Source organism: Anomalospiza imberbis, chromosome 22, assembly GCF_031753505.1.
Source record: "Anomalospiza imberbis isolate Cuckoo-Finch-1a 21T00152 chromosome 22, ASM3175350v1, whole genome shotgun sequence".
Taxonomy (NCBI): Eukaryota; Metazoa; Chordata; class Aves; order Passeriformes; family Viduidae; genus Anomalospiza; species Anomalospiza imberbis.
In genome coordinates, this window is record NC_089702.1 from 24,005 (window position 1) to 84,952 (window position 60,948).

General features: G+C 51.1%; 1 protein-coding gene across 2 annotated transcripts; it reads right to left on the bottom strand.

Moving 5' to 3' along the window:
• Positions 1-33,357: 33,357 nt before the first annotated feature.
• Positions 33,358-60,732, bottom strand: MRC2 (mannose receptor C-type 2). Of its 2 annotated transcripts, none has more exons than XM_068212312.1 (29): positions 60,571-60,732; positions 49,403-49,801; positions 48,954-49,127; positions 48,599-48,763; positions 48,313-48,426; positions 47,471-47,614; positions 46,781-46,969; positions 45,879-46,033; positions 45,499-45,606; positions 43,049-43,164; positions 42,763-42,911; positions 42,429-42,646; positions 42,066-42,208; positions 41,553-41,655; positions 41,326-41,464; positions 41,041-41,076; positions 40,381-40,541; positions 39,985-40,052; positions 39,629-39,729; positions 39,387-39,532; positions 38,861-38,975; positions 38,617-38,780; positions 38,296-38,404; positions 37,607-37,845; positions 37,351-37,519; positions 37,028-37,177; positions 36,632-36,751; positions 35,964-36,152; positions 33,358-34,691 (listed from the first exon to the last, which is right to left on the bottom strand). In XM_068212312.1, exons 1-29 carry the CDS (start codon positions 60,683-60,685, stop codon positions 34,453-34,455), a joined length of 4,437 nt encoding a protein of 1,478 aa, XP_068068413.1. In that variant the 5' UTR covers positions 60,686-60,732; the 3' UTR covers positions 33,358-34,452. The 2 variants fall into 2 exon arrangements, with proteins under 2 accessions (XP_068068413.1, XP_068068414.1); XM_068212313.1 differs by lacking the exon at positions 33,358-34,691 and adding an exon at positions 34,957-35,568 and having other exon boundaries at positions 35,973-36,152.
• Positions 60,733-60,948: the final 216 nt, after the last annotated feature.

Sequence of the window (60,948 nt, forward strand, 5' to 3'; positions counted from 1 at the left end):
CCTGCCCAGCTCTAGGTACTAGCGGGCACTTTCCAGCCTGGCCGAGGCAAACAACCTCCAGAGATGTCACAGAGCATAAGTGGAGCACAGATGCTCAAAAGCAGCAAAGCTGAAGAGCCTGGCTCAGCTTCACTAGTGTGCAATTGACTGACTGCGAAAAACAAAGCAGCAGAGCACCGGGCTTCTGGGCGCTGTGAAGGCAATTGCCAAAACCAGGCAGCTGCTCCTTCCCAAGCACAGGCAGCTGCCTATGTTCTTGCTTGTCGACAAACTCACCGCTGCCCTTCTTTTCAGCAGCTGCCACCGTCTTCTGTGCATCTCGGAGCCTCTGGCGACGAGCAAGACTTGCCAAGGTGGGAGGCATCAGGACCAAGTCAAAACCCAGGCAAGTTGTCCTGGAACGCTTTCCATTCGCTTGCCGAGAGTGAATTCAAGAGGCAGGAGAGCGGCAGCCACCGTCCTCCAGCAGTCGGAAGGCTTGGCACACAAGCCCGCTTCTTTGCGGCTTCGTTCTTCGCCTCTTCCAAGCAACCGCGATCTCTGCTTCTCGGAGGCGAAGAAGCGGCTAATTCGCGCACAGCTCAGTAGAGCGGCAGCGCAGCGCTCCGGAGCGCCGCTTCAAGCCGAAAGACGCCGGGAAGCGGCACTTTCCTCCGGATAGCTCCGGAGCCGCGCTTCTGCTTCTCTAGTCATCTCTAGCTTAGCGAAAAGCTTTCCCACTCCAGTTGGCAAGGGGAGAGCGTACCTGCACTGCACACTAACCGCGGTTTGCAAAGAAAGAGGATTTGCTGCACATTCCAAGGACACGGCTCTTTCCGAGGCAATCTGCAACCTGCTGTCAGATGGAAGTGCTCTCTGCCCTCTCCTGCCCAGTTCTAGGTACTAGCGGGCACTTTCCAGCCTGGCCGAGGCAAACAACCTCCAGAGATGTCACAGAGCATAAGTGGAGCACAGATGCTCAAAAGCAGCAAAGCTGAAGAGCCTGGCTCAGCTTGACTAGTGTGCAATTGACTGACTGCGAAAAACAAAGCAGCAGAGCACCGGGCTTCTGGGCGCTGTGAAGGCAATTGCCAAAACCAGGCAGCTGCTCCTTCCCAAGCACAGGCAGCTGCCTATGTTCTTGCTTGTCGACAAACTCACCGCTGCCCTTCTTTTCAGCAGCTGCCACTGTCTTCTGTGCATCTCGGAGCCTCTGGCGACGAGCAAGACTTGCCAAGGTGGGAGGCATCAGGACCAAGACAAAACCCAGGCAAGTTGTCCTGGAACGCTTTCCATTCGCTTGCCGAGAGTGAATTCAAGAGGCAGGAGAGCGGCAGCCACCGTCCTCCAGCAGTCGGAAGGCTTGGCACACAAGCCCGCTTCTTTGCGGCTTCGTTCTTCGCCTCTTCCAAGCAACCGCGATCTCTGCTTCTCGGAGGCGAAGAAGCGGCTAATTCGCGCACAGCTCAGTAGAGCGGCAGCGCAGCGCTCCGGAGCGCCGCTTCAAGCCGAAAGACGCCGGGAAGCGGCACTTTCCTCCGGATAGCTCCGGAGCCGCGCTTCTGCTTCTCTAGTCATCTCTAGCTTAGCGAAAAGCTTTCCCACTCCATTTGGCAAGGGGAGAGCGTACCTGCACTGCACACTAACCGCGGTTTGCAAAGAAAGAGGATTTGCTGCACATTCCAAGGACACGGCTCTTTCCGAGGCAATCTGCAACCTGCTGTCAGATGGAAGTGCTCTCTGCCCTCTCCTGCCCAGCTCTAGGTACTAGCGGGCACTTTCCAGCCTGGCCGAGGCAAACAACCTCCAGAGATGTCACAGAGCATAAGTGGAGCACAGATGCTCAAAAGCAGCAAAGCTGAAGAGCCTGGCTCAGCTTGACTAGTGTGCAATTGACTGACTGCGAAAAACAAAGCAGCAGAGCACCGGGCTTCTGGGCGCTGTGAAGGCAATTGCCAAAACCAGGCAGCTGCTCCTTCCCAAGCACAGGCAGCTGCCTATGTTCTTGCTTGTCGACAAACTCACCGCTGCCCTTCTTTTCAGCAGCTGCCACCGTCTTCTGTGCATCTCGGAGCCTCTGGCGACGAGCAAGACTTGCCAAGGTGGGAGGCATCAGGACCAAGTCAAAACCCAGGCAAGTTGTCCTGGAACGCTTTCCATTCGCTTGCCGAGAGTGAATTCAAGAGGCAGGAGAGCGGCAGCCACCGTCCTCCAGCAGTCGGAAGGCTTGGCACACAAGCCCGCTTCTTTGCGGCTTCGTTCTTCGCCTCTTCCAAGCAACCGCGATCTCTGCTTCTCGGAGGCGAAGAAGCGGCTAATTCGCGCACAGCTCAGTAGAGCGGCAGCGCAGCGCTCCGGAGCGCCGCTTCAAGCCGAAAGACGCCGGGAAGCGGCACTTTCCTCCGGATAGCTCCGGAGCCGCGCTTCTGCTTCTCTAGTCATCTCTAGCTTAGCGAAAAGCTTTCCCACTCCAGTTGGCAAGGGGAGAGCGTACCTGCACTGCACACTAACCGCGGTTTGCAAAGAAAGAGGATTTGCTGCACATTCCAAGGACACGGCTCTTTCCGAGGCAATCTGCAACCTGCTGTCAGATGGAAGTGCTCTCTGCCCTCTCCTGCCCAGTTCTAGGTACTAGCGGGCACTTTCCAGCCTGGCCGAGGCAAACAACCTCCAGAGATGTCACAGAGCATAAGTGGAGCACAGATGCTCAAAAGCAGCAAAGCTGAAGAGCCTGGCTCAGCTTGACTAGTGTGCAATTGACTGACTGCGAAAAAAAAAGCAGCAGAGCACCGGGCTTCTGGGCGCTGTGAAGGCAATTGCCAAAACCAGGCAGCTGCTCCTTCCCAAGCACAGGCAGCTGCCTATGTTCTTGCTTGTCGACAAACTCACCGCTGCCCTTCTTTTCAGCAGCTGCCACCGTCTTCTGTGCATCTCGGAGCCTCTGGCGACGAGCAAGACTTGCCAAGGTGGGAGGCATCAGGACCAAGTCAAAACCCAGGCAAGTTGTCCTGGAACGCTTTCCATTCGCTTGCCGAGAGTGAATTCAAGAGGCAGGAGAGCGGCAGCCACCGTCCTCCAGCAGTCGGAAGGCTTGGCACACAAGCCCGCTTCTTTGCGGCTTCGTTCTTCGCCTCTTCCAAGCAACCGCGATCTCTGCTTCTCGGAGGCGAAGAAGCGGCTAATTCGCGCACAGCTCAGTAGAGCGGCAGCGCAGCGCTCCGGAGCGCCGCTTCAAGCTGAAAGACGCCGGGAAGCGGCACTTTCCTCCGGATAGCTCCGGAGCCGCGCTTCTGCTTCTCTAGTCATCTCTAGCTTAGCGAAAAGCTTTCCCACTCCAGTTGGCAAGGGGAGAGCGTACCTGCACTGCACACTAACCGCGGTTTGCAAAGAAAGAGGATTTGCTGCACATTCCAAGGACACGGCTCTTTCCGAGGCAATCTGCAACCTGCTGTCAGATGGAAGTGCTCTCTGCCCTCTCCTGCCCAGCTCTAGGTACTAGCGGGCACTTTCCAGCCTGGCCGAGGCAAACAACCTCCAGAGATGTCACAGAGCATAAGTGGAGCACAGATGCTCAAAAGCAGCAAAGCTGAAGAGCCTGGCTCAGCTTGACTAGTGTGCAATTGACTGACTGCGAAAAACAAAGCAGCAGAGCACCGGGCTTCTGGGCGCTGTGAAGGCAATTGCCAAAACCAGGCAGCTGCTCCTTCCCAAGCACAGGCAGCTGCCTATGTTCTTGCTTGTCGACAAACTCACCGCTGCCCTTCTTTTCAGCAGCTGCCACCGTCTTCTGTGCATCTCGGAGCCTCTGGCGACGAGCAAGACTTGCCAAGGTGGGAGGCATCAGGACCAAGTCAAAACCCAGGCAAGTTGTCCTGGAACGCTTTCCATTCGCTTGCCGAGAGTGAATTCAAGAGGCAGGAGAGCGGCAGCCACCGTCCTCCAGCAGTCGGAAGGCTTGGCACACAAGCCCGCTTCTTTGCGGCTTCGTTCTTCGCCTCTTCCAAGCAACCGCGATCTCTGCTTCTCGGAGGCGAAGAAGCGGCTAATTCGCGCACAGCTCAGTAGAGCGGCAGCGCAGCGCTCCGGAGCGCCGCTTCAAGCCGAAAGACGCCGGGAAGCGGCACTTTCCTCCGGATAGCTCCGGAGCCGCGCTTCTGCTTCTCTAGTCATCTCTAGCTTAGCGAAAAGCTTTCCCACTCCAGTTGGCAAGGGGAGAGCGTACCTGCACTGCACACTAACCGCGGTTTGCAAAGAAAGAGGATTTGCTGCACATTCCAAGGACACGGCTCTTTCCGAGGCAATCTGCAACCTGCTGTCAGATGGAAGTGCTCTCTGCCCTCTCCTGCCCAGCTCTAGGTACTAGCGGGCACTTTCCAGCCTGGCCGAGGCAAACAACCTCCAGAGATGTCACAGAGCATAAGTGGAGCACAGATGCTCAAAAGCAGCAAAGCTGAAGAGCCTGGCTCAGCTTCACTAGTGTGCAATTGACTGACTGCGAAAAACAAAGCAGCAGAGCACCGGGCTTCTGGGCGCTGTGAAGGCAATTGCCAAAACCAGGCAGCTGCTCCTTCCCAAGCACAGGCAGCTGCCTATGTTCTTGCTTGTCGACAAACTCACCGCTGCCCTTCTTTTCAGCAGCTGCCACCGTCTTCTGTGCATCTCGGAGCCTCTGGCGACGAGCAAGACTTGCCAAGGTGGGAGGCATCAGGACCAAGTCAAAACCCAGGCAAGTTGTCCTGGAACGCTTTCCATTCGCTTGCCGAGAGTGAATTCAAGAGGCAGGAGAGCGGCAGCCACCGTCCTCCAGCAGTCGGAAGGCTTGGCACACAAGCCCGCTTCTTTGCGGCTTCGTTCTTCGCCTCTTCCAAGCAACCGCGATCTCTGCTTCTCGGAGGCGAAGAAGCGGCTAATTCGCGCACAGCTCAGTAGAGCGGCAGCGCAGCGCTCCGGAGCGCCGCTTCAAGCCGAAAGACGCCGGGAAGCGGCACTTTCCTCCGGATAGCTCCGGAGCCGCGCTTCTGCTTCTCTAGTCATCTCTAGCTTAGCGAAAAGCTTTCCCACTCCAGTTGGCAAGGGGAGAGCGTACCTGCACTGCACACTAACCGCGGTTTGCAAAGAAAGAGGATTTGCTGCACATTCCAAGGACACGGCTCTTTCCGAGGCAATCTGCAACCTGCTGTCAGATGGAAGTGCTCTCTGCCCTCTCCTGCCCAGTTCTAGGTACTAGCGGGCACTTTCCAGCCTGGCCGAGGCAAACAACCTCCAGAGATGTCACAGAGCATAAGTGGAGCACAGATGCTCAAAAGCAGCAAAGCTGAAGAGCCTGGCTCAGCTTGACTAGTGTGCAATTGACTGACTGCGAAAAACAAAGCAGCAGAGCACCGGGCTTCTGGGCGCTGTGAAGGCAATTGCCAAAACCAGGCAGCTGCTCCTTCCCAAGCACAGGCAGCTGCCTATGTTCTTGCTTGTCGACAAACTCACCGCTGCCCTTCTTTTCAGCAGCTGCCACTGTCTTCTGTGCATCTCGGAGCCTCTGGCGACGAGCAAGACTTGCCAAGGTGGGAGGCATCAGGACCAAGACAAAACCCAGGCAAGTTGTCCTGGAACGCTTTCCATTCGCTTGCCGAGAGTGAATTCAAGAGGCAGGAGAGCGGCAGCCACCGTCCTCCAGCAGTCGGAAGGCTTGGCACACAAGCCCGCTTCTTTGCGGCTTCGTTCTTCGCCTCTTCCAAGCAACCGCGATCTCTGCTTCTCGGAGGCGAAGAAGCGGCTAATTCGCGCACAGCTCAGTAGAGCGGCAGCGCAGCGCTCCGGAGCGCCGCTTCAAGCCGAAAGACGCCGGGAAGCGGCACTTTCCTCCGGATAGCTCCGGAGCCGCGCTTCTGCTTCTCTAGTCATCTCTAGCTTAGCGAAAAGCTTTCCCACTCCATTTGGCAAGGGGAGAGCGTACCTGCACTGCACACTAACCGCGGTTTGCAAAGAAAGAGGATTTGCTGCACATTCCAAGGACACGGCTCTTTCCGAGGCAATCTGCAACCTGCTGTCAGATGGAAGTGCTCTCTGCCCTCTCCTGCCCAGCTCTAGGTACTAGCGGGCACTTTCCAGCCTGGCCGAGGCAAACAACCTCCAGAGATGTCACAGAGCATAAGTGGAGCACAGATGCTCAAAAGCAGCAAAGCTGAAGAGCCTGGCTCAGCTTCACTAGTGTGCAATTGACTGACTGCGAAAAACAAAGCAGCAGAGCACCGGGCTTCTGGGCGCTGTGAAGGCAATTGCCAAAACCAGGCAGCTGCTCCTTCCCAAGCACAGGCAGCTGCCTATGTTCTTGCTTGTCGACAAACTCACCGCTGCCCTTCTTTTCAGCAGCTGCCACCGTCTTCTGTGCATCTCGGAGCCTCTGGCGACGAGCAAGACTTGCCAAGGTGGGAGGCATCAGGACCAAGTCAAAACCCAGGCAAGTTGTCCTGGAACGCTTTCCATTCGCTTGCCGAGAGTGAATTCAAGAGGCAGGAGAGCGGCAGCCACCGTCCTCCAGCAGTCGGAAGGCTTGGCACACAAGCCCGCTTCTTTGCGGCTTCGTTCTTCGCCTCTTCCAAGCAACCGCGATCTCTGCTTCTCGGAGGCGAAGAAGCGGCTAATTCGCGCACAGCTCAGTAGAGCGGCAGCGCAGCGCTCCGGAGCGCCGCTTCAAGCCGAAAGACGCCGGGAAGCGGCACTTTCCTCCGGATAGCTCCGGAGCCGCGCTTCTGCTTCTCTAGTCATCTCTAGCTTAGCGAAAAGCTTTCCCACTCCAGTTGGCAAGGGGAGAGCGTACCTGCATTGCACACTAACCGCGGTTTGCAAAGAAAGAGGATTTGCTGCACATTCCAAGGACACGGCTCTTTCCGAGGCAATCTGCAACCTGCTGTCAGATGGAAGTGCTCTCTGCCCTCTCCTGCCCAGCTCTAGGTACTAGCGGGCACTTTCCAGCCTGGCCGAGGCAAACAACCTCCAGAGATGTCACAGAGCATAAGTGGAGCACAGATGCTCAAAAGCAGCAAAGCTGAAGAGCCTGGCTCAGCTTGACTAGTGTGCAATTGACTGACTGCGAAAAACAAAGCAGCAGAGCACCGGGCTTCTGGGCGCTGTGAAGGCAATTGCCAAAACCAGGCAGCTGCTCCTTCCCAAGCACAGGCAGCTGCCTATGTTCTTGCTTGTCGACAAACTCACTGCTGCCCTTCTTTTCAGCAGCTGCCACCGTCTTCTGTGCATCTCGGAGCCTCTGGCGACGAGCAAGACTTGCCAAGGTGGGAGGCATCAGGACCAAGTCAAAACCCAGGCAAGTTGTCCTGGAACGCTTTCCATTCGCTTGCCGAGAGTGAATTCAAGAGGCAGGAGAGCGGCAGGCACCGTCCTCCGGCAGTCTGAAGGCTTCGCACACAAGCCCGCTTCTTTGCGGCTTCGTTCTTCGCCTCTTCCAAGCAACCGCGATCTCTGCCTCTCGGAGGCGAAGAAGCGGCTAATTCGCGCACAGCTCAGTAGAGCGGCAGCGGAGCGCTCCGGAGCGCCGCTTCAAGCCGAAAGACGCCGGGAAGCGGCACTTTCCTCCGGATAGCTCCGGAGCCGCGCTTCTGCTTCTCTAGTCATCTCTAGCTTAGCGAAAAGCTTTCCCACTCCAGTTGGCAAGGGGAGAGCGTACCTGCACTGCACACTAACCGCGGTTTGCAAAGAAAGAGGATTTGCTGCACATTCCAAGGACACGGCTCTTTCCGAGGCAATCTGCAACCTGCTGTCAGATGGAAGTGCTCTCTGCCCTCTCCTGCCCAGCTCTAGGTACTAGCGGGCACTTTCCAGCCTGGCCGAGGCAAACAACCTCCAGAGATGTCACAGAGCATAAGTGGAGCACAGATGCTCAAAAGCAGCAAAGCTGAAGAGCCTGGCTCAGCTTCACTAGTGTGCAATTGACTGACTGCGAAAAACAAAGCAGCAGAGCACCGGGCTTCTGGGCGCTGTGAAGGCAATTGCCAAAACCAGGCAGCTGCTCCTTCCCAAGCACAGGCAGCTGCCTATGTTCTTGCTTGTCGACAAACTCACCGCTGCCCTTCTTTTCAGCAGCTGCCACCGTCTTCTGTGCATCTCGGAGCCTCTGGCGACTTGCCAAGGTGGGACGCATCAGGACCAAGTCAAAACCCAGGCAAGTTGTCCTGGAACGCTTTCCATTCGCTTGCCGAGAGTGAATTCAAGAGGCAGGAGAGCGGCAGGCACCGTCCTCCGGCAGTCTGAAGGCTTCGCACACAAGCCCACTTCTTTGCGGCTTCGTTCTTCGCCTCTTCCAAGCAACCGCGATCTCTGCCTCTCGGAGGCGAAGAAGCGGCTAATTCGCGCACAGCTCAGTAGAGCGCCAGCGGAGAGCTCCGGAGCGCCGCTTCAAGCCGAAAGACGCCGGGAAGCGGCACTTTCCTCCGGATAGCTCCGGAGCCGCGCTTCTGCTTCTCTAGTCATCTCTAGCTTAGCGAAAAGCTTTCCCACTCCAGTTGGCAAGGGGAGAGCGTACCTGCACTGCACACTAACCGCGGTTTGCAAAGAAAGAGGATTTGCTGCACATTCCAAGGACACGGCTCTTTCCGAGGCAATCTGCAACCTGCTGTCAGATGGAAGTGCTCTCTGCCCTCTCCTGCCCAGCTCTAGGTACTAGCGGGCACTTTCCAGCCTGGGCGAGGCAAACTACCTCCAGAGATGTCACAGAGCATAAGTGGAGCACAGATGCTCAAAAGCAGCAAAGCTGAAGAGCCTGGCTCAGCTTCACTAGTGTGCAATTGACTGACTGCGAAAAACAAAGCAGCAGAGCACCGGGCTTCTGGGCGCTGTGAAGGCAATTGCCAAAAGCAGGCAGCTGCTCCTTCCCAAGCACAGGCAGCTGCCTATGTTCTTGCTTGTCGACAAACTCACCGCTGCCCTTTTTTTCAGCAGCTGCCACCGTCTTCTGTGCATCTCGGAGCCTCTGGCGACGAGCAAGACTTGCCAAGGTGGGACGCATCAGGACCAAGTCAAAACCCAGGCAAGTTGTCCTGGAACGCTTTCCATTCGCTTGCCGAGAGTGAATTCAAGAGGCAGGAGAGCGGCAGCCACCGTGCTCCGGCAGTCGGAAGGCTTCGCACACAAGCCCGCTTCTTTGCGGCTTCGTTCTTCGCCTCTTCCAAGCAACCGCGATCTCTGCCTCTCACCGGCGAAGAAGCGGCTAATTCGCGCACAGCTCAGTAGAGCGGCAGCGGAGCGCTCCGGAGCGCCGCTTCAAGCCGAAAGACGCCGGGAAGCGGCACTTTCCTCCGGATAGCTCCGGAGCCGCGCTTCTGCTTCTCTAGTCATCTCTAGCTTAGCGAAAAGCTTTCCCACTCCAGTTGGCAAGGGGAGAGCGTACCTGCACTGCACACTAACCGCGGTTTGCAAAGAAAGAGGATTTGCTGCACATTCCAAGGACACGGCTCTTTCCGAGGCAATCTGCAACCTGCTGTCAGATGGAAGTGCTCTCTGCCCTCTCCTGCCCAGCTCTAGGTACTAGCGGGCACTTTCCAGCCTGGCCGAGGCAAACAACCTCCAGAGATGTCACAGAGCATAAGTGGAGCACAGATGCTCAAAAGCAGCAAAGCTGAAGAGCCTGGCTCAGCTTCACTAGTGTGCAATTGACTGACTGCGAAAAACAAAGCAGCAGAGCACCGGGCTTCTGGGCGCTGTGAAGGCAATTGCCAAAACCAGGCAGCTGCTCCTTCCCAAGCACAGGCAGCTGCCTATGTTCTTGCTTGTTGACAAACTCACCGCTGCCCTTCTTTTCAGCAGCTGCCACCGTCTTCTGTGCATCTCGGAGCCTCTGGCGACTTGCCAAGGTGGGACGCATCCGGACCAAGTAAAAACCCAGGCAAGTTGTCCTGGAACGCTTTCCATTCGCTTGCCGAGAGTGAATTCAAGAGGCAGGAGAGCGGCAGCCACCGTCCTCCGGCAGTCGGAAGGCTTCGCACACAAGCCCGCTTCTTTGCGGCTTTGTTCTTCGCCTCTTCCAAGAAACCGCGATCTCTGCCTCTCAGCGGCGAAGAAGAGGCTAGTTCGCGCACAGCTCAGTAGAGCGCCAGCGGAGCGCTCCGGAGCGCCGCTTCAAGCCGAAAGACGCCGGGAATCGGCACTTTCCTCCGGATAGCTCCGGAGCCGCGCTTCTGCTTCTCTAGTCGTCTCTATCTTAGCGAAAAGCTTTCGCACTCCAGTTGGCAAGGGGAGAGTGTACCTACACTGCACACTAACCGTGGTTTGCAAAGAAAGAGGATTTGCTGCACATTCCAAGGACACGGCTCTTTCCGAGGCAATCTGCAACCTGCTGTCAGATGGAAGTGCTCTCTGCCCTCTCCTGCCCAGCTCTAGGTACTAGCGGGCACTTTCCAGCCTGGCCGAGGCAAACAACCTCCAGAGATGTCACAGAGCATAAGTGGAGCACAGATGCTCAAAAGCAGCAAAGCTGAAGAGCCTGGCTCAGCTTGACTAGTGTGCAATTGACTGACTGCGAAAAACAAAGCAGCAGAGCACCGGGCTTCTGGGCGCTGTGAAGGCAATTGCCAAAACCAGGCAGCTGCTCCTTCCCAAGCACAGGCAGCTGCCTATGTTCTTGCTTGTCGACAAACTCACCGCTGCCCTTCTTTTCAGCAGCTGCCACCGTCTTCTGTGCATCTCGGAGCCTCTGGCGATGAGCAAGACTTGCCAAGGTGGGACGCATCAGGACCAAGTCAAAACCCAGGCAAGTTGTCCTGGAACGCTTTCCATTCGCTTGCCGAGAGTGAATTCAAGAGGCAGGAGAGCGGCAGGCACCGTCCTCCGGCAGTCGGAAGGCTTCGCACACAAGCCCGCTTCTTTGCAGCTTCGTTCTTCGCCTCTTCCAAGCAACCGCGATCTCTGCCTCTCACCGGCGAAGAAGCGGCTAATTCGCGCACAGCTCAGTAGAGCGGCAGCGGAGCGCTCCGGAGCGCCGCTTCAAGCCGAAAGACGCCGGGAAGCGGCACTTTCCTCCGGATAGCTCCGGAGCCGCGCTTCTGCTTCTCTAGTCATCTCTAGCTTAGCGAAAAGCTTTCCCACTCCATTTGGCAAGGGGAGAGCGTACCTGCACTGCACACTAACCGCGGTTTGCAAAGAAAGAGGATTTGCTGCACATTCCAAGGACACGGCTCTTTCCGAGGCAATCTGCAACCTGCTGTCAGATGGAAGTGCTCTCTGCCCTCTCCTGCCCAGCTCTAGGTACTAGCGGGCACTTTCCAGCCTGGCCGAGGCAAACAACCTCCAGAGATGTCACAGAGCATAAGTGGAGCACAGATGCTCAAAAGCAGCAAAGCTGAAGAGCCTGGCTCAGCTTCACTAGTGTGCAATTGACTGACTGCGAAAAACAAAGCAGCAGAGCACCGGGCTTCTGGGCGCTGTGAAGGCAATTGCCAAAACCAGGCAGCTGCTCCTTCCCAAGCACAGGCAGCTGCCTATGTTCTTGCTTGTCGACAAACTCACCGCTGCCCTTCTTTTCAGCAGCTGCCACCGTCTTCTGTGCATCTCGGAGCCTCTGGCGACTTGCCAAGGTGGGACGCATCCGGACCAAGTAAAAACCCAGGCAAGTTGTCCTGGAACGCTTTCCATTCGCTTGCCGAGAGTGAATTCAAGAGGCAGGAGAGCGGCAGCCACCGTGCTCCGGCAGTCGGAAGGCTTGGCACACAAGCCCGCTTCTTTGCGGCTTCGTTCTTCGCCTCTTCCAAGCAACCGCGATCTCTGCCTCTCAGCGGCGAAGAAGAGGCTAATTCGCGCACAGCTCAGTAGAGCGCCAGCGGAGCGCTCCGGAGCGCCGCTTCAAGCCGAAAGACGCCGGGAAGCGGCACTTTCCTCCGGATAGCTCCGGATCCGCGCTTCTGCTTCTCTAGTCATCTCTAGCTTAGCGAAAAGCTTTCCCACTCCATTTGGCAAGGGGAGAGCGTACCTGCACTGCACACTAACCGCGGTTTGCAAAGAAAGAGGATTTGCTGCACATTCCAAGGACACGGCTCTTTCCGAGGCAATCTGCAACCTGCTGTCAGATGGAAGTGCTCTCTGCCCTCTCCTGCCCAGCTCTAGGTACTAGCGGGCACTTTCCAGCCTGGCCGAGGCAAACAACCTCCAGAGATGTCACAGAGCATAAGTGGAGCACAGATGCTCAAAAGCAGCAAAGCTGAAGAGCCTGGCTCAGCTTCACTAGTGTGCAATTGACTGACTGCGAAAAACAAAGCAGCAGAGCACCGGGCTTCTGGGCGCTGTGAAGGCAATTGCCAAAACCAGGCAGCTGCTCCTTCCCAAGCACAGGCAGCTGCCTATGTTCTTGCTTGTCGACAAACTCACCGCTGCCCTTCTTTTCAGCAGCTGCCACCGTCTTCTGTGCATCTCGGAGCCTCTGGCGACGAGCAAGACTTGCCAAGGTGGGACGCATCAGGACCAAGTCAAAACCCAGGCAAGTTGTCCTGGAACGCTTTCCATTCGCTTGCCGAGAGTGAATTCAAGAGGCAGGAGAGCGGCAGCCACCGTCCTCCGGCAGTCGGAAGGCTTCGCACACAAGCCCGCTTCTTTGCGGCTTCGTTCTTTGCGTATTCCTAACTGACATCAGGAAGCTGTGCTTGCCTCCTTTCTTTCACAGGGAAAATGGCCGGTCTGTGTCTCCAGGGGCCTTTGGCTTGAGTGGCCAGCAGCCTCCAAAAAATCCAAACAATTAAAGATGTGTCCCAGACCCAACCTGATCCCACCTCAAATTTGTGCTGCCCTGACAGTTCCATGGGAACCCTACAAACTGACAGCAGGAACTTGGGTTGGCCCCATTTCTTTCCAAGAAATAAAGGCTGGTCATTTTCTCCAGGTTCCTGTGGCCATGAGTGGCCCGACGCCTCCAAAATATCCAAAAGATTAAGGATATGTCCCAGACCCAACCTGACCCCACCTCAAATTTGTGCTGCCCTGACAGTCTCAAGGGAACTCTACAAACTGACATCAGGAATCTGGGCTGGCAACTTTTCCTTCACAGGGAAAAGGGCCCGTCTTTGTCTCCAGGGGCCAGTGGCTTTGAGTGGCCGGCCGCCTCCAAAAAAACCAAATGATTAAGGATATGTCCCAGACCCAACCTTCCTCCACCTCAAACCTGTGCTACCCTGACAGTCCCAAGGGAACCTTTTAAACAGATTTCAGGAACCTGGGCTGGCAACTTTTCCTTCACAGGGAAAAGGGCTGGTCTTTGTCTCCAGGGGCCTGTGGCCCTGAGTGGCCGGCCGCCTCCAAAAAATCCAAACGATTAAGGATATGTCCCAGACCTAACCTGCCCCCACCTCAAACCTGTGCTGCCCTGACAGTCCCAAGGGAACCCTACAAACTGACAGCAGGAACCTGGGCTGTCAACTTTTCTTTCCAAGAAAAAAAGGCCAGTCTTTGTCTGCAGGGGCCTGTGTCCCTGAGTGGCCGGACGCCTCCAAAAAATCCAGACTATTATGGATATGTCCCAGACCATACATGCCCCCACCTCAAACCTGTGCTGCCCTGACAGTCCCAAGGGAACCCTCTAAACAGACATCAGGGACCTGGGCTGGCCCCTTTTGTTTCCAAGAATAAATGGCCGGTGTTTGTCTCCAAGGGCCTGAGGCCCTGAGTGGCTGGAAGCCTCCAAAAATTCCAAATGATTCAAGATATGTCCCAGACCCAACCTGCCCCCACCTCAAACCTGTGCTGCCCTGACAGTCCCAAGGGAACCTTTTAAACAGATTTCAGGAACCTGGGCTGGCAACTTTTCCTTCACAGGGAAAAGGGCTGGTCTTTGTCTCCAGGGGCCTGTGGCCCTGAGTGGCAAGACGCCTCCAAAAAATCCAAACTATTAAGGATGTGTCCCAGACCCAACCTGCCCCCACCTCAAACCTGTGCTGCCCTGACAGTCCCAAGGGAACCCTACAAACTGTCATCAGCAACCTGGGCTGGCCACTCTTCTTTCCAAAAATAAAGGCCGGTCATTTTCTCCACGAGCCTGTGGCCTTGAGTGGCCGGACGCCTCCAAAAAATCCAAACGATTAAAGATATGTTCCAGACCCAACCTGCCCCCACCTCAAATTTGTGCTGCCCTGACAGTCCCAAGGGAACCCTACAAACTGACATCAGGAACCTGGGCTGGCAACTTTTCCTTCGCAGGGAAAAGGGCCGGTCTTTCTCTTCAGGGGCCAGTGGCCCTGAGTGGCCAGATGCCTCCAAAAAATCCAAACGATTAAGGATATGTCCCAGACCCAGCCTGCACCCAACGTTAATTTCATGCTGCCCTGACAGTCCCAGGGAACCCTACAAACTGACAGCAGGATCCTGGGCTGGCCACTTTTCTTTCCAAGAAAAAATGGCCGGTAATTTTCTCCAGGGGCCTGTGGCCCTGAGTGGCCGGACGCCTCCAAAATATCCAAACGATTAAAGATATGTCCCAGACCCAACCTGACCCCACCTCAAACCTGTGCTGCCTTGACAGTCCCAAGGGAACCTTACAAACTGACATCAGGAACCTGGGCTGGCAACTTTTCCTTCACAGGGAAAAGGGCCCGTCTTTGTCTCTAGGGGCCTGTGGCCTTGAGTGGCCGACCTGTCATAAACGCCAATCACTTGTTTCAAAAATTTAGAAGAGTTCAATAAAAATAAAATGGTTATAAAAATAATACAAGTGTAGTAATAAAGGTTACACAATTAGAGTTAGGATAATTAATGAGACAATAACAGCAAAGAGTTACAGCCCGGGCTGGGTACCTCTTTCTGGACAAAAGTGAGCCAGGAAAAGGACCCCGTTAAAAGAAAATTTACTCCTTAAGAAGGGTAATCTGTTGCATATACAAAACACTTTATGAATATGCATATATTTTATTTAAAACAAGAAATCCATCTGGTACTTGTCAAGAAATTTTCTGTAATCCCCAGGCGCCTTCCAGTCTAAGTCCAGCTTGAAGAAGTTCGTTTCTGTTGATAAGGAAAACCATAAACTCCTCTCCTCTGGAAAATTTATGGGTTTCTGTAATTGTTATCCCTGTGCGAAGAATTTTTTGATTATCTTCTCCTTTTCTTGAGCTAATTAAAAGAATACCTTACACACATAATTCCTATTTTAACTAATAAAGCTTAATTTTAATTACAAAACTGCATTTACTATATTATTAAAATGTTAATACAACATAACTTTCCAACCTAGCATAATACATATAGTAAATATCTGCATAGAGCCATATAATATGCATTTTTCACAATACTTCCTCTTTCTTTTTTATAATTACTTTGGCTCGAGCAATATTTATTGCTTTCTAGCCTTCATTTTTCGTTCATTTTCTTCACAAATCAATCTGGCTTCCTGAAAGGGGTCTTCTATATTATTTTGTTTCTTTAATACCATAATCCTTTGCACCATTTTTGTTGTATCCAATTTTTGATCCATGGTCACTATTTGCATGCCTTGACCTACAATGGTGATGAGTCGAATGAAACAGGGGATCAAACAAGGAAGGAATATTAGACGAGCTGTAGCGCATAACAGGAAGAAGCCTAGCTTTTTCCACGATTCTATTCCCAACACGTTATCCCACCAGCTAGTATTCAGCATTGATTCCCACCTTTTGAACTGGTACATGGGCTATTTTTCTGATATCATTGACTATATCTAGAACAGCATCCCCGTTATCATCTATTTTCAAAGAGCAATCTGATGTATTGAATTTTCCACAAACACCCCCTTCTTCAGCTAATAGATAATCCAAAGCCAACCTGTTCTGATACACTGCTGCTCTGATTTGGGTCTGTTGTCTTGACATTAATACCATTGCCCGACCAGTTTTGATTGTTATTATCTCTACAGCGGCTTGGAGTCTTATAATGCGATTTAACATGTAAATTGGGGTTCGATATCCCCAACTCCCATCTTGTGCCCAGGTGGCTGGCCCATATGTTTCCAATATACGTTCAGGGGGCCATTCCTTGTCTCCCCATTTTTGGAATCCTCCAATTAAGTCTCTCTTGTTTCTTTTTAGATCCTCATAAACTGGTATCCCTAAGTGATCCCCTTCAGACCCTGGCAAAAGAAAAAATCCTGGCTGTATGACTCCCAGAGTACAGCTCCCTTTCCACTGAGAGGGGAGTTTCGGGTATGCCCTTTTTCCACATATCCAGAATAAGCCATCTGGGGCTTTCCAATAATCAAATTTTTGCTCATCTATATTGTCCCAAAATTTAGAAATCTCTGGGATGCCAACGTAAGGATTTTTCCCTGTGTCATTACACTGAAAAAGACTGATTTTATTATTATACTTACAATTTCCTTTTTTTACTTTTTCCTGGGTCCAATACATGGTGGGTTCTTCTGGGAGCCACCATACAGAAGTTCCATTACTGACCTTATATCTTTTACAGGGAGTTTTTCCTACTTCATGAAGGACCTTTTTCCCCTTTCACCAAAGACATTCTTCCCCTATGACTACTGAACTCAAAACCCACCCCTCTGGTCGGTTTTCTCCCCTTATACTTGTCTGGTTCCACTTAAGGAGCTCAATTGGGCCTAAGCTGCTGCCTTTCCATGGCCGTTCTTCTGACATCAGAGCCCCTCCACAGACCCAACAATTGGTTATGTTAAGTTCCTTACTTATTCTTTCTCCCAATTCTACAAACTGATTTTTACCCATCCTTGAAATATATATTTCTTTTTCTAATTGTTGTTCCAGTTTTATATACAAATTGTCAAGTGAGATTGGTACAGGTTTAGGTGGTGGTGCCGGCTTAGCTTTTTTGTTTATCACTTGCTCTTTTACCAAATCCTGGGCTTTATTCCCAATAGCGTATGTGAAACAAATCCATTTCTCCCCTTTTGAGCATTCACTTCCCATCCTATTACCACTTATTCCTAGATTCTCAGTAATCCAGTACTTTTGTCCATTGTGCATGCAGTTTCCTAATTTAGAAGGGTTATAACAGTGACTGTTGACATGAGTGTGAGAGATAAAGAAAGAACCTCGGTGTCTTTCCATATACAGCTTCCGGTAACACCTGTAGCATGGCCTTGTCGAAATCCCAAAAGGGAAAAGACAGAAAATGAGTGACAGAAAAAGGAGAGGTCCAGTATGGCTTATACTCCCACCTCCCATGCCTATGGGGTTGCAACCCACAGCAGGTGTATGTGATCTTCTTGGTGGCGATTATAGAGGCCAATCTGGTCTTGCCCTCTCTTCTCTTGTCACTTTCTCTTAGCTAATTTCCAGGCAAATCGTTTTTGACACTCCTTAACGGTGGTCTCCCACTGTTCCTCAGCTATTTCCCATTCAACAGGCACTAATAATTCCCATCCACAAAACAAAGTTATTATTTCAGTTGCTTCGAGCTCTACTTGGACAGGGGATCTAGTTGGCACTCGACACTTCTGCAACGAGGGCGTCGCTTGTGTGAACTACAATACCAATTTTTCCTACAATTCAAACATTTACATTTAACTTAACTAACGTGCCCAGTATTTGGGTGAATCAAACAGGGTATATTACGTGGCACTGATTGAGATTGTAATTCACTCTCCTCTTTGTATAAATCACAGGCTAAGGGCAAAATACAGGTGTTTTCTGTCTGAAACAGTCCTGATCCTCCTGTCTGTGGTGGCAGCATTCCTTCCCAAGGAGGATATTGGAGGGGCCTCAAAGTTTGTCCACGCGGTATTTGAAACCACTGATGTAAACTCGGTCTTACTCCCCAGTCAGGTGTGATCCTGTGTATATTTCTTGGATCATTTGGGTCTTCCCAGTTCATTACCACCTATTCCCCGTTTAAGAGTCAATTTTGTATCACCCAGTTCAGAGGTTATCGTCCACTCCTTAGGTTCTTCCACAGGTTCTTTGATTTTGCTGTCATGAATTCACCCTCTTTCTGTGGTTCAGATTGCTGCTTTAGTGGTACCTGGAAAGGACTTCTTAATAACACAGTGTTAAAAGAAAGACAATACTGCATTAACTTTTACCATTAGTTTTCTTCAAAACTTTTTGGGTTTAACTAAAAGCTTTTTCTACAGCTGCTTCTTCTTCTTGTATCCAGCTGTTTTAATAGCTGCAGAGGCTAATTCTTCTTCCTGTGAGCTATAATTAGTTAAATAAAAAGACCAGGCCAATTTTAACATGACATGGATCACATCTCTTGTTTTTTACTTTTTGGGCAACATTTAACTGTTTTAGTCTTACAGATCCATTCTTCAGAACAAAAAGCCTCCTCTTCTTAACAACAAAAAACTAGAAAGAGAAAAGAATTCTTGCTTAAACAAATAAATCTCTTTGTGAAAGTCAGCTATCTCTGCCTTGATCTTATCTCTAGTGGTGGTCCCATTTATTTATTTATTTATTTATTTTAACAGTCTTGCAATTAACTCTGTCCTTCGCCTGCCTCTCTCTTTTTCTCTCCCTCTCTTTCTCTCTTCACATTTTAACATCTACATTCCAACATCAGTCCACCTTTTAACATCAGTCCACATTCTAATGTCTCAGAGAGGTAAGTCTGCCAATCACCCCTCCCCCTTTTTCAACTTCTTTACAAATTAAATTACTTTTGTTATGTGCGTTCTGCAAGCATGTAATTCATGGCACTCTCCACCAAGGCTACTAGCCACTCACAGCTGACACAGTGCCAAAACTAAAGACTTGTTTTTCTTCACAAGCTCAAAAAGGTTGTAGGAACAAGGTAAACAACAACTTACTTCCAAAGTGATCCTGCCTGCACTAAAAAATTTAAGACAATGCTAGTGACACGCGGAGCCAGACTCTAAAACTCAAAGACAGAGTGAGTTTTAAAGTAGGTATGTTTATTCGGCCGGACGCATGTGGGACATTTCCCCAAATACATGCGTGCCCCTTGCTTACACACATGTTCTTTTATCCCCTGGAGTGTTACATATGCATTAAGTTTCCCCGTGGATCATTTCCTGGCTCCCCTCCCTCTCCGCTCTGTATGCTAATCAGCTTGTCGGTCCTCTGCGCCTGCGCAGCTGTCTCTGGTGGTCGTCCCAGGCTTCGGGGGTCGTAAAAGGGATGAAGTAAGAATGGTCTTCTTCAGGCTGACTTTTCGACCCCACTGCTTTGCACATGCCCATTGATTCCTTCGCCACGGTCCAAGCCAGGGGTCAGGTTCCATCTGTTTCCAGAACATAAGGGGCCCCATTTTTCAGTTGTCTTTACACCCTGTATCGTGTTTTCCATATACATTCTTTCTCCTTATCAGGTCTCTCCTTGCTGCTCTGCATGTAGTCTCTTCCTTTCCCATAGGCCAGGATACGGTATATTCTCACGTAACCTAAGGATGTGGCCCTAAGCAATATCCATTATTTTATATGCCTATTACTATTCAATACCTTCTAATTTCTATGATTAATATCTTCTAGTTCTAACACCATGTTTCACTTGATTGGAAGTTAAGAGTTCACAGAGAAAAAGGTAGGAGGCAGCAAAAGGAAGGAGGAAAACAAAGCATACCCCAAGCCAGTGTTTTTCTCGAATTCGGGATTTTTTGTTTGGACAGAGTGGGGTGCAGAGTAGCTTTCTTCTGAGATTCAGAACTGAGAAGCTAGAGCTACAAGGGCTGTTCAGTGAGAAGTCCCTTCTCCCTGTTCTGTACTGAGGTTGTTCTTTAATTTTGTATATGAATATTTTAAACCAGACACATCCACTCTTCTTTCCACTCACCACAGCCAGTACACCTGGTTGGACCCAGTCTCCCTCTGAGTCCACTCTATCACACAATGCTGCATAACCTTATCTTCATTCTTGGTGTTGTGGTGTTGGGGTCACATCTCCACTAGGTTAGTCTTCTTCCCAAGGGGCTGTTTAGAGTTTCATTTTTTTCCCTCCCCTGGGGATTCTTTACTTGTTCTTAGTCCCATTTCTTTCTGTCAGCCCTTTGCAACAAAACCCCCCTCTTAATAGCTACTCACATATCTTTGCAAGAAAATCTCGCCTTCTTAACAGCTAAGAAAAGACAAAGAAAAGAAAGAAAAAAAAAAAAAAAAGAAAAAGAAATCCCTGCCTTTCTTTAAGAAAGCAACAGCAAACAAACAGAGAACCAGCAACATACTAGGTGACTCACTGTTCTTGCTAAAATGAGCCGGTGTGATTTCTGTCCCGGCTTTACTGCACACTGCCAATGTTGGCTTCTCCCCTCTCCTGGCCCACCCACCAGGAGTTGTGGCCGCCACTCTGCCAGGGACTGCAGCTGGCTGAGGCTCCCACGCCCTTGCGTGCTACTACCGTGCTAGCGACGCCGAGTCGCCGTCGCCCACGCGGATTCTCGTGGGCCCCAGCCCGGAAACCCCGCGCAACCGGGTCCGCCCTGCCGGGCGCTACCGGGCTCGGCGCCTCCCAGTCGCCGCTGGCAGCCCTGCACAGCGGAACATGCGAGGCCGGGGTTTTACTGCAGCTAGCGCTTTCAATCACCGCCGCTAGCGACGGCCCTGTCGCCACCCGCAGCTTTCCGCCGCTTCTCGTCCCCGCCGATTGCGGCCCCGCGCCCAGGGTCGCCGCAGCCCACGTGGATCAGGCCCCATCCGTGGGCTGGCCCCTGACCACTGGCACTGCCGCGCCCCGCGTCGCTGCAGCACCTAGCGGCAGCCTCTTATCCCCCGCGTCTTTCCTCCACTTTCTGCAGCCGGCGGCCCTGGACGAGCGTGGTCCTTGCTGTTCAAACATCCCCTATATCCAGTAACTCTCAACTTGACGTTCCCAAGTGATCTTGAGTTCCTCTGTCACTTGCGGTTCCCTCTGCGGATTCTTTTTTTTTTTTTTTTTTCTTCCCTACCCCTCTTTCACTCGTGTCCCGCCTTTTGTGGATCTTCCACTTCCCTCTTATTTCACGTCCCACCCTCTATCTGCTGAACCTTGGCAACAATACGAGGGTGGGAAAGGGGACTGTGGGGAGAACAGAGGACATCTAGACAACAAACCTCAATAGCATAACCATACATCAATAACACCTTTTTTAACATACACACAATATTCATCCCCTAACTGTGAGAGCCAATCATTATATTACCTATCTATAAAAAAGCGTCACATCCTCACTGCTTTCTTCTGAGTGTTATAACACTTTACCAGTTCTCTTTTGTTGTTGAGCTCTTTTTACCAGGAATTACTAAGAAATGAGGCCTATAAGGACTTTTTTGACAGTGATTTACATGAGTAGAGATACGGCCAATGCTCACAAGTAACCAACTCTCTTCAGTAGTTTTGGCAGCAATGAATTAGGGAAGCTTAATTAAAGTAAGGGTGAAAATGGGGGTTTGATGAGGTCTTCTCCCAGCACTTGTTCTTATGATAAACATCAAAATTAATGTGAAAGCTCTTCTTGGCTTGGTGAATACAATTTCCATCTTGAGAGATTCCTCATTATTCCACTCATTTCAGGCATACACACAGAAAGAGTTAGGATCCATTTGTGCTCCTGTCATTTGTGATTAAGTCAGAGGCTCAACCCTATGGACATGTCAAATTAGAACCCATTTCCCCTCTCTTAGCTTGTTACAAGCTGCAAAACAGCAGATGAAACTTTCCAGTTAGTTGGCAGTCAGACTCTGCATGGAACTGTGTTCTGTACCTTGCAAAGCTCTTTGGAAGGACATTTTTGATGTTTTTAAATTCATAGAATATATTTTCACTGGAGCATTAGGGATGTACTTGAGCTGCTCTAAAAAAAAGTCACATCAACTGATCCAGTGTCTGCTTGTGGTTTGTCTGAAGTCTTTCATCAGTCACCCTGAAACTACAGGGATAGCAACTTCCTGACTGTCTTGAGGTTGGGAGGGATTTTAATTAGAACCCAGGCTATGAGTTGTTGTATTTTTGTGTATATTTTCTAGTCTTCTTATTTTGAAATGTCTGGTTTAAAATAACACTGTGATAAGAATATTTTTTTTATTATTGTTGTTATATGTGTACCCTTAAAATTAGTGGGTATTTTGGGCTTAGTTATGGCTGAACATCATTAAAAACAAGACAACATCTCTCAAAAAAGCCCAAAGAACCAAGCAACCTCATAGTTTTCTCCTCAAAAAACATTGGTTCACAATAAAAAGTGAAGTAATACTTTGAGATGCACATAAGTCACCTCTCTGTGGTATATTAGGTTTTGGCAGTTCCGCAAATTCTCACTTGAAATATCATTTTGACTGTCTATTATAACAATATTAAAACTTTTCAATTTGCCATTCAAAAAATTGAATGTAGTACCGGTGCTAGCTGAAGTCAGCAGAGAATTTTACACTCCCAAAAATTGGGCAAAAGAAGGGAGATTAATTTTAGATATCCCTAGTACAAAGCCAATATCAGCTGGCCACAGTTTTTTTAAGGTCGGTGCACTGCCGCTGTGACCACCCTGAAGCCCCCTGGCTTCGCCTGCCCGGCCAGTGCACAGTCAGCTGCAGGGGACACTCCCCTGCGTCCCGAGGAGAGTTGGGGAGTGGCTAAGACAGAGCGCTTCGCTGTCTGCCTTGCATGGAGGAGAGGCAGCGTCCGAGGAGGCGATAAGGGAGCTGACTCAAGGCTGGGGAAACAGTCTCAGGTTTAATCCGTGCTCCGGGGAGCTCCGAAAGCCCTTATACCCGACAGCCGAAAGTGTCGAGGCTTTCACAATCACCTTAAGTACCAGGGCGGTAACCAGGGGGAAGGGACGCCCACCGCCCAATGGGGGGATTCGGGGGAGTGGAAGGCGGAGGGACAGACAGACACACAAACCAATGGGGGAAGTTCAAGGGAGGGACCCCTGGCTCTCGTTCACTCACTCGATGCCCAAGGTGGAAGATTCTGGGAGAGTTGGGATGGGGAGCCAAGTGATGGACAGGGTACCAGGGAGGGGACAGGGGAATGACTGAGCATTTTCAGGGAGATTGGCATTGAGGGAAAGGCGGGAAAGCTCGGGGTGGAACCATTAGGGGAAAATGGGGGGTGAAGGGGCAAATCATTACAGAACTGTTACAGAGATATAAAAACACAATACGACAGTGTACAGTCTAAGATATAGAAATATTCTATTCTATATGTGGTTCATCTTATCTTGCAAAAGATAACTTTAACTCATCTTTTTAACAGCATAAACAGGTAATCTAGAAATACCTCTGAAATGCTGGGTTCAGGTGTGAGATACCAAGTAACAGGTGAGAGGACTAGATGTAGAATCTGCTCTGGTGGGTAGGACTCATACAGCAGCAGATCAGAATTATAGCCAGAATGAGTCTGGTTTCTGAGCAGCCTCAATTATTAGTTAATGGCCCAGCATTACATGGTCAAATGTGCTCTAAATTAGTCCAACTCCCTCTCCTGTAACACAAGCCCGTTCATACATGTGGTATATTTACTGCAAGCAGAAGAAACAGTACAAGCTGCAAAATATTTTGATTTGCATATCATTTTCCTAAAAGAATCAGGAATTGAAGTGACAGCTTTAGTGTCAAATGATGCAATGTTGCAGCCAGAGGTTACAGATGGCCTGTCTGAAAACTCTTCTGAGTAGGCTGTCAGCAACAGGTAGAATGAAAGCAAAAACACTTTCAAACAATCACTTCAGAGATAATACTGAATTAAAACACAGAGCCATGGCAGGATTTCGGGGTGGATTTTCACAATCTTTTATCAGTTGATCATTCAAATATTTTGATACAGAATCATTTACATTCAGTTGTGAAGTACATGTGCTTTTTGATACCCGAGTCTGTCCACTCCATGCAAATAAATCATCGCAGGAAAAATAAAGGAGCAGAGGCACTGTCCCAAAGGTGGCATAGTGGTGGAACTGCTGTGTCCGTGATGGACAATTGATGAGAGTTTGATCCTCTTTTGATAAAAGTTTGCCATCAGTACTCTTCTGCTGCTGAGCTGTTTGCATCATTTTGTTATAAGTTAAGGTAAATAATTTGTCCAATCCTTTAGAGATTGATTAGAAAATTTATTGATTACAGCAAGCAGTGACAAGCAAACAGCGCTGGGTGCAGCCGGGGAGTCAGTGCTCCGCCAATGGCTCACAACTCCCCCTCTCAGTCCCTGGGTCTTTATTGCTTCTTTGCTTCCTGCGGACGTGTCGGTTTCAGGGTACTCTGTGTCTGTGCCGCCTCTTGCTAGGGGTTTGTAGTTCTGCCCTCCAGTGGTCGTCGGGAGGAAGGCTTCTCCTCATCCTCACGATTTTTCAGTGCCCTGAGAGTCAACTTTACATATATGGTTACACCAGTCTGCTTAAATAAGCAATATCTGCGCAATTCTGCAACTTGCCTTGTTAGGCCGGATGCCTCCGGTTTCCTGTTTGCCTGAGGACTTCCTGTACCCTTTGTGTTTCTCTTCCCTAGTTTGATGAACAAAGACTCACCCATTACAATTTCACCTTTCACCAATGCAGGTCTGTGTTTCTACAGCTTGACTGTGGAACACGGAGTGAAATCAGGAGCTTTCAGTTACAGGAGACCTTTGGGTTTTGAAAAAAGCCCTGTCTACCCCCCTCCCATCAGCTGAAGTTCAAAGGGAGGATAGAGATTTCCTCATGCTCCAGGTGCCATCCTGTAAGGAAGGGGCAAATGGCCTTGAGCTAAAATGACCACACAGGTTATATTAGCAAATGTCATGTTCATGCACCTCTCTTTCAGTCTCAGTTCAAATTGGACTTGGAAATGACAAACATCAAGTGCAGATGCCACACTCTCTCCCACATAAATCTCAGAATAACAAATTCTATTCTTCAGTCCTAGTTTAAGTTCTGTTGTACTCTGAAGTTTGAGTGGTATTAGCACATTATTAAATCATTATTAAATCCATAAAAATATATGAGGGTCTGGTAGACTTTCCCCATGTATTAATTCCAAAAACCAACATATTAAAAAAAAAATCATAAAAATTTACAACTTTAGATTTGCCTTAGTACCAGATGCTTAAATGAAACAAATCTTTAAGTATAAAGTAATAGATGGGTAACATTTAATGGTGAACCAGTCATGTCTGTTTATAAATCCTTTTGATATTGAATGTAATCCAAAGCTTTACTGTATCTTAAATATTTCCGCACTTGTCCTGTTTTTAAAGCATTTCCATACTTTATTTTCTTACAAAGCATTCTCTTTGCTTTCTCTAGCTATAGTAAATTGTACATCTAATCAGTGTTAAAATGGGAAACCTTTATTAATCTTGGCTGCCTTTCTCCTGGTGCATAAGACAGCCTAAAACAGAGGAAAATGAAAGTCAGCTTTGGAGCTTAGAACTCCAAAAGACCTTAAATTCTTACAAAATTCTTGTTTAGTTGTTCTCATTAAATATGAACAATCTCATGAATTGTCAAGATAGATGTTAGATATAAATGAAACACATTAGACATCAAAAAGAGGGAGGAAAAAAATCAGGAAATGCAAGTTTCAGAAATTGGGGAAATTTACATGGTATCAAGTGTGAAGTAAAGGAATTTAATTGAAGTTCTTCACAAAAACAATAAGCAATGACAAGAAAAAAGAAACCCCTCACAGTGTACAAGTTTTGCAGTTGGGCTTTAGTAATTTTATTCTTTGTAAGTTTGTTGCAGTAAAATTCAATTGGTTCTGTGTTTTATGTGCAGCAATCCCCAATTATTTGTTTCAATAAAATGAAATTGCCTGCACCAGCACTTAAGAGCTTTTTCTGGAACATCTAGAAAGAATGCTGGCATCTCCTTTTTGCATTTAATAAGGCTTTTGTTCTCATCTAATTCTAACAAAATCACTGTATATTCTTTCCTTTGAGCTGATCAGGAAATTCTACATACCCACACTGTTACCAGAACATTGCTAACAGGGAGGCATTGACATATGCAAACCAGGGCAAGGAGCTGGATTACTTTTTAAGGTGCAATGACAAACAAGGAAATTTCTAATTTATTACATTTTCTGTAAGAAAATACTCTGCTTTTACTTGCAAGATGATTTTTGATTCTGTGGGTTAGAGCATTGAGCATTTACTCATACAGCTGTGATGTCAAAGAGCAGGGCTACATCAAACAGAGGAGGAGCCCCAGGCTGTTTTCCACACCAGGTCCAGTGTTTGAATGAAGACCAGCTGAAGCCTTCTCCTTTGAGGAAACTTCCTGAGTTGTTTCTTTTCTCAGGGTTCAAGACCTACAACTACATTAAGCCATTGGATTTTTAGGTGCCCATCCCTGCTGAATTCAGAAGGATGTTGTGACTTCTAGTAACCTGCTAAAACATATTTGCAATTTTAATTTTTTTTACCTTGCATTCCAGACAGGAATTTTAAAGAGGTGCTGGTATTACTGATTAAAAATTATGTTTTCAGCAGTCTTTGTTGTTCAACAAACTCTTTCAGTCTGTGCCCCCTTTCCCTCCCTTCAAACTCTGTTTTGCCTCACAGCTTTTCCTGAATGTGACCATTACTCCAGTAAAATAAAATCATCTTCAATCCTGCAGTACATCTAAGCCACAACAATACCTACCCTGGAACATCTTCTATGAACAAGAGGGTTTTTAATTGAATCTATGAGAAGTAAAGAAAAAAAAATTAATCTAGTTATGAAACTTGCTTGAACTTACTTTTTTATTGATTCTTCTATCACCTGGTGAGTCAGGGATCACTCACTTCCTATGTCTGAGTGTAACACACTCTATGTTTGCTCTTTGCCTTGTAATTGTAAATCTGCTGCCTCCAAAGTTCCTGCTCACAATCTTCACTTTGATCTTGGCGTTAAACTATCCATTGCACAGGTATTTAATCTATTTTCCATTACAGAGATATTTTTCTTTGTCCCAATTCTGATTTTTAATGGCTATTTAGGCAAAGTAAACTTCATATTTAACTAAGTTTTATGGACAATGATTATTGGCTAAAAAGAGATTAACTCTCTGTTCCTGATGTAACACTGCTGAATTGTATTACAGAACAGGAACTCCTGTCCCTCAACAAATAAATGGGGTTGTATTTCTTTATAAGGTTGAAATAAAATGCAAATTGCATATGAAAGTAAACGTTAATAATAGTAAATTATTTATTACTGTAGCATAATAATATTCTCCAGAGTGTGAATTTGCTTTCTTTGGCCAAATCAGATATTTTTCCTTCACCTTCCAGGTCCTATTACAATCTATTGTCCATGTAGTGAAGAGTAAAATGAGAATGCATATTTTAAATAGGCATTTTCCCAGTGACTGACAGGTATTTGTTATCTTGCAGATCCGTTTACCAAGGAGCTGATGATGAAGTTGCAGATTGTGATGCTGCTGCTAAAGTGACGTTCCTCTTTCAAACATGCCAGTTACAGGAAAAACACCACATATAAATAGGATTTTAAAGGCTTGGAATGACTGGGAAATGTCAATCGAGTGGAGCAAGGCTTCAGCTCCTGTGTCTATAACACAAATCACGTTCTCAGCAAAGCTCGAACACCTGGAGTGAGTCCCTTTCCTTTCATGGATGCGCTTCCCCTTCCATGGGTTTTGGCCAAAGGAGAGCTCTTCCGGCGCTATTGGCTGGGGCTGCAGTGACATCTAGTAACTGCCTGGCTAATAACAGCTGGGACTTTCACAGGCTCTATCCCATTAGCTCCAGCAGTGAGGAATTCCAACAGTAGGACTTGCCTTTTCCACTTCCAGCATATCACCTTCCATCAGAGCACGGGGCAAAATGTTCTCAAACACGGAGACACAAAAAGTGACTTGCTCATGCTGACACATTCCTTAGAATATAAAATCGTGTTTTGAATTAAATTTTAATTAATGATCATGTCTCTTCTAAATAGACCTTCCTGTTTTGTTTTTTTTTTTTTAACACTGTCGCCCATCTAGCCACTATACCAAAAAAACTACGTCTAGTAGTTATTGAATGGACTAAATTTACTTCTTATATAATATTGGAGAGTTAACAATGCAATAGATTTGACAAACCCATTAAAAAGAAAATTGTTTTTTCACCTGTATTGTAAATAATAGCTAATCTAAGCAAGCAGGACTCTGCATGATTTTGCATGATTTGCAACCAGTGGCTTGAAAAGATTTTCCACATATTAAAACTTACCAACACTACTGTAAGGATTACAAAATTCCCATTTTAAGCAAAAAGACACTGAGGCACTGGAGTTCTTAGAAGTTTATGTGTAATGAAAAAACCTTATTTACACCTTATACTTTCTCACAGTAAGTCAAACTGTATAAATGAAGGCTACATCACAGCTTTTGATAAACAGCTTTTGAATGTTGAGGAAGCTGTTGTACCCTCAGATGGACAGCAGAACCAAGTTCAGAAGAGGTTGTGCAGGTGCCTTAGAGAGCAGAACAGCAAGATAACTGAGCAGATAATTGGCAATCAAAATAATTATTCAGTGATTGTTCTTTATCGCCAAGCTTAACAGAAAGCAATGGCTTTTCATCTTGTTAATTTCACTTAGTTTTTTTTTCTCATTGATGAAGAAAGGAATTCTAAACCACCCTTCATTCTTCATTTACAGATCATGACTCTGAGAAAAACAATTAAAACTCTCACGACCTTGGAATTCCACCAAGATGCCTTTGTATCAAGTATCCTTTTTATTTTTTTTTATACTCCTGCTTTTCTCCTACTTTAACTAAAGCCAAAACATGTGTGTTTATGTCACACAGTCCCTTTAACTTCTACTGTTGTCTTTTAAAGTCCAAACACTGACAGCTAATTACTTTCAAAGACCACAGGTCAAGGTAACTAGTAGTGAAGTCCAAGGCATTTCTGTTGATTATGTCCCAAAACTGCCTCACCTAATTGGAAACAGTTGGCTAGTAAGTTGTGTTTTTAACTAACCTCCTTTAAACTTTAAAATGACAAGCTATGGAGATGCCTGTAGTCCCCTGATGTGCATCTGGATTCACATTTAACACTGACATACTTTGCTTCTGAGGTTTCCTCTGATTAGAGTTGGAGCTTATAAAGTGATGTGATCCTGTCCACAGCTTCCAGCCAAAGGGACCAGAACATCTCTGATCAACTCATAGAGTGTTTTGTCTCAGCTAGAGTGGGATGAACTTTCAGGAAAGTTCTTGTATTTAACATTCTCTAATAACTACCATGGCCTCAACAAAGTGGGAATTTTCCTTTGTTTTATAAGGGAGAATGTAGGCAGAAGGAAAACAATTGCTCAGATCTTGACTTGAATGCTGACACACAGAGTTGAATCCGTGGAAAGCAACTAGAAAATGCAGCTGTTGTTTGGAAGTGAAGCTAGGAAAGACCCTGAAAGCTTCACTGCACTGTACAGTAAGAAGCCTGGACCATTTGCATCTTAGCAAAAGAATTGATCAGTACAAATTTGCTGTATAAATTATTTTAAGCTTATTTTTAAGGCTCAGATTTGTACATGAACTTTCTGAATTCTTGCCTGATTTACACATTTTCTCAATTGCATGAACTTGAAACATATTGCTTAATACATTATAATTCTTTTTACTCTGTGATGAGAGGGTATAATTTTGTAAATTTTAAGGGACTTATTATCCCCTATGCTGCTGGTTAACTCTGTACTGGTTATTGTCCATCACTGAAACCTGATCCATATGTGGAACTGTGCCCACTGGTGTTCACGTGTGACCTTACAAATTGAGTACTGACTGCATTAATTAGAAGGTAACAATTAAGCATGAACTAGTAATCATCCCAAGTGAGGAGCACCCAGCATACTTGATTATTCCTGAACAAAATCACTTACTAAGCAGACACCACATTCACAGAACATTGGATTCCTCCTTTATCTCACACAGATTAATACCTTCTGAGTCAGGCTTATGCCTGGCTCCTGGGAATGAGGAAACAAAGGTCTTGTGGTGACTCGTTTTGCTCAAACTGGTTGTTTTCAGAGTAGTAGTTTTTACCACAGGGTGAAATGAAAACAGCTGCCAAGTGCAATTTGATTCAAAAAGGCAGTAGCCACTGGCCACAGTCTAGACACATCCGTGGCTCTTCAAAGCCCTGACTTCTGTTGTGCTGCAGCCCCTCAGCACATTCGTGTTCCTGAACATACAACATTGAGTTGTGACCTTCACAAGCACCACTGTGTTGGATCCGAGTGGCAAAGAGCAGCTCAGCCGAGCAGGCTCCTCCACCCTCTCTACACTCTGTTAGCTACAGCTTGTAGACAAACCTGCCACATGTCTTAAGTAGAGCTGAGCGTGGATTCTGCACTGCCTGTGCTGTAGGACTCCCAAATATATTAGAGTGCTTCTCACACACTGTGGATATTGGGGCCATCTCAGTGCATGGCTACAAGTATTCAATGCAGATAATGAGTAAGGCATAAGCAGCTTAGGTCTGTTTTTACCTATCAAATTGAGGGATTTAGCCTTTGAGGGCAGGATTCTTGTGCATCTGCATCAGGTGCAATGTAGACACTGCAGCTCACCAAGCTGCCCCAGTCTCCTGTTTTTATTCAAAACAGGGAACTTTAGGTCACTGTTCACCTGACCCAATTTAGATCTGCCAGCGCCCAGTGAGTGCACCAGAGTTGACACAACGGGAGGCTCAGGCTGTGCCAACACACTTAGCTGACTGATTTATCAGATGAAGCCCAGCCTGGGCTCTGGGTGTGGTGTGCTGCCCTTACATGTGCTGTAAACTACTTCTGAAAATAAAAGGGGCATTTCCCTTCCACACCCCCACACTAGCCCATGATCCAGGGCTGATCTGTGGGCTAACAGGCAGCTCACCTGCCAGGGACTACTTTAGAATGTGCTAATTGCCTGCTTTGGAGGTGCTGCCTTCCCTCTGTCTTGACACCTTGGTATTCAGCCGGGAAATTTAAGGGTATCGAAATAACAAGGCTATTTTGTATCCTTCTCCGGATGAATCCATTCTGAACCAGATCGCATGGAATTTTCAAAAGAGTCTTTTAAAATGAGCATGCTCAGTTCAAGTTTAAAAGAGTTGATAAAGGGCAGATATTCTTCAGGCCTGTGAGAAAGGGCCTCTGGTTACTAGAAACTGACTTTTCCCCCAAAGGCCACATTTCTTTTAGATTAAAATATACATAAATAAACCACATTCTGATCATCGCTGTTTCACACCAGTAGTACAAGCTTGGTTAAGCTTCCTTTGAAGAGAAAACACAAACCTGAATTCAGGTCAGGTCACCCTGAGAGGGTTTAAGCTCCAGAAGGAAGGCGAGTCCAGTCTCCTTTTCCCTGCTGCAGTGGAGTGTCCCTCCACGTTATTTCCACTGCTGTTTGCAATTAAACAAAGCAGGCCTCCCTGAGATCCTCTCACCTCTTGGGTGAAAAACAATAGAAGAAAAAAATAATTTATTTCCTCAAAGCATCCTGAGAGTTTCTGCTCCAGGTGCCTGCCCTGTGCTCTTCACCCAATCAAAGACAAAATCAAATGGCCTCAGTAAACCCAAACAAAACGTAATTGAAATTTAAAGGCTGTGTGGGTGAGGCAACTGGGAACATGGGTTAGTGGTAGGCTTGACAGTGCTGGGGCAAGGGTTGAACTCGATGAGCTTAGAGGACTTTCCCAACCTAAACAATTCCATGATTAAGTGATTCTGTGATTATGAAATCTCATCTCTCCCAGGCAGAGTGGGCGAGCAGGGACAGTGCTGGTTCTGACCTCAGGGAAAGGAGTGGTGGGTGTGGACAGCCGCAGGCTACTGAAGGGATGGGGAAGCCCCAAAAAAGAGGTGAGGAAACAGCACCAAGTGATCAGTGCAAGTAAGGGAAGCCTGGTGTGTGGGAGCGCTCCAGCCAACACTTCAAAAAAACCAGTAGAGCAGAGACATCACATCCATGGGACATGCAACCAAAAAACACAAGGAATCAATAAAACATCCCCCTAACCTGGGCACCTTGGAACCTCCTCTGCTGTAGGCAGGTAAGTGTAATTACAGCTTTATATTCATTATTTGTTGGGGACATAGGGAAAGACAAGTTTTGCTTTTCCCAGTTAAAAGGAAGGGAAAAAATAAAAGGAAGAAAAGAAGTGGGGAAGGAAATTTTATTTCCAAGCTTCTAAAAGGATCTTACAAACCACAGAGAGTAAAAAAAAAAAAAAAAAAAAGCATATATATATATATATATATATATATATATATATTTGACAGGGTCCTGTTAAGCAATTCTTCACATTATCTAACGGTGATAGATGATACCATGTAACCATATATGCATTTCCCTGTAATCCTGATCACTGCCAACAGCTCACAAAACTCTTCTTAGACAACATTTCTCCTAGATTGTACAGATTTCTTTTCTCAAAAGCAAATGAGAAGGAAAACATACAAAGTAATCCAGAGGAAAGGAAAAAAGAAAACTCTCTTAAGCACGGTCTTCCAGGTTGCACTGGGTGAGAGCCAAGTTTAACACCTCCTGCATGGCTGTGAGAGGTCCTTCCCAGTCTCTCCATGGCACAGAATTTCCTCCAGCACCTATCACTCCCCACCATCCCACCCATAATGCCCCATGTTGCCCTGCTTCCAACCTGTGCAGGGTCTCATCTCTTCAAAGGAGCCCCGATCCTGCCCAGCTGCACCCTCAGGACTGCTCCGCCCTCACACCTACTCATTAATCCTAACCTCAATCTTTACTTTTTAGGACTTCCTAACACCTCTGCCCATCTAGAAGTAGTTAATCCTAGACCTCCACCCCCACTAGCAGCACAGCTTCCAGCTCAGTATGCTATTCCAAGCACCCCTGCAGCAGGAAATCCAGCTGCTGGGGATGAGAAGGGATTAATGCTTGGCTTTTCAGGATCTAGCTCCCATATCAGGGAAGACATGGGCTCATGGACAGAACCAACTGCTCCAAACTAGAAAGGCCCTCAGGAAATAAAGGCAGAGAAAGCTGAGAGAGAGAAATGAAGCCAGGGCAGATCTACGTGCTCCAGATTCTTCCTCACCCTGAAATGTCATGGCAGCTTTTGTAGGTTACCAAAAATTAAACAAAAACTCAGCGATACCTGGTTCCCCTATTCCACTCCCCAACAGTTTCTTAAACACTTAATGTCCAGCTTAAGTGAAATCAACAGATTTTAAAATCCACACAGGTGTCAAAAAAGAGACTTAAAATTTGCTTGTTCCTGTTCTTGTAGCAAAACCAACCCCAACTTGAGCCTCAGAGGCAGAGGGCTAAAGGCAACATCTTTTGTAGGGCTGTGTTGCCCACTTCAGAGGTCCAAGGGGCTCTTTGGATCTCCTTCCTAGCAGGGAACCTTTGTTAGAGACCTAACAACTCTCACTGTCTCCGGGCATCCTTCATCCCAGGGATGCACACAGCTGATGGAAGATGGCTCAGCCAGGGGATTAGCCACACACTGCCTTCCTCCTTCCCCTCCACCTCCTCCTCTGCTACACCCTACATGGAAACAGGCAACCACACACACCCCAGTCAGCTGTGTGAAAAAACATATATTCAGCACACACTCAGTACAGTATAGCAACAAAAGCTACCATAATTTCCTTAAAAAAACAACAAACCACCAACTTCAAAACAACCACCAAAACTTCCAAATCCTCCCCACCCTACAGCACTGATCCTCAGCCCTCTGGGCCCAACAAGGCACCAGTGGCAAGTGACCCCATCCCCACGCCATCCCTGCTTGGCAAGGCACAGAGAGTGGTCCCAGATCTCTGGCAGCATCTTCTGCCTTGGCACCCAACTCCTCCTGTGGGGGTCTGGGGTGCTGAGGGTGCTCCCACCAGAGTGGCTTGGCCAGCAGTTTGCTGTGGTGCTCTCCTGTGCAGTTATTTGGGGGACACACATATCAAAGAAAATGGGACAAGCTCTGGCTTACAGAACAGGGAAGCTGCCACAGCATCACTGGGGGTGTACACAGCCCTAGGAATGTGCTAAGGAAGAGAGGATTCCATCACTGATCCTGTGGGGCTCCACGCTGGGATCACTGCAACAGTGTCTCTGCTGCTTTCTGCTGGAGGTGGGGATGAGGCTGAAGAGAGGGAAGGAGCAGCACAGTGGTGGGGCTGGGAGCTGGCAGGGCCCTTGCTGCTGCACACAGAGGGGAGGTAGATTGGCTTTGGAGACCTCTTGCCTGGGAGGATGTCTTCATGGACACCAGCTTGGCTCCTGGGAGAAGAGCCTGCTGCAGGGCCCTGAATCCCTGTGCTTGCCTTCTCCCAAGGCAAAGGTGTCTTGGAGCCTGCTCATGCTGCTGGAAAGCTCTCAAACTTGTGCAGCAACTTCTTTCAAAACTTTTTAGCCCTGAAACTGCCACCACAGCTACTGCAGGCAAAATCCCAGCAGCTGGGGACAAGCCCAGAGGTGACGGCAGTGACATGCGGGGCAGGAGGGACCCTGGCTCCCTCCTCTTGCCCACCTGGCTGGACCGCAACCCTGACCCCAGCTCCTCTCCCTGCCCTGCCACACCAGTCCTGCTGCCACCCCTGTCCTGTGCACCATTGGGATAGTGTGTGTGATGCTCTCCATCCTCCCCCCTCCCCAGATCCCCATCCCCAGCGTCCCCTCTGCCATTAGTCTTGCTGCTCATTCATCTCCATGTCCGACACCAGGATGTTCTTCTCGGCAGATTCACTGGGGTTGGAGGTGGTGCGACTGTAGCGAGCGCTCTCAAAGGCGCCGCGCTCTGTGCTCTGTCGGCGCTTGTACAGGAAGACAACGACCCCCAGCACGGTGCACAGTGCCAGTGTCGACAGCACAACCACTGTGATGGCTGTTGTGTTCTCTGGCAGAGCTGCAGGGAGGAAAGGCTGTTGAGAGGCAGACAGACGGCTCCTGTTCCCTCCTCAGCTTGCAGGAGAGGCTGGGACTGGTGGGGCTCCAGCCAGACTCATGTTTCTGGGCAGGGTCATTTAATCATAGAATGTCCTGAGTTGGACGGAACCCACAAAGGCCACCAAGTCCAACTCCTGAACCTGCACACGACACCCCAAGAATCCCACTCTATGCCTAAGAGCGCTGACCAAACACTTCCTGAGCTCTGGCAGTCTTGGGGCCGACCACTGCCTTGGGGAGCCTGTTTCCCCTGTGGTGGGTCAGAGCAGGACAGGACTGGAATGAGATTAGCTCAGTTGGTTGAGCATGATGCTAATAACACCAAGGTTGTGGATTTGATTTCCATATGGGTCATTCACTTAAAGAATTGGACTCGATCCTTGATCCTGGTGGGTCCCTTCCAACTCAACATATTCTGCGACTCTGCCAATCTGCTTTGGTGTTTTGTGGACATCTTGCTCCCCACAGACCTCCTGGAGCTGGGCAGACTCCTTGGGTCTTTTGTGATGTGTATGAACATTTAGCAGCTGCCTGGGATGGATCTTTGGGATCCTACCAGCAGACATGCTGGCCATCTCCCTGACTGACCAGGCAGTGTGGGCACTGGAAGGAGAGTCTGGCAAAGTGGCTGGGCAGACACACACCTTCATGAAAGGATGGCTCCTGCTGCTGAGGAGTCCTAAGTCAAGGCCAAAGTCACTTGGGAATGGCATTCCTCACCCATAAACCCCATTCCTTTCATTATTTACACAAGTCGAGCTGTGGCACAGGCTCCCAGTCCTGGTTTCTAGTCCCAGAACTATGCCCAGACTGATGGTGCTACTCACCTGCCCTGGAAAAGATGCTCTCCTCCACTGCAATGGCAACAGAGACAGGTGAGTGCATAGCCACGACACCCTCCCATCTTCCCACAACCAGCACCTCTGGACCCACACCCTGCGCTGCTCCCAGTGCTGCACCACATGGGCAACAGGTGACGAATAGCTGGGGTGGTCCTCTGGCTCTGCTCTACCACTGTCCCACCGGCCTCATCCTACCCCAAGGAGCTGACACAGCCAATGAGACATGCACAGCCCATCACTGAGCCCAGTGGAGACTTGTAGACCCCAACACCAACCCATACAAGCCCCTGCACTGGAATTACCCAAAACATGTAGTTGGTGCTGCCACTGTGACAGTTCTACCATGCACCCCCCTGCCCAGACCCCCAGCTCACCCTACATCAGCTCAGAAGCCTCGGGCAGCAGAGGGGCCCTACCTCGGGGGATCTTGCAAATGACCCCCATGGTTACGTTTGTGCAGGAGCCTAGACGCCACACGCCATTGCTGCTCTGGATCCAGTAGCAGCTGTTCTGGCTAAGCATGCTGGGCCCCGTGTCATGCTGGCCCCAGTTGGAGTAGTTCACGGCACTGTTGTCATGCCAAACCAAGGTGCCACCTGGGAAATGGGAAAATTAGGCTTGAGGAGGCTGAAGAGGACACCCCACCTTTGCCCCAGTTCAGAAAGTACAAGGAAGTGTGACAGGGCTCTGAGAAACCTGGTCTAGTGGAAGGTGGCCCTGCCCATGGCAAGAGGTGGGACTGGATTGGCCTTAAAGTCTCTTCCAACCCAAACCACCCCGTGATTCTGTGATTCTATGGTGGGGAGGTGTCATGGGGTGGACCAGGGGCTACAGCACACCTTCCTGAATCTGCAGGCTCCAGTGCCTTGAAGAAGGCTTTGGGTTTCCTATCCCACCAAGTCAGAGGAGGACACACACAATATGTCCAGCACAGCCTGAGACACTGGTGCACCTGGTCACACTATGGTATGAGCCCTCCTCACTGGTGCCACCACCAAGGGCTTCCTCTGCTCACCACAGACTTGGTGGGAATTCATGGAGGTGCCTATCTCAAACCTCATTCCTTCCTTTGTACCTTTGGGGTTGAAGGTCATGCCCAGCCAGGCCCCCTTGGAAAGGCCCTCGTACGCCTGAAGATGCTCCCACACAAAGACGTTCTCCATCTCATCCTGGATGGACAACACTGTGCCACCAACTGCAGAGGGAAGACTGTCATGGAGGAGCCCAGAACTAAGAGGATTGAGTTAGGGCGCAGCAGTGCACAACAGAACAAAGTTCAGGACCCACCCGTGAACCACATGATGATTGCAGAACCCTAACACCGAACAGCAAGGAGACGATGGCTGATCAAGGCTGGACAGGGGCACAGGGACAAGGGGGCTCTGCTGCACCCACAGACATCCTGGGGATTCCACTCCCTTCCATTTACAAGGATGCATCACCCTCCTTTACCACCCCAGCTCCCTCATACCTTTCTGGCACCTCTTCATAGCATCCTTCTGCCCAAGAGTGATCTCCATGTGGAAGGTGTAGCAGTGGTCCCGGAAGGGGATCCAGGACGAGTCCTCCAGCGATTTGGGACAGCTGCCACTGTAGGTCCACTTGTGCATGCGGGGGTGATCTGGGAAGCATATGGTACATTAAATGTGTGGCGGAGCACAGGATGTTGGGGTCCCAGAGCACACTAGTGCACCCAGACCCACAAAGACATGCTCCAGAAGGTCCCTGGTGAGATGTCGTCTACAGCCCTTGGTCACACCCCACCCAGACTACCCCAGGCCCCCTGGCCAGCACCTGTTTGGAGCTGGCAGATGCCCCCCTGCAGCTTGGTGTCACAGCCAGCTGTGCGCCAGCTCCCGTCTGTGTCCATGTAGGAGCAGCCAGTGATCTGCTGGGGCTCCCCGTCCTGCCAGTTAGTGTAGATGAGATTCTCCTCTGTCAGCCAAGAGTAGCTCCGGCCTCCCTGGAACACCAAAGGGAGGAGGTGCCTGGGAGGCTGCTGTGATCCCTCAGGGGACCCATGTCCCAGGTGCCTGCCCCCTTCCCTCACCTCATCATTGGCCAACCCAATCCAGAGCGGAGCCTGCAAGCTGCTGACGGCCTGCGTGAGGAAGGCCTGGCTGTAGGGGTTGGGGATGGTGGCCAGGGTGGCATTGAGGGTCTCACAGAGCAGCAGTGCCTCGTGCCACCTGAGGGGTTTCTGCAGGATGCGGTAAGTGCTGTTGTGGTAAAAGAGGGTGCCGGTAGGAGAAGGGGGGAATGGTGCCTGCGCAGGGCTCAGGTCCGGGTCTGGAGGAGCAAAGAGACACAGTCAGGGGGCACGGAGGACATTCCCGCATCCCAGGTGGGTCAGTCTTTTGTCCATCCCTACCCAGGCCAGGCTGTCCCTGGCAGTATTGTGCTGGTTGCACCTGGCGACATCCTGGTGCAACTGGGGAGGGCAGAGGGATGTCCCCAGGAATGACAAGCAGTGATACCTTATCACCATCCTCACCTAGGAGCTGTCCACCAGGACGCACATCCCTGTGGGGACACACCAAGCCAGGCTGGTGCACACTGGTTTTGGGCTGTCCCACAAAAGGCTGGGACCAGGGACCCACCTGCCCAAGTTAAGTCTGTCTCCCCAAGCTAGATCCATTGCCCCAAGCTCCCCAGTCCCACCAAAGCATAGGGCACCAGGGTGGCAGTGGCACATCCCCAGCCAAGAGAGCTGGAGCTGTCCCGTCATCCCCCTCCTACCTATGCTCCGCTGGCAGACATAGCCATGTTTCTCCTCCAGGCAGCTCCGGTCATCCCAGCGTCCCGTGAAGAGGGGGGGTGAGCCATGCCACACCACAACACAGTTGGCCTGCACAGCCAAACCACAAGGTCAGCACTTCCCGTAGCACTGTTGTCCTACACCACAGAGATTCCCATGCCAGAAACCCCCACCCTGCAGGGCTGCATACTGCACTGCCCTTGGAGAGCCACCCCAGCCCACTAAATCTTTCCTTTTCCAAGGCTAGGCCTGGCACTGAGACCTTCCTGGGGCATGGGGGTGCTATGGGGAATCTCCCTCACCGGCTTGTCATTGGGGCTGGAGGAGCTGTAGCCTGAGGGCTCTCCAGGTGCCCAGCTCACGTGCTGCAGCGGTTCCCCCTCCACCCACTGGAACTCCCCCTGGATATCGTGCAGACCAATCCAGAGGTCAAAGGAGATGTTGGGCAGCATGGATGTGATGAAGGCTGCAAGTGACAGGTGAAATGCTGAGGACCACCCCTGGCAGGTAGAACCCTGGTGGGGTGATGGGGCAGAGGAGACCTACCCTGCTCCAGGGGGCTGGCAATGGTGGCCAGGATGGCGCCCTGGCTCTCGCACACCTGCTTCGCTTCTGGCCACTTCACTATCTCGCCTTTGTTGTGGCCATTGAAGCTGAAACACTGCACAGGCAGGGGCACAGGATGGGCCAGGAGGTGCAGCTGACCCCAACGCTGAGCTCTGCACCCTCCCTGCTCAGCCACCCTCTCCAGCCCCATTCTGCCCCAATGGTCCTTCTCCCCTTAACACCCTCATGCATGCCACCCTCCAACCCCTCTGGCCCTTCCACATCTCTCCTGGAAAACCTGTGCACACACCTCACTTTCCCCATCCCACAGCATGTCTCCCAGCATCCCTGTAAATGCATCCCCCACCACTCCTCACAAAACATGTGCAGGCATCTCCATCCTGCCATTTTGCAGCCACCCCCTCTGTGCCTCCGCAGGGCTGGCGGAAGACCAGGAAGTAGCCATCACCTCTCCATCCTTCCATCCCCTCTCCCATCCTGCTGTCCCCTCTCCCTCCAGCGGTACCTTGCTGAGGAAGGGCAGCCAGCCTTGGGGACAGCCCCCACTTCTGGCAGCAGGTACTGGAGAGAGGGAAGGCTTCACAGCTGTCCCGTTGCTTCGCTTGCAGATATAAGGCAGTGCCGTCATGCACTTCTGGTCCCCCCAGTCCTCTGCAGGGAGGGACAGGCTGGGCATGATGCCCCTCTGCACCGGAACCAGTGCCCCAGCCCCTCAGAGCCCCATGTGGAGCCCTGCCCTGCCCTCACCTCGGCTGGCTGTCATGTACACACACTTCCTGTCCTTGCTGATGGGCCGAGGCTTGCCTGGTGCCCAAGAGACAAAGTTGAGGAGGGACCCATCAGACCACCTGGAACAGCATCAGGAGGATGAGCAGTGACTTAGTGAATGGGACCGCTTGAATGCCCTAACTCAGAGCATTTCCCACCACTGCTCTCTTGGATGAGGAATCTCCAGCCCAGCACCCCAGGATGAGACCCCTGAGATGCAACTGCTGAGTCATAGCACTCTGAGACGTGCAGGCAGTAGTGTGCAGTGGTGTAGGGATGTGATGGAGACTGTAGTGTAGGGACGTCCAGGGATACAGTAGATGTCTGTGACTTACTTGAACCTCCCGTCGTTCTCGTAGGTGTGCAGCCCAATCCACCAGTGCTGCTCCTGGCCCCTGGAGAACTGCACGCCCAGAGAAGACATATCAGTTCCCTTCAGAGACTGGAGGGTCTTTGGGAGCAACTGAGGCTGCCATGGGGATCAGAAAGCTTTCCCCAGCTTGCAAAAATCAAGGCAAAAAACATCACTTTGCTAAGCCCCAAACCGCCCCTCCCAGGCCCCCAGGCATCAGGACCAGCCACCACATAAATCCATCATGATCCCAGCAAAGCCCAGCACCCCCAAATATGGTCCCTCCAGAAAAGGGTGAAGGAAGACAAGGAAGAGCAGCCCACAAGGCAGCAGAGCCCACAGCCACTGGTGCCCTTGGAAGTTCCTGTCTCCTTGGTACCTTCTTCAGGTTCTGGCCCAGGAAGTGCAGCTCGGCATTGCTGTGCACTGACGTCAGCTCAGCCTGAAACCAGCTGCAGATGCGCTGTGCCTGCAGCCATGTTGAGTGGTGTTCAAAGAACTTGTACTCGGCCTCCTGGTACTTCACCCACTCTTTGCTGCCTGCAGGCAGAGACCAGTGTCACACTGAGGCTGACACCCCTGCCATGGTACCCCTCCCTGCAGGGCACCAAGGTTCCCTGCCTGTTGGGCTGCTTTGCTTCTGTCCCTTTCCTGCAATGGAGCTGCAGCAGAATGCCTGGGTTCCCCTCCCTCCCACAACCCTGCCCAGGATCCATCCTCCTCTTAATAACACTGCAGCAGACACCCACTGAAGACATCAGGTGGTCTATGCATGACCTGAAGTTGAGCCAGGAGAGGCTGAGGTTGGATATCAGGAAAAGGTTCTTCCCCCAGAGGGTGGTCAGGCACTGAACAGGCTCCCCAGAGCAGTAACTATGGCTCCAAGGCTGCCAGAGCTCAAAGAGCATTTGGACAACACTCTCAAGGGCAGGGTGAGATTGCTAGGGTACAGGGCCAGGAGCTGGACTCAATGGTCCTTGTGGGTCCTGTCCAACTCAGAATATTCTGCGACCATGTCAAAAGGCTGTGGCTAACAGACCTTGGGTTGTGATCTTCGGCTCCTTCACATCGGCACCTGGAGAAAGGGCAAGGGAAGTTGTCAGTGGTGTGTAGGCTGGGATGCTCCCATAGATGCTTTTCTGCAAACCATCCATAGGCTACAGTGGCAGGATGCCCCTCCTAAATTCCCCCAGAAGTGACAGCACCTCTCCCAGTCCCTGAATTAGGAATCACCCTCCTTCCTCCCAAGGATTCAACCACCCCACAGCCCATGCTCCTGCAGGTCAGTCACAGCTGATGGGTTTGGGGACCCCTTTGCCAGTACCTTTAGGCAGTTTGCAAATCCAGTCCAGCTGGGCTTCACACTGCATCGGCATCCACTGCAGAGAGGCCAGATCCAGCACTGCACAGCTCCGGATGTCATCGTCATCATAGTTACTGCGGTCGAAGTTGTGGTAGAAAAACTAGGGGTTGAGAGACATGGGCAGTGTTGGTCCTTTCCACCAGCACCAGATTTGTCCCTCCCACAACTCAAATGCCCCCTGGACTCACCCCCAGCCCATCGCTCCACCTCCAGCTCTGGTCCCCAGCAGGGTCCCGCCGGTTCAGGCCGATCCAAAACCAGTGCTGCTCATGGAGCTCTGGTTCTGACTCCCTATGGGGACCCAGGGGGACAGGTGAGTACACAACCCCCTTCAAATCACAGGGGTTTATACTTATATACGTATATATATTTATAATCAAGGCTTTTTCTGTTTGTTTTCAAAGCCTGCCATCCCCACACACCTGAAGATAGGAACTGGGATAATAGGCATGCCATCTCAGGACTGGAGCTGCTTTAAACCCAAGCTCCATCCCCAATTACACTGAACTTCCTGCACATCTCCCACATCAACCACACCAACTGATGCACCTTCTGTACATCAGTCTGTGCTCAGAGAGATCCATCCATCCATCCATCCATCCATCCATCCATCCACATGTGCTAGACCACCATGAGGGCTGTGGGCTTGTGGCAAGCACACACCAGCAGTGGGACACACACTGATGCCCCCAGCCTCTCACCCAAAAATCTTGTTAAGGGTGTTGGTGACAAAATGCTCCTCCTCGTAACTTCCTAGGCTGAGCAGCTGGGCTCCCAGCTCCCGGCAGAATTCCTGTGCAGTGATCCACGTCTTCTTCTCTTGCAGCTTTTCAAAGTTGAACACCTGGGAAAGGAAGAACCCAGAGCATGGGGGCTTCAGCAGCAGAACAGGAGTAGAATCCTGTTCCCACCTGCAGGCAGCCATGTCCCAGGGCACAGTGCTGCTGTCCAGCCCCAGCCAGGATTGTGGAGTGCCTCTTGCAAGCACCAAAATGTGCCCCTTCACTCCCCTGCACTGGGGAGGCACGTCCATCCCCACACCAACTTGTCCAACCCCCCTTCACCTTGTAGCAGTGACGAAGTTTGGGGTCGGAGCTCCATCCTGGGGGGCAGGTGGCAGTGAGGCTGGGCGTGGGGAAAGGACCGGGCAGTTCAGGATTGACTGGGGTGCCCAGGTTCTGCCGACAGATGTACCTGGCCTTGAAGGTGCTGCAGTTCTTCACCTCCCACAGCCCCATGGAGCTGCCAGTGGCCAGGGCCACGCAGCCACCCTTGTTGTAACCTGGAGCACTCAGGAGAGATGGGAAGATGCCAGCCTTAGAGTTGGACTGTGCTGAGGGGCAGTGCCAGCCCCGCCCTGCATGAAAGGTAAGTCCTCATCCCATCCCCATCCCTTACCGGGCTGGTTGCGGTTCCAGTGAGTGTACATCACCTCATCACCGCTCAGCCAGCGGAACGCGCCTGTCTCATTGATGTCCTGCAGAGCTGTCCAAAAATACTCCCCATCCCAGCCATAAATGAGGCTGCTCACATATGCCTGCTCGAACCTGGAGGGACAGTGAGAGTGGGCGATGTAGCGAGCTGAGACACTGAGCTGCCCATGATGCTCCAGCCCTTGGAAGTCACTCCCCACCTTGAAGGGCTCATTTTGGGTCAAACCCACCACCACTGGCATGGCACTGACCTGTTGGTGATGGTAACCAGCGTAGAGCTGTAGTCAGAACACGTCTTGCGGGCGTCACTGTAGGGGACACGGTCCTCGCCCAGCCAGAAGCAGGATGGGCTGTGCCACTTCCAGCCCTGGGGACGGGTAACAGGGAACATCCACCACTGTCCACCTGGACCTCCCCAGAGCAATCCCAGGGCATAAGAGCAACATCCCAAGTTCCCCACCACCACTTCAGCCTTCTCCTGGGAGGTCTCCTGCCCCCAGCTGCCCCAGATTGATCCCACTCAGCTTGGAGCTTCAACAAGCCCCTGGCCCCAGAGGACATGGCTACAGGGAAAATACAGACACCCTGGCAGCTTCAAAGCTGGGGAAACAGCTCTCCCTGCCAGAGTTCAGCCCCGGCTGGGGCACAGGCAGGGGAACACAATCCTCCTCTTTACACCACAGGACTGAGTCCTAGGCGAGTACCACGGCAGCCAGTTTTAATCCCCTGCCTTGTTGATGTTGGAGTCTCTCCAGGGTTGGAGACACAATAGTGTCTGTTTTCTGCCAGAGCAGGGAGCAGGGTGGCCCTGGGGCTGGCAGCAGTGGTGGCTGAGTGGGGAGGGACATGGGGGCTCATCTGCAAGAGGGGACACACACCGTTCACAAGGGTGAAGTGACTCAGCCAAGGAGCCAAGTGGCCCCAGTCTCAGGGACTCCCTGGAAGGGGAAGCATCACTAGGGTTCTACTCCTGGGTCCCCCAGGCATTGGAAGGACAGTAGGGGCACATGCCATATGCAGTGTCATCAGCACAGTGGGGAAGGAAGCAGGGAAGCAGCTTTGGGAAATGAAAACAACCACAAATCCCAGTTTTTTCCCCAAGGTCCTGCTCCTACAGCCTTTCTCCAAAGCTGGCAAATCTGGGTACAGACCCATAAGCTGGGTCCCTCTGGAACAGCATGGATGCAACTGAGCAGCCAAGAAAGGAGGCCTGTCCTGGGACAGTGCAATCTCCCCAGATGGGTCCCCAACCAGCAACGGCCTCAGCACCCCTAATGCCCCAAGACTGCACTCCCACACACTGAGCACCACAGCAAGTCCCTGTGATCTAGAAGAGGACCAGGACAGGCCTCCTTTCTTGGCTGGATCCCCAACCCCAAGTGCTTCCAGCTTCCAATCCCAGTGTGCCCCTACATCCCTCTCCTGATCTGCCTTTCCTGTTGCCCAAACCTCTAAACTTCATTGCATCCTTTTTAAGGCTGTTCTGAAATAAAGGAGATTTTTATATGGGGGGAAAAGCAGCAAGGCCACCATGAAAAATCAGCACAGTGGCTGGAGTGGATAGGACCAAATGCCTGAGCAAGATGTGCCTCCTCTCCACCAGCTTCTGCCTCTGGGTGGCAAAAGTCCTCATTGAGAATGAGGAAGTAGAGGAAGGATGGTTCTTGGTTCATTTGTCCCTTGCATTTGTTCATTGATTTATTCATCCATCACAATTTATTTCCCAGTGCATCTCTGCTGGGCACCCATGGCCAGGATAAGACTGTGGCTGGAGAGCCAGGAGGGAGTTAAATCTGAACAGGGAGTCCTCAGGACTGCTTTGGGGACACAGATGCGTGGTAGCAGAACTTTGCAACTGAGTGTCTCATCCCCAGCACCTGTGGACATGAGGGCTCTTCCAGCTACGTCTGGCAGCACTCAAATCTGGCTCTGCATGGCAGCTCTCCTGGCTGCTGTGCTCCCCTGAGCTCTGACAGAGCCAAGCAGCTGATAGAAATGGGGCAAGGACATGGGAGGAGCCCAGCAGCACCTCTGGGAGCTGGCCTGGAGTGGCTGCTTGCTAGTCAGGGCACAAGCATGCTGGCCAGCTCTGAAAGGCTGGGAGAGGTTCAAGAGCCACAGTGCTGCCAGACTCAGTGCTTGGAGGCTTTGCAGAGAACCACAAAAGCCACTTCCCAGCAAGTGTGGGAACAGGCTGGCTTCAGCCTCATGCGACAGCTCGGGAAACCGAGGCAGGGCACGGGCTGAGTGAGAATCTGCTGGTTCGGTGTCCCCAAAATGCCCATGCCCTGCCTGGAGGAGGCAACCTGCCATCATGTCAAGGCATAGGGCTGGCAGCCACCTCCATCCTGCCAGGCTCCCACGTGCTCGTGTGTTTTGGCACAAAGAGAGGCAAGGGGGGATAAAATGAACGTTCCTGCTGGCAGCCAAGGCTGCCTGATGGGGAGAGTCTTGGACAATGTGCCCAGATGCATGTGTTTTGTGTCCAATTTCTTCCCATGGACTCCTCCACCACGGCAGCAAGGGGCTCAGCAGCCCCAGAGTGCTCCAGCTCAGCAGTTCTCAGGCACAGACCAGCTGCTCTGGGTGCTGCTCATCGAGGCTCCCCAAAATGGTTTTAGGGAAAGGTCCCCTTGAAGCCTCGAGCACCATGCAGAGCCATGGAGCAGCCAGAACCACTGCTGCCCCAGGTGCCCCTCACCTTTCGGCATCCGTGGTCATCCTCCTCCTTCTCCTGGCTCACCCGACCAGGCTTTTTGCAGATGGATGGCAGCGTCTGGTTGCAGGGGCTGTCATTCCACCTCCCTTCCTGCAGGGTGGGAAGAAGAGTGGCAATGAGGCCATCTGACAGCCTGGGGAATGTCCCAGCCCCTTCACTCCTACCTTGGATCCAAAGACTTTCCTTCCCTACACTAATCCCCAAGGATGATGAGATGGATTCCTCCCATCCCAGTGGCTCAGATGAGCTAAGTTAAACCCAGCTGGAGACACTCCCTGAGGAATGCCTTCCTCAGCAATGAGGATGCTGCGGTGCTCCCTGCAGAGGTGCAGGATAAACCCCCATCCCCTCCAGGTTCTCACTGGTCCCCAGATGGTAACACAGTCCTCCAGGCTGTCACGGAAGTTGTTGGGCTCGAAGGGGTGCCAGTACGTGAACCTCACAGGTGTCCCATCTGACCACTCGAAGTTCATTTGCAGCTTGAGGTCATTTAGGCCAATCCAGAGCTCCTCCACATCTGCCAAGACAGGAAGGGAGGGAGTGAAGTTCCCTCCTCCTGGCTGACCCTGTGCAGAACCCCCCATGACCTCAGCTCTCGTGATGGAACTGGTCTCTGCATCAGCACCTGCCAAAACCCACTCAGGGCTCAGCGCTGATCTCCTTGTGCCAGTGGGCAGGAGAGAGCAGGGCAGCTCTTGCCTGCAAGGACAGATCCCCGGAGTGGGAAATACAAGGACATGGATCCCCAGAGTGGGAAACACAGGGACATTTGCCTGCAGCTTTCAGAGAGGGGCTAGCAGTATGGGAGTAAAAGTCCAGGTCTGCAGGCTCAGGTCCAGTGAACTACTGGTTTTCAACCATTCCTTTCCAGCACATCCCAGTCTGCTCCCAGCCTGGGGGCAGCAGAATTTCCTCTCCTTCCTCCACTCTCCTATACCTCCTTGCTGGCCTCCTCCAGCAAGTCCAGCAGGATTTTTTTCCCCATCTTTTCCTACATTAACTAGCTGGGACTAGCACCATTCCCAGCTGCAGCTGTGTAGTTTTGACTCAGCACTGCAGGCTCTGGGAACAGCTTTTACATTTGCTGCACAGAGAATGCATCCAGATTATGGGCTCCTCCAAGGAACACAGCACCTCCCAGCCTGGGACTTCTGCTCCCTGCACAAGCACAAAGTCAACTCTGCAGCTTCCAGCACATCCAGGGATTTTTCCATGGACCCCATAAGACAGGAAAAGGGCTGCTGACACAGCAAGCTCCTCTTACCTTGCTTGATCTCCTTGGTGACAAATTCCAGCTCAGAGAGGGTGTGGATGCTGACCAGATCACCCCCGCTCCGCAGGCAGGTCTTCTTTGCCTCCTGCCAGCTCTTCTTCTCTCCTACCAGACGGTAGCAGTTGGACTGGAAGGGCTGCCAGCTGGGCTCGCAGTCCACCTTCACCTCCGACCACGAGTCTGTCAGGACACAAGGCAGCCTGAGGGCTCCTGCCCAGTTATCCAGTCCTCTCCTTGGCAGGGAAAGGACCACAGTACTACGGGTGCTCAGCAGACAAAGCCAAAGCACAGTGGGAAAGCCACAGCCAAAATATAATAAGCAGTGCAAGATGTGGGAATGGTGGCTTCAGAGCTCCAGGGACAAAACAAAATCCCTTCTGTCTGCAGAGGAATGAGGGCAGAGCAGCACAGAGAGCATCCCTTCCCCTGGGAACTACGGGGACCGGCTGCTCTCCATCCCTCCCTTACCACCCAACCTGGAATGGCACCAAGCACTTCTTGGAAATGTTTCTTGGGGATGACTTTTCCTAAATTTAAGGAGCTGAAGCCCCGCTCTGCACACTAGGACACCAACAAGCTGAGTACCTATATGGGCAGCATCCCCTGACCATGCTGAGATGGGAGCACACGCAGATGGGTTACAGAGCTGCCCATTCCCACTGCTGGCCATCCCTTGCTCACCTGTCAGGAAGGGGTCAGCCGTGGCATTGGGCTTCTTCTTGCAGACATAGGGGAGGGCGATGCCACAGTCACGGTTCTGCCATCCCCCGGATGACTCGGTGCGAATCACCCCGCAGTTCTCCTCACTGGGATTGTCAGGCTGGTCTGGAGAGTGGGATAAGGAGGGGACAGGCTACTGGGGATAAGGAGGAGCCAGGACAGAGCCACCAATGCAGCTTTCCCAGCTTCAACACCATTAAAACCCCTTTTATTTTGTTATTTTGCATAATGAAGACATGACCCCAATATACCCAGGATTATTTATAGTGCCTCAACGCACAAGAACCCAAAGGGTCACTGTTTTACCTGGAAATATCAATAGCAGTCAGGGGGTCAAAATACCAGACCTGAACTTCTCCCACCTGTCCTCAAACATACTCCAAGGGTATCACTGTTTTCCCTCAAGTGCCTTTGGGTGATGGCACCAAGCATGACCAATGGGCCATCTTCCCTCTGAGTACCCCAGGGTTAGGGATGGGTATCTGCAGCTGGGGACCATTCCTCAGCCACACTCCAGCACTAAGCAGGGATGCAGCAACCCGCCAAACAAGGAATGTCAATCCACGTTATCTACAGGGTCAACGAGTATTTGCAGAGGGCCAATTCCCCCTTAACACCCTGTGTCCCTGCTCCAGCTCCACACATGTCCCAGGCTGTTATACAGGCCTCTGGGGCTCTCTGTCCCCATGCATCAAGGGGATACCCTGCAACAGCCCAGGCCACCTCCCTTGCCATGGGGCCACCTCTAGTGGTTGTACGGTGTTTCTCAAGCCCCATCACCACTACAACCTCCCCTGTCTCACCATTCTCCCAGTTGAGGTACTTGAGGGGTGAGTTGTCTGACCACTGCCAGCCTCCATTGATGTCCAGGTCATTCAGGCCAATCCAGAGCGTGGAGCTGTACCCAGTCAACAGACCTGGAGCCAACACAGGCAGAGGGGCAGAATCAGTTCCCCATGCCCAGCTCAGTCCCCAGCTTATCACCCCTCAAACCTGGAGCAGGCAGAGCAAACTGGCAGTGGCAATGGCCACAGTGCATCAGCTCTGCCCCAGATGAGGACTGCACAGATAGGGCTGCCAGAATCTCACCATTGATGTAGGTCTGCTCATGGATCTCTGTGATGCTCAGCAGGTTGGCCCCTTGCTGCTCACAGCTATTCCAGGCTTCCTGCCATGACAGTGTTGACTGGAAGTTGAACTGGTAGCAGCTGTTTGTGAGGTGGTCCTTGTCCCAAAAGGTCTCACAGTCATTGCCTGTGGCAATGAGCAGGGTAAGCACCCAACACAGACACAAAAAAAATCCCCAATAACCCAATAAACCTCAATAACATGCTGCTATAGCGCTGCAGACTGCTTGCAGGGGGAGACGAGAAGCCTGGAAGTCCCCAAGAGGGATTGGCATGGGGTTTTTGCTTTTTCCCATGGGATGTGTCCCCCTACTTACTCTTTATGGGGCAGAAGCCCCACCGCTCGTCCTTGCCATAGTCCTGGGTGGTGGCACACCAGAGGTGCCCGTCCTCCCGTCCTGTGCTGGTGCACTCATGAAACCACTGGTTGTCGTACTTGAAGGGGATGGTGCAGGGCTTCCCATGAGAGTTGCCCTGGATGGTGTAAATCTCTGAGGGAAAAGAGGAGCCCTTGCTTGAGGATGTGTCTGTGGGGGCTGGAGGGAGATTTGGGGTGAAGAGTGCAGGCTGGCGCAGTGTGGGGGGCTGTGGGGTTCCCAGAGGCTTCCCACTCCCCATCACCCTGATCCTGCCTGGTTCTGTAGCCCCAACAAGCTAAGACTGAGATTCCCAGTCAGGACCCAATTGCTGCGGCACCACCGCCTCAGCTCATATTTTGGGGTTGGTTTGGGTTACAGGACAACACTAATGCCCAATGAGGCGTTACCAGAGTAGGGCATGGAGCACAGATCCTCCTCGGTGCCATACGTCCTCCACTGTGAGCCATGCACCTGGTCCCCCCTGTCCAGGGAGGAATTGCCCAGGCGGGCACCTAGATGCTGCGAGAGCTGCTCCCCGAGCCCACGGCAGCTCCAGCGCATGTTGACTGACTCACGGTCGCACTCATAAGTGGCCAGGAGGTGCAGCCCTACTGTGGCATTGGCCCCATGCCATGATACTCCCAGGCACTGCATGGCCCCCACATTGAAGAGGCGATTTCGCGAGACCCATTTCCACTGCTGGGCTGGGGTACTGGCGTTGCAGCCCTTGGCCAGTCGCACCAGCGAGTCCTTGGTCTCCAGGCAGCCCTGCGTGCCCGTGTTGTAGATGAGAAAGACTTTGGAGTCTGGGGAGAGAACAAATGGAAAGGGTGAAAGCATCACTGGGTGAGATTCAGTATGTGCCATGCATGGCCCTGAGTCCTAACAGGACATCCTGGCTCTGTGCAAAGCAAGTTTTGGCATGCATCCCTGGGCACAGCACTCAGAACACTGGGGGCCACCACTTCCCTTCAGCACTGACTCAGGGTTTGTCCTGGTGCCCATTCCTGCTGGTGGGCTCTGGGCGGAGTGACATAGGTGGGTGTCTGTATCCAGTGTGGCATCACCAAGGGTGGCTCTCGGGCATCGGAGCCAGCGCAAAGTGCTCGCCCACTCTAACTGCACCAATAGAGCTGTTCAAAGCTGCCCTCCCATGGGCAGCGCTTAGCTGCAGCATTCCCAGGCATTGCAATGATGCCAGTGCTGGAGAAGCCAATGGCTTTGGCACCAGCCATCTGCTCCAGGCAGAGAAAAACAGAGCAGGAAAATAGCGCATCCATCACTGTTATGCATGTTTAGGGACCTGCTAAAAACTGTGGAGCAAACAGGAACTGCTGGGCAAAGTCTCCCATCCTGTGAAGGAAAACGTCTGCGCAGCCCCAGCCCTAGCAAATACAAAATGTCATGTCAGGACCCTTTGTAATCCCAGCCCAGGCACTGGAAGGAGGAAGCCAAGTGAGGGGAATCGCTGATGGCAGATAGACGTGCAGCCGATGAGGGAAGACAGGCCAAGATCAACCCTAACTCCACACACATCCCACAGTCCTGCCTGCTGCCACGGGCCAACTATGCTTCCTCAAGGAAATTCCCTGACCCCCAGCATCACTGGAGGCCACTCCACCATGTGACTTTATCCCAAAACTGCATAAACCAGAAAATCCCAGACATTATGCTGGGACATGCTGCTCCAGCTGATGTGTCATGTTTAAAAGACACTTTATTTCTTCAAATTAATGTTTCTAAGCTAAAAAGCCACCTCAGGGCTTGTCACTGTCTCTTCTCACCCCAACACCCCAGCAAGAATCTTCCCAAAGCACCACATCAACACCACCACTTTTGCTGTTCTTTGTTATAACACATCCCATTTTTTTCCACCACAAACATTCACCAGAAGTCCAAGTGAACTCACGGGCTCCACTACATTAACTTTGGTTTGCTTTGGTTTGTTGCCATTGTATCAATTTTTTGGGCTGAAAAGGTTTTCATTTCCTATTTCCCCACAACCTCACTGTGCCCCAGCTCCTGCACACTGAAGCAACAAACATCTTGGCTCACAGAACTTCTCTGCCCTGTGTATGAAAGAGAAAAATCAGTGGAGGAAGACAAGACATCCCCATTTCTCTGGAGTTCCAGCATCGACCCAGCTCTGGGTCCGAAATTATGACAGAGGCCCCTTCCCCAGCCCAGATAACATTTATTTGATGATGTCAAATAAACAAAAGTGAAGCTTGTTTGCAGGGCTTTATTTAAGGGAAGCATTTCATTTTACTGAAAGTATTTTTTAAATCATGACAAGTGAGAAAATAAGCAAAAATCTAGACAGGGCTGATTCTGGCTGGCTGAAGGTCAGGCTCCTTAAGCTGGTGCTGGTGTTTCTCCAGCTGGAACTGGCCTGATCCCAACCTGGACAGTGGGAGACCAACTCATCTCCCACCAAAACCTTCTCCCCATGCCAGCACCACCCATGCCACACCCAGCCCATTGCTTTCCCCTTCCCACCTACAGTGAGGGCAGTGAAACCCCTCCAGCACCAGGGTTATGGGGGTCTTTAAGCAGGTTTGGGTGATGGAGCATCAATGCTGCGACCCACTGGAGCAGGATGAGGCCTCCCTGGGGCACAGCCTGATGCCACAATGGCTCCTCTGCAAGGAGCCAAACACCAGTGCTTTGCTCCTTAGAACAGAAAAAGCTGCTCTACCATGAGCATCACCACAGGGAGCATCAGCAACAGGACACCCTGTCTTGCAAGAAAAAATTAGTATCAGGTTGGAAAAGCCCTGGAGCAGCTCAGGAATTGGTGTAAGGGTGCTCAGTGCCACACTGGGGCTGGCAGCACCATGCAAGGGCCACACTCACCAGTGCTCCTGCAGTGGCACCATGTTCAAGGAAGCCATCCAGACTGGAGGGGGCAGGCCCAGGGCCAGAGAAGCACAAAATACCATTTTACTCTAAAAAGAGAAGAGCTGGAGATAGGAAATTAGAGGCTACGGGATTTGGGCAGCCCCTGCATGCTGCAAGCAGCTCAGCCCCTTGGCTCAAAGAAGGCCAGGGGAGGCCACACAGTGTATGTCCCCAGTGTCTGTTGGGCTGTGGAGGAATGGGAAAGCTCCAGCACCAGCTCAGCCTTGGCACCCCCACCAGCTCTTCCAGCAAAACCACTTGCTGTGCACTGCTGGGGAGGAGCTGGGAGGACAACCCGCATCAGCTCAACACAAAGCAGCAAATCTGTGTTTCATCAAAAATACAACTTTCATTCCCTTATTTCTATGGAATTTGGGGTTGATTGGGTCCATGGTGTCCATGACATTGGCAGTGGTGCTTGGATAAGCTCCTGGGCACTGAAAGGAGCATTCAGCATTCCTGACCCCAGAATAGATGTGTAGTTGGGTGGGAGGAGGCAAGTTTGGATCAATTAATCCCTTTTCCCAAGCTGGTATTCTTCAGAGCAAACCCAATCCTTGCAGGACGTGGCTCCAGGGGAGCATCCCAAAGGGACTGGGAATGCTCCCGTCCCTTCCAGGGCCTGCTCTCCTGCACTGCCCTCAGTAGCCATGACACAGCTATGGCTGACTCCTTTCAGAGACATTCCTCAGGTTTTGGTACCCACCTGTGGACCTGAAATCACACACGCTCCCCAGTTATGCAAACCCGCCCACAGCAACACCTACAGATCCTTCCCAAAGAGATGTCCTCTGGCACAAGACAAAGAGCACTGGAAAACACAATCCTGCTGGATGCTCTGCCTGTAATCACCAAAATTAAACCAGGGCTGGTATTGGCATGCTCCGTCTCTCCCTCCTGCCTCCTCCCTCTTTTGAGCAGGGCCAGCTTGGAGCAGCTCTGACCCATCACATCCTGGTCCTCCTCCTCTGTGAAGGACTTGTGAAAGCAAAGTAAAATCCCACACACTTCTATCAAGGATGGTCTCTTGCTCCAGCCATGCAGCCACTGGGATGCTGCCTTCAGCCTACTGGTGGGATCACGGAAAGCATCTGGTGCTACAAGGCAGTGTGATGGTGGGGACAGGGGGAACTGGGACTGAAAGCACGACACTGGCTCTGCCAGCAGAAACACTCTTCTCACCTATGTGGGAAATACTGGGTGCTCATGACTGAGCACCAGAGGAGAAACTGGTCACGGCACTGGTGGCTGAACACTGCAGAGACAGAGAAGCAACCATCTTTTTTGAGGCAGCTCTCAAGAGAGCTTATACACCCTGTGCTGGCTCAAGGTTCTTTTTCTTACTCCAAAAAAACAAGTTCTTGGCCACCAGGAAGCCTGAACTGAAGGAACTCAGCTCAATCCTTCCCACAACAGCTTTACCACCCCCAAGCAAATATGGAAAACTTCACAAACTTTCAGCAATTATGGGGACTGTGGGCAGCACTGGATGAGAGAGGCCACAAGGACAGTGAGCAGAGAAAGCCCTGCAGCACAGCATGGATGGGCATCCTTGGCATCACCCAGCCCCAAGCACATTCCAGCTCAGCCACCCACAACACCCAGAGCATCCCTGCTGCATTACATTTGTCACCCTCCTATCACCAGCAGGGAGCAAATTCAAGAAAGGACCCTGGCCCCAGTTATCCTGGACTGGAGCAGCTCCAGGGCTCTGGCTTCAGTTACAACTGAAAGCAAATGCTGTCCCCAAAATGTCGGCGCTGCAACGCTCTGATACCACATCCCTGCCAGCCCCTGCCACCTCTTTGGCTCCTCTGTGAGGGTGATCATGGCACCGTGTGATGCCAGAGCCCCTTGCAAACCTCTGGAACTCAGCCCTGCCCTGCAGCTGCCCTGGGAAAGGTGCTCCCTGCCCTTGTTCTCACTCAAGGTTCCCCTTTATGTGGGATGTCCCAAAAAACACAGCTCCAAGTTGCTTGTGCAGGAGGCTGAACACACCTTGAGCCACAGGGATGGATCTCTCTCTCAGTGGTTCCTGTGCTGCAGACACATGATGGATATGATTTGCTCCAAACCAGCCGGTAAAGGCAGCAAAGCCTTGAAGTCCACAAGGTGCCCCAGCCATGCCAGCAAACAGGGCTCCACTGGCACTCGGAGACTCACGAGCTCCCGCTGGGGCTGCAGCCCCCTGTGCTAACTAACACCTTCATTTGGACTTGTGAGCCTAGGAAAGGTTTTACCTGTAACGTCCTGCAGCAAGAAACCCACCCTTCACTCACAAGGTGCAGAAAGGAATCCCTGTTTCAGCCTGAACTTCCTCACGTAATGTGTCTCACCTGCCAGCAAACAGGGCACAGCAGCCTCAAGCCACCTACTCCAAACCACCATCTTTTCAGCCCATTTTTGCAGCCCAAGGCTGAGCAGTGGCTCTGAAACCCACATGGCACCGATGAGTGAAAAACTGCAGGAAGTGGGAACTCATTCACAATAAACATGGTGGGGATGTGGGCATGTACCAAGTCTGGGGAAAAGATTAGCAGCAGAGAAGAAAAATTCCCTTGGAATAAAAAAAAAAAAAAAACAAACCAAAAAAAAAAAAAAAAAAAAAAAAACCACAACCCATAGAAAAATAGAAAAATATGACAAAAAATGCAGACAGGCTGGGAGAGCTGGGGATGTTCAGCCTGGAGAAGAGAAGTTTCCAGGGAGACCTTAAAGGGTCTAAAGGGCCCTTCCAGCGCCTAAAGGGGCTCTAAGAAAGCTGGGCAGGGACTTTGGACAATGGCCTGGAGTGACAGGACAGTGGCTTTAAGCTAGAGGAAGGCAGGGTTAGATGGCACATTAGGAAGAAATTCTTCCCTGTGAGGGTGGAGTGGCCCTGGCACAGGTTGCCCAGAGAATCTGTGGCTGTCCCACCCCTGGGAATGTCCAAGGTCCAGCTGGATGAGGCTTGAAGCAGCCCATACTAGTGGAAGGTGTCCCTGCCCATGGCAGAGGGTGGAAGGAGATGGTCTTCAAGGACCCTTTCAACCCAAGCCATTTTGGGACTCCACAAAGAACCAAAAATCATTGCTCATGGAACACAGGAGAGTTTCACCTGACAGAGCCTTAGCTGGGCCCAGCTTTCACAGCCCTGAGGAAGAGAGGCAACTGCTGAAATGGGGAGAGACCAGCCCGACAATTCACCTTTCAGCGACATTTGGGAGGGCAGGACCCCAGGACTGCCCCCTGACCATGTCCAGTCAGTTCTGCTGAGGGATACAGTAGGTTCACAGAAAAGTCACAACTCCATCTTGAATTTCATATTACTGGACAAATTATTCCTCTGGAGGAAAATCCCCTTCCTTGAGAGAAGTTCCCAGTAAAGCCCAGCTCCAGCAGTCAGCCCAGGCATGCCTGATGCCATCCTTACTTGTCTTGGTGTGAAGAAGAGCAAAAAGCATAGCCACTGCCATGAAGAACACCAATATTTGGGCAAAGGAAGGAGCTTGTGCATCCTTCTGCAGGCTGGGAATGGGAAACAGTAATAAAAAGCATCAGCTGTGTCCATGGGAGCTCCCAACAGGAGAGCTAGAGCATCCCTGCTGCCAGCAATCACATGACACAAGAGCATTCCCAGCCTGTGGGAGGGACATCACGGCTCTACCTCCCCACCAGCTGCTTTTGGAATCGGTAACTCCATGCAACTCCTTAGAGAGGAACTTCAAACTAAAAAAAAATAAAAGGGAAGGAAATGCAGCGGTTCCAGCAGGCCTGGGACACATCTGGCTCAGGAAAGGCACCAGTCCCATCTGCTCCAGAGCTGAGAGGAGACACAGCCCCCACCCCTGGCACTCCTAAACTAGAGGTTTACAGCAAATGAGAAATGATGCCCAACATCCCGCAGACTCACCAGCAGAGCACAACCCTGAGGCTTGCCTGAGGCCAGACTTGCCAGAAGCAGCTCTAGGTGCTCCAAGCCAAGCTCCAGAATAAAAGAGGGTGGTTGTTGTTTTGCTTTAAAAACAGACCTCAGGGAGTTAAGGACCTCTTGCTACAAAAAAGAAAGTGAAGCTTCTGACAGCCTGGTTGGGGGTATTGAGAAGCTGGATGTGCACTTGTTGCTGTTTATATGGTGGGAGCTGTGTGAGATGAGCTCCTTACTTGGCTGCAGCAATGATGGCTACCTACCACCCTGCTCACTCCTGCTGTCTCATAAAGGTTTTGGAAAGAGGCCACATACTTCACCTCAGCCTCTCTCCAGACACTAAGAAGCCCATTCTCCCAGCAACCTGCCTGGGTCACAGATGAATGAATGCATTCCAGAAGGGATGCTTGTCCCTTGACAGCCCAAGGGACTCACCACAGCAGTGGCCACAAGGGAGACAAGAGCCCCAGAGTCTGCCCTCTGGTACCCAGCAAAGGATAGAAGGATGGAAATTTTTCCCAATTTCTCCCTAGACTTGGCCCAGGCTCCAGCCCTGCAGCAACTGCATTCGTCCAGAGGTTCTGACTCCCAAGGCACATAGGGAGATGAAGGCAGCACCATCCATTGAATGGGCTCCAGCCAGGATGGAGGAGTGCAACGGACTCACCAAGAACACAGTGGGAGAGGCAAAGGCACTCTCCCAGGACACAGTGGCCAAACACTCACCCCTGAGCACTGCTCTGGCCCCAGATCCTTTGACTATCCCCATTCCCTCACCCACCATCACCCCAGACCCCCTGGACAGCAACCTGGCCAGTGGTGTGATGTGACGTGCAGGACAGCCCTGACATGTCCTCATAGACAAGGTGCTTCCAGCACAGTTGGCTGAGGACTTATCAAATTTTTCAAAGCTACTAAAGAAACTCCCCCCAGAATGATGAAAGATCCATAGATATTTCCTCCCTTGTTCTTCCAGTACCACTCCTAATGTTACTTCCCTGAGCAGTGGTGTCACTGTCTCTGGACAGGGACACCCCTATTCACCAAACCCAAGAACATTCACACTACCAGGGGCAGCCTCTGATGTCCCACATATATATTTATATTTTTAAAATTAAAATTATATTTACCATGAAACTTCCCACCGGCTGCCCTTTGTCTGCCTCATGCCCAGCACTTCCAGATCAGGCATTACTGGGTTAATGGGGCCTTTACTACAGAGCCTCAGGATTCAGATGGAGGAATGGGAAAAACTCAATCTGTCCATTCCACCTATGCACCATCCTGCAAAAAAGGCTGTTTTACATGGAAAATCCCATATGCATCCCTATTACGACATCACGAAGTGCAGAGCAGGACTGAGCAGTGGGATGGAAATTATATTGGAAAATACTTTGTACCCCCTGAAACCACCAAACCTTTGCTCCCAGACAAAAGAGCACTCCCAGGAATTTGCAAGTCAATCCACTAATCATTTTCTAATCCTTAAGAAACTACAGATGGGCTCTTTAAGAACAAGAGCATCTGTGTGGGTCTCTTTTGGGCTCCAAGCAATCTTAGGAATGAGAAAAATGTTGATGCTCTTTGAGCTGTGCACAGTTCAGTTTAATTAAAGTACTTCTCACTGCACGTGAAGAACCAAATTTTACAAATTGCTTAAACAACCCTCCAGGAAATGCTGGCTGAGGCTGGGCTGGAGTGGGTGGGAGGGCAGCTACCACTCCCCCTCTCACCCAAGATCCAGCCACATTCATGGAGCTGAGCAGGGCATGATAATCTAGTGTGTAACACTGGGAACTCTGGCAGAGCTGGACCAAAGCCTTCCCTTCCCTGCTCCAAGCACCCACTGAGGCAATGGGACCAGAGCCTCTTGTGATGGATTTATCATCTGGAAAAAATTATTTAGTATAGAAGGATGATAATACCCTCAGCACACATTTGCTTTGATTTTGGGGCAAAATGTTTCTCTGTAAAACACTTAAGGAAGTAATACTTAAGAAGAGTGCCTCTGCCTGCGGGGAAAGATGCAAAATCCAGCCAGAGAGAAAATGAAACCAGAGAGAAAAATCTGCAACGTGGCTTTAACCATCACCAAGACCTCAATGCCTGAAAATGCCTTTGCACATGCTGGCAAGGAGCACCTCCCCATGGGAAACCTCCAGGGGTCTCCACACCAGCTGGGTGGCTTTAGGGGAAGGGGACAGATTTGCAGTTGAACAGTTTTGCATGGAAGATTAAATTAAATCTCTTTTCACTCTTGCTGCCACGTCCTAGTGGCTGCTGTGGCTGCAGATGGTGGGGAGGTGAAGTCTCCACTGTCCCTTGTGCCCTGCCAGGCTCCAGCAGCAAAGCTAACACTTCTGACCCCTTTTCCTGCTCCCAAACAGTCTGAAGAAGATCAAGATATAACTTATTGGGGCTGCATTTGCCATGCAACAAGCTATTTCCATTAGGAAGGGGAAAATGGGGAGTAGATTAATGTAATGGCTGCTCTATTTGCTCTACAGGCTGTAAATTCTTTCCAGGTCCCTTTTGCGTTCTCTCCTGCCCCACAGCTGACATGGCAGGACCTACACTGAGCACTCAACAGGTGGGAAGTCGATCCAGCACCAAGTCCTGGCATTGAGGTAAGGACCTTGTCCTGCCTGCAGCCATGGCAGGATGGAAGCTGCTGCCTCTGTTTTCCTGAGAAGGTATGTGGGTGTCCACACGACGCTGCACAGATGGGTGAACTGAAGGAGATATTCCACCAAGGAGCCCCAAACCTCCTGCCAAGAGCAGGAGGCTCTTGGAGCAGAGCTCCACCTTTCTGGCTGTCCTGGAGTTGAGGGTTTGGCACAAACCTCTCAAAGAAGCAAGAGATCCCCAGGGGAATCAATGCTTGTCTGCTGGGCTGGTCCTCACTGGAAGTGTCCTTGGGAACAAGGAATGCTTCGGATTACTCCACCCTGATCCCAAACTGCTGAGCTGCAATCCAGCCTGGTGCTGAGGGATCCTGGATGTGACACCTCCACTGGTGCCATCCTCTGCCCTCTTCATCCACCAGGTCCGAAACAGGACTGATGCAGGGCAGGAGCAGCTGGAAGTGTGGATGGGGAGGAGAAAGAGCTGAGGGTGCTCAGCACCAGCAAGGCCTGAGCAACACAGCCCAGAGGGCTGGTGGCCGCTGAAAGCTGCCTTGTTCCTTGCCCAGGCCCAGCATGAGGTCAGCTGCCATTGCTCCCGCTCCATGGCCAGGATAGAGGTGCCTCTGTCCTCGGAATTGCCAGACTTGGATCCTACTGACATTTTTTGGGATGAAACAGCCAGAATCAGCTGGTCAAGGTAGCAAAACCTTCCTGAAATGACATAACTCCCTAAAAGCCCACAGAAGGATGAATTCACAGCCCTCATGTAAATTATGGGGAGGTCTAACAGGAATTCAGCTGTGTAAAGTCCAGATGAGATGTCCAACAAACAGCAGCAAACCCTGACCGCTCTTCCAAATGCCCCAGGGTACAGGGGTCTGCTTTCCCATTGCCTCCTACTTTCTCCATCTCCCAGCCAAGCAGTTTCTCCTCTGAAGCCAGAACCGACCCCTTGCTTGGCATGGGATTGCTGTCCACTCTCATCATGTCCATGACCCCACGCTTGCCCCTTGAGTGAGGCAGCTCAGCCCCAGGCACTGTGAGACTGAGGGGAGAGGGGAAAGCTCTGGGGGGGCAAGGGGAGATGGGGGAGGGGATCAGTGTGTTCCTATGCTGCCTCTTCCAAATCTGCTTTGGATTTGTTGAATGTGCTCTGACAAAATAGGCCAGAGAATTACAGTTGTTATTTTCAGGCAAAATAGCCAATTTTGCTTTCTTTTCAAATCTTAACATTTTCTCAATAGAGCCAAAATAATTCAAGGAAGCCCCAAAAGCAGTTACTTAGTTCTAGGCTAGACTGTCCTGGGATGAAAAGAGTCTCAAACGGCAATTTCAGGGGCCATGCAGAGGAACCTCAAGTGTCTGGCTCATGTTGCCTTCAGAAGGTTAAAACAAGATAAAATACAACCCATTGACTTTATTGTGAAGAGTTACTAGGGAAGAAAAAAAAAAAAAAGTTTGCAAATACTCATTCGGGCCCCGATTCTGGAGGGCACTTTTCGTAAGATTAACACGTCGGGAGAGGGGAGTGGATCAGGATGGGAGAGGGCAGCAAGCTCCACCAAACCCCCTCGCCCCCTTCCCGACCTCCCGCTCCGCGAACTGCCCCCCCGGAAAGACAAAGAGCCGGAGCGGGGCTGCGGAGCGCAGCGGGCCGGCGGCCGCCCCCGGCCCAGGAGCCCCCCTGGCCCCCCCGCGGCCGCGGAAGCGTTTCCGCTGGCTTCGGCCGGCGCTGCGTGGCCGCTCGGCGCGGGGAGTTAAACTGAGGAGTGATAAAAGGGAGTGAAAACGCGGCGGAACGGGAAGAAAACACGACGCGACCAAACTGGAGAAAAGAAAACGCGGCGGAAGGCACCACGATCGGACAAGGATGGAGTAAAACAAACCGTAGTAAAAGCAAATAAAACACTCCGCGAGGAAATAAGCCACAGCGATGTGATCCACGTTAGAGAGAGGCGGCCCCCCCCGCCCTGCGCGCCGCCGCAGGAGTCCCACCGCCACCTCCCCGGAGGAGCCCGGTCGGAGCGGGGGGATCCCCCAGCCCTGGTCTGGCTCCTCGACGTGGTTTGGCTCCTCGCCCCCCCTTTCCCCCCCGATAAGAAAACTCGGGAAAGTCGAGGGAGGGTGAGCGCGGTCCCACCTGGGTGCGCAGCGCCGAGCACCAGCTGGAGCCCGAGGAGACAGCAGAGGGGGCCGCGGAGGGGGGAGCACAGCGGGGAGCAGACGGACCGCGGTCCCGCTGAGCCGCGCCCCATTCCCGGCGCTGCCCGCTCCGCTTCGCTCCGCTCGGGCCCCTCCTGCCGCTCCTGCCGGGCCGGGGCCGCGGACGGGGAGGGGGGTGAGGGGAGGAGGAGGAGGAGGGACGCGAGCGGGAAAGGGAGGGAAAGAAGGTGGGGGGGGCGGGGAGGGGGGGAAGTAACAAAATAATATAAGAAAAAACACGAAGCGTGCGCGCCGAGCTCAGACACTGCGTCAGCAGACCGGGGCCCAGCCCAGCGGCGGCGAGAGAGCGGGGCGT

What these genes read in the sequence shown, in the direction of transcription:
- MRC2 (XM_068212312.1), bottom strand. Translation starts at nt 60,685, where the DNA reads ATGGGGCGCGGCTCAGCGGGACCGCGGTCCGTCTGCTCCCCGCTGTGC. An exon ending in AACTTCGTCACTGCTACAAG is followed by an intron (nt 42,209 to 42,428) that starts GTGAAGGGGGGT and finishes TTCCTTTCCCAG; the next exon opens with GTGTTCAACTTTGAAAAGCT. An exon ending in GATTTGCAAACTGCCTAAAG is followed by an intron (nt 41,077 to 41,325) that starts GTACTGGCAAAG and finishes CCCTTTCTCCAG; the next exon opens with GTGCCGATGTGAAGGAGCCG.